Source organism: Tachyglossus aculeatus, chromosome 21 (genome assembly GCF_015852505.1).
Source record: "Tachyglossus aculeatus isolate mTacAcu1 chromosome 21, mTacAcu1.pri, whole genome shotgun sequence".
NCBI classification, from domain to species: Eukaryota; Metazoa; Chordata; class Mammalia; order Monotremata; family Tachyglossidae; genus Tachyglossus; species Tachyglossus aculeatus.
The window spans coordinates 37,761,363-37,832,818 of NC_052086.1; the positions used below are offsets into that span (position 1 = coordinate 37,761,363).

Sequence of the window (71,456 nt, forward strand, 5' to 3'; positions counted from 1 at the left end):
TGAATGAATGAATGAATTTGAGCAACAACAGATCAGAGAGTGGCTTCTAATAATCATAACAATCATATTTGTTAAGGGCTCACTCTGTGCCAAACACTGTACCTGGTAGATGTAGGGAGGTTGAACACATCCCTGTCCCACATGGGGTTCAATCAGTCAGTCGTATTAATTGAGCACATACTACGTGTAGAACATTCTACTAAGCACTTGGAAGAGTACAACAGGTCGGTCATCTGTGTTTATTGAGCGCTTACTGTGCGTTGAGCACTTACAGAGCGCTTGGGAGAGTACGATATAGCAACATTGCAGATACATTCCCTGCCAACAATGAGCTGACAGCTTAGAAGGGGAGACAGACATTAATATAAATTGTAAGAAATATAAATAAATATGTAGATAAAGATCCCTGCCCACAAGGATCTTACAGTCAAGAGGGGGGAGACAGATATTGAATCCCCACTTTATAGCAGCCCCCACTCCCCCAAATCTGTTGGATTTGGGAATAGATTGGGGCCCTGATTGGGGACTGAGCCCCTTGGCCCCTCTAGACTGTAAGCTCATTGTGGGCAGGGAGTGTTTATTATTATATTGTACTCTCCCAAGTGCTTAGTACAGTGCTCTGCACATAATAATAATGATGGCATTTGCTAAGTGCTTACTATGTGCAAAGCACTGTTCTAAGCGATGTGGGGGATGCAAAGTGATCAGGTTGTCCCATGTGGGGCTCACAGTCTTAATCCCCATTTGACAGATGAGGTCACTGAGGCTCAGAGAAGTGAAGTGACTTGCCCAAGGTCATACAACAGACATGTGGCGGAGTCGGGATTAGAACCCATGACCTCTGACTCCCAAGCCCGGGCTCTTTCCATTGAGCCAGGCTGCTTCTCTAAGTGCACATGGGAAGTGCTCAATAAATACGATCGACTGATTAAACTGACAGGCCCAGTCAATCAATCAGTCAATCAATCAATCGTATTTATTGAGCGCTTACTATGTGCAGAGCACTGTACTAAGCGCTTGGGAAGTACAAATTGGCAACATATAGAGACAGTCCCTACCCAACAGTGGGCTCACAGTCTAAAAGGGGGAGACAGAGAACAAAACCAAACATACTAACAAAATAAAATAAATAGAATAGATATGTACAAATAAAATAAATAAATAAACAGAGTAAAAAATATGTACAAACACATATACATATATACAGGTGCTGTGGGGAAGGGAAGGAGGTAAGATGGGGGGGATGGAGGGGGGACGAGGGGGAGAGGAAGGAAGGGGCTCAGTCTGGGAAGGCCTCCTGGAGGAGGTGAGCTCTCAGCAGGGCCTTGAAGGGAGGAAGAGAGCTAGCTTGGCGGATGGGCAGAGGGATTGGGGGCATTCCAGGCCCGGGGGATCACGTGGGCCGGGGGTCGATGGTGGGACAGGCGAGAGCGAGGTATGGTGAGGAGATCAGTCCTTACGGGGCCCAGCTTTTCTCTTACTCCAGTTAGGGATCTGCCCCGTTCTCCAGTAGGGACAACTGACAGGGCCAACGTCTCCTTCCTGGAACCATTATCAACCATTTCAGCCAACGCCAGTGGCCTCCCGAGAGGATCTATTTGAGATGATTTCCTTGCCAGTTGGTGGTCGCGGGTCTGGTAACAGTTTGTAGTGCCAACTCAACCCCGCCCTTGGAAGGGAAGGAAATAACTGAGGGATCACTCAGATGGCATTGCACTGGGCAAGAATTCATCTGAACCAGCCCAGAGAGCCCGTTCAAGGACTGCTGGACCATCTGTGCCAACCCAGAGGAAGCGGCCCCTGTTTCTCCTGGAAGTTCGGCCCCTGCCCAGAGCCTGGGGAGTTGGAGTTTGCCTCAAAAGGAGCAGTGAGGGAGGGGGCCCATGGGGCAGCTGTACCCAAGGTGTTGAGGAGTAGCTATTGGCCAATCCTTTCCAAAGCTCAGCCGCCTCCCCCTTCAATCAATCAATCAATCAATTGTATTTATTGAGCGCTTACTGTGTGCGGAGCACTGTATTAAGCGCTTGGGAAGTACAAGTTGGCAACATATAGAGACAGTCACTACCCAACAGTGGGCTCACAGCCTAGAAGTCTAGTCTCAGCCTTCAGCTTTGTCTCACAGAGCCCTCGCGAGCACGGGGCGTACCTCTTTTGGGGAGCCCACCGCCCTATCCTGGAGACCCTCACCATCTTCAGAGGGTCTGCAGGCCGGGGCTCGTGATGGTTGAAGACCCTCGAAGCGAAGCTTCCCCTGAGCACCACTGTTGGGTAGGGACTATCTCTATATGTTGCCAACTTGTACTTCCCAAGCGCTTAGTACAGTGCTCTGCACACAGTAAGTGCTCAATAAATACAATTGATTGATTGATTGATTGATTGAGCAGCCCCCTCGTCTCTCCCAGTTGGACTCAACCTCCTTGGGGAAGCTGGAGTCAGGCCCGCACTTTGGAAGCCAGCCCAGCTTGGCTGGAAGCCACGGCTTAGCCTGGGAATTGGATTATTAGAGCATCAATTGAACCAACGGCCTCCAACGCCCACAGGGACATGGCGAACATGAGGATTACCCCCCCCGCTTCCGAAAGGCCAGAAGAGCAGGGGAGAAGGGCGAGACGGCACCCATTCTCCCCACCAGCTCAGTGCCAGGGCAGACTTCCTTCCCTGTGCCAGCTCTTCCTGTGCCAGCATTCCTTGTCCCTTGGCCTTCCGACCTGGTCTCCCTTCTGGACTGGAGACTTTTCCCCAGCTCACGCTACTGAGCCTCTGTCTACATCCCCTGGCCTCCCTGAGCTGGGGATAGAGTGTGAGCCCACTGTTGGGTAGGGACTGTCTCTATATGATGCCAACTTGTACTTCCCAAGTGCTTAGTACAGTGCTCTGCACACAGTAAGCGCTCAATAAATACGATTGATTGATTGATTGATTGATAGGGTGGCATCACCCCATCTCAACTCCCCAGAGTTGCAGGCACCCAACCCTCCACCCGTGGCCCTGACCCAGGTCGAACCTCATTGCTCCACCATCCCTCCACCCTCCCTCTGCAGTCAAGGACTCAAGCCACCCTCACCTTTCTTTTGGAAACTTTTATTGGTTCTTAGGGTGGAGGGAGTAGAGGGAGGGAGCTAGGAGAGGAGAAGGAGGAAGAGAGGGAGGGAACGGGGATGGGGGTGGCTCAGCCCCAAGGACAGACATGCCCCCTGGGGGATTCTGGGAAGATCCTGCCAGCCAGCAGCCATCGCCCGGGGAGAGCGACGATGCCTGGGGCCCTACGCGACCTCCGCCTGCCCTGGCACTGCCACCTCATCCACAGGCACCACGCCTTCTAGTTGCAGAAGTCTGCGAGTCCTTTCACAGTGCGGAGGGGTGGGGGGAGTCCGGGGTGGGGCACCTCGCCCATACTCGGACAGGTTCGGCCTGGACGTCCCGCACACGGGGACGTCGGGGTGAGGTGCTCACACCGGCTTCTTCTCCCTCGGAGAGCGCGTTGGTCTCCGCGGCTTCCTCGCGTCCTCAGCGGGACATCATCCGCACAAACTCTGGGAGTCGGCGGAGATGAGGGCGATGAGAACCCGCCCGGACCCTGGCCTGACTTCAGGGGGGATACTGGTTACCCTCCCAAGCGTCCCAGCTTTCTGGGGAGAGCCTAGGGGTATGCCATTTTGGGGCACCCCCTGAGGGAATGTGGCCCCGACTGGGGCGGAGCCTGTGGGAACTGAGGGCAGAGACCCCGTGGCTGAAAGAGGACTCGAGAACTGATCTCTGAAGGACCAGAGAAGCCAGAGTCTGGCCAGAAAACCCTTCAAAGCAGGAGCTTCTCAGGCCTGGAGGCAGCCGGGCCTGAGGAAGCGGGGGCCGGGGGTGGGGATGGGGCGCTCTGGGTCGTTTGGAGACCCCCCTCCCTTCTCAGAGGCACCGCACCTTCAAAGTCGACACGCCCATCCCCGTTGAGGTCCACGTCTCGGATGATGTCCTCGATGTCCCGATGTCCCACCTGGTGTCCCAGCAGCTTCTTCATGGCCTCCCGCAGCTCACTGGTGCTGATCTCCCCGTCGCCATTGGTGTCGAACTGCGGACAGGCGGGGGTTCACCCACAGCCCCTCGACCCTGGTTGGGCTCCGATCGGCCTCTCCGGGCTCTGCTGACCCCTGGCTTCCCTAGGTTTTGGCCACATCGTCGTGCCCCGCTGGCCTGGAGCCCCCCACCTTCCCTTCCCCTCACCCTGGGGGTATCGCTCACCTCTCGGAAGGCATCCCGCAGCTCCTTGACGCCAATCATGTCTGCGGTTTCCGCCAGGAGCTTGGGGCCCATCAGCTCCACAAAGTCATCGAAATCCACGTGACCGCCCACTGGGGACGGACAGGAAGGCAGAAGTGGAGGAAGAAGCCACTCTCCCTCCTAAGGCCGGCTCCCGACTCACCCACCCTGCTGCTCTGCCAACCCACTGCCCATCGCCCTCCTCCCACCGTCGGGCAAAACTAGGCTCAAGCTGACAGGGAGACAGGGACTGGTGAGCTGGCGGGCTGAGGGACACAAGGAGGAAGAAGAGTTGAAGAGGATGAAAAACAAACACGGATGAAGACAAAGCAGGGCTGGGGGGAGGCCCATTTTGTCCCTTAGCTAAAGGCCAGAGACTGACCCAAGACATAGTTTTTTTTATGGTGTTTGTTAAATGCTTACCCTGTTCTAAGTGCTGCGATAGATACACTCCCAAGCGCACAGTACAGTGCTGTGCCCACAGCAAGCACTCAATAAATATTCATTCATTCCATGCTATTTATTAAGCACTTACCGTGTGCAGAGCACTGTACTAATTGTTTGATAATAATAATAATAATGATGGCATTTATTAAGTGCTTACTACGTGCAAAGCACTGTTCTAAGCACTGGGGAGGTTACAAGGTGATCAGGTTGTCCCACAGGGGGCTCACGGTCAATCCCCATTTTACAGATGCGGTCGCTGAGGCCCAGAGAAGTGAAGTGTTAATTTTGTTAATATGTTTGGTTTTGTTCTCTGTCTCCCCCTTCTAGACTGTGAGCCCACTGTCGGGTAGGGACCGCCTCTAGATGTTGCCAACTTGGACTTCCCAAGCACTTAGTACAGTGCTCTGCACACAGAAAGCGCTCAGTAAATATGATTGAATGAATGAATGAATAAAGTGACTTGCCCAAAGTCACACAACTGACAATTGGCGGAGCTGGGATTTGAACCCATGACCACTGACTCCAAAGCCCGGGCTCTTTCCACTGAGCCACGCTGCTTGATAAATTATGGTATTTGTTAAGCACTTACTATGTGCCAGGCACAATACTATGCACTGGAGTGGATACAAGCAAATTGGATTGGACAAATGAATGAATGAATGAATAATAATAATAATAATAATTATAATCAGGTTGGACATAGTCCATGTCCCACATTGGACTCACAGTCTTAATCCCTATTTTACAGATGAGTTAACTGAGGCGCCGAGAAGTGAAGTCCCTTGCCCAAGGTCACACAGCAGAGAAGTGGTGGAGCCGAGATTAGAACCCAGGTCCTCTGACTCCCGGACCTGTGCTCTTTCCACTAGGCCACGCTGCTTCTCACCAATGTGAGAAGTGAGTAGAAGTGAGTAGAACTACCACATGTCTGCTGTGTGACCTTGGGCAAGTCACTTAACTTCTCTGAGCCTCAGTTCCCTCATCTGTCAAATGGGGATGAAGACTGTGAGCCCCACTTGGGACAACTTGATCACCTTGTGCCCCCCCAGCGCTTAGAATAGTGCTCTGCACATAGTAAGCGTCTTGATCATCTTGCTTAGAACAGTGCTCTGCACATAGTAAGCGCTTAACAAATGCTATCATTATTACTTATTATTAACTAGTGAGTAGAACTTCCCACAGTTCTAATCCTGGCTCCGCCGCTTGTCAGCTGTGTGACGTTGGGCAAGTCACTTAACTTCTCTGTGCCTCAGTCACCTCATCTGTAAAACGGGGATTAAGACTATGAGTCCCTCATGGGACAACCTAATCACCTTGTATTCCTCCCAGCACTTAAAACAGTGCTTCATATATAGTAAGCACTTGACAAATACCATTATTATTATTATTATTATTAATTGCTTAGGGCAGTACCAGGAAGGGACACAATGAGAAATATTGGAGGAGAAGGGGGAAGAGAAGGAGGAAGAGAAGGATAAAGAGGAAGGGAAGGAAGAAGGAGGAGGCGGAGAAGAAGGAAAAGGAAAAAAGTAGAAGAAGGAGGTGGAGAAGAAGGAGAAATAGGAAGGGCGGAAGAAGGAGGAGGAGGAAAAGAAGGAGAAATGGAAAGGGGGAAAAGGAGGAGGAGGAAGAAGCGGGGGTTGGGAAGAAGCAGGGCAAGGAAGGACTCACAGTTCATGTTGATTTGCTGAGAAAGCTCTATCAGCTCCATCTCCGTGGGCATGTAGCCCATTGTGCGCATACAGTTGCCCAGGTCCCTGCAGTTGATGTAGCCGTCCTTGTCTTTGTCAAATTCTTTGAAGGCTTCCCTTAGTTCTGCAAAAGAGAAGCCAAGTGGGACACCGCCGCTCACCGCTCCGCATCTCGGGAGCACAGAATGGGGAAATCTGACCACTGGCTTCTAGACTGTGAGCCCGCTGTTGGGTAGGGACCGTCTCTATATGTTGCCAATTTGTACTTCCCAAGTGCTTGGTACAGTGCTCTGCACACAGTAAGTTCTTAATAAATACGATTGAATGAATGAATGAATGGCTCTCTCGGGTTCCTGGGGCCAGGGTGGCATGACCCCAGTCTCCGAGCTTTGAGTCAGAGCCTGAATAGCTCTGGGATCCCGAGGTAGGGAACCTGGAGTCAGGAAAGCCTGGGAGACAGACCTGAACCCTCCAGGTTTGGGGCACCGGAGGGGTAGGCTCCTGGCTTTGGGGGCGCTTGGGAATCTGATTCAGTTCCGAGTCATCATCAATCGTGTTTATTGAGCTCTTACTATGTGCAGAGCACTGTACTAAGCGCTTGGGAAGTACAGATTGGCAACATATAGAGACAGTCCCTACCCAACAGTGGGCTGCCTGTTCCAGACCCCAAAGTCTGCTGCCCATCCCACCAGGCCCAAAAGAGAAACTCGGATCTTTCTTCCACTTTCCAAATGCCAGATAATAACAATAATAATAATAGCATTTATTAAGCGCTTATTATGTGCAAAGCATTGTTCTAGGCGCTGGGGAGGTTAAAAGGTGATCAGGTTGCCCCACGGGGGGGCTCACAGTCTTAATCCCCATTTTACAGATGAGGTGACTGAGGCACAGAGAAGTTAAGTGACTCGCCCAAAGTCACACAGCTGACAATTGGCAGAGCCGGGATTTGATGCCAGCCAGTTATCTCTTTCAGTTCACAACAGGCATTGGCCCGATCCTCCCCTTTGCCTCCCAGCAAGCACAGGGAGCTGTGTGAACTCCTTCTCCTAAATCTGCTTCCCGCAGCCCCTCCTGCCGGGAGGGACCGTGGGCCGGGAGCTCCCAGATCCCTGCAGACCACTCTCCGTGGTTAATTCTGTAGCCAATTTGGCTTGGGCGGCTGAGACGGTTTCTGCCTGGCCCAGGCCCAGAACCTCAGGGTAGCTGTTTTCCCTCCGGGGTGAAGTTTAGCGCTAAGTACAGTGCTCTGCACACAGTAAGCGCTCAATAAATACGATTGATGATGATGATGAAGTTTTACCTTCGATCTCTTCCGGCCGCAGCTCTCGGTCCTGTAGGAGAGAATATTCCCCGTTAGCAGTCACCAAGGGCCGAGACGGTCCTGGAGGTTTATGGCTTCACGGGCCAATCCTCCAGACAGAGCACGGAGCTCAGAACAAGAGAGAGTCGGGAAGGGTGGAGAAAAAGGAGGCAGTACCATTTCCGGGATGAGAAACAGAGAGAAGTCCAAACGGCACTCGCTTCCCATATATATATAAAATAATTATGGTATTGTTAAGTGCTGACTATGTACCAGGTACTATACTAAGCGCTGGGGTGGATATAAGCAAAGCAGGTAGGACACAGTCCCTGTGCCATGTGGGGCTCACAGTCTCAATCCCCATTTTACAAATAAGGTAACGGAGGCACGGAGAAGTGAAGTGACTTGCCCAAGATCACGCAGCAGACAAGTTGTGGGGTCAGGAATGGAACTAATGACCTTATGACTCCCAAATACAGAGTATTTGTTAAGTATTTGGTGCCAAATATGTATATAGTATTTGTTAAGTGTTTACTGCATGCCAGGCACTGGGATAGATACAAGCTAAACAGGTTGGACACAGTCGGTATCAGCCCCATTTTACAGATGAGGTAGCTGAGGCCCAGAGAAGTGAAGTGATCTGCCCAAAGTCACACAGCTGACAATTGGCAGAGCCAGGGTTTGAACCCATGACCTCTGACTTCAAAGCCCGGGCTCTTGCCACTGAGCCACGCTGCTTCTCTACTTGTACTTTCCAAGCGCTTAGTCCAGTGCTCTGCACACAGTAAGCGCTCAATAAATACGATTGAATGAATGAATGAATGAATGAATGAATTTGGGGCTCACAGTCTTCCGCTGAGGTAACTGAGGCCCAGAGAAGTGAAATCATCATCATCATCATCATCAATCGTATTTATTGAGCGCCTACTATGTGCAGAGCACTGGACTAAGCGCTTGGGAAGTACAAATTGGCAACATATAGAGACAGTCCCTACCCAACAGTGGGCTCACAGTCTAAAAGGGGGAGACAGAGAACAAAACCAAACATATTCACAAAATAAAATAAATAGAATAGATATGTACAAATAAAATAAATAAATAAATAAATAGAGTAATAATAGAGTGAAATGACTTGCCCAAGGTCACACAGCAGACAAGTGGCAGAGTCAGAATTAGAACCCAGGTCCTTCTGACTCCCAGAGTCATGCTGTATCCATTAGGCCACGTTTCTTCCCCTAACCAAGCAGCCTCCCAACCCATGCCCAACTACTTCCTGAGATCCCCACAGGCCGGGGGGCTCCGCTACCACCTCCGGCTCTGCCCCAGGGCAGAATTGATCCTGCTGCGACCACCCCCCGACTATTGCCAGGTTCCTCAGGGACTAGAGAACGTCCAGAATCGAAACACCGAAAGTGAAACGGGGTGAAACAGGATGGAAGAGTCACCAGTCAGCCATCACCTGAGGGAAAAAAGGGAGCCAACCAAGGATCAGGAGGGAGAAGTGGCAGGGGAAAGAAGGTGGGGAGAGAGAGGCTGGAGCGCCATGGGAAAGAAGAAGGGAGAGAGTAGGGAGAGAGGAAGAAGTAGGGGAGGAGCAGCATGGCCTAGTGGAAAGAGCACGGGCTTTGGAGTCAGAGGTCATGGGTTCGAATCCTGGCTCCACCACATGTCTGCTGTGTGACCTTGGGCAAGTCACTTAACTCCCTCTGCCCATCTGCCAAGCTAGTTCTCTTCCTCCCTTCAAGGCCCTACTGAGAGCTCACCTCCTCCAGGAGGCCTTCCCAGACTGAGCCCCTTCCTTCCTCTCCCCCTCGTCCCCCTCTCCATCCCCCCGCCTTACCTCCTTCCCTTCCCCACAGCACCTGTATATATGTTTGTATGTATTTATTACTCTATTTATTTATTTTACTTGTACATATTTATTCTACTTATTTTATTTTGTTAATATGTTTTGTTTTGTTCTCTGTCTCCCCCTTCTAGACTGTGAGCCCACTGTTGGGTAGGGATTGTCTCTATATGTTGCCAACTTGTACTTCCCAAGTGCTTAGTACAGTGCTCTGCACACAGTAAGCGCTCAATAAATACGATCGATTGATTAACTTCTCGGAGCTTCTGTTACCTCATCTGTAAAATGGGGATGAATGCTGTGAGCCCCACGTGGGACAACCTGATCACCTTGTATCCCCCCAGGGCTTAGAACAGTGCTTTGCACATAGTAAGCGCTTAACAAATGCCATTATTATGATTATTATTATTATTAAGTAGGGTTCAGAAGGAACAGGGAGCTGGACAGGAAGGAGGAGTAACGCGAGTCGCAAGCACGGGGGAAATGCACCGCTTCTGGGGAGTGGACAACCCCAGGGGACATTTGGGCCGTTTCCCGATGGTCTGTGGGGAAGCCACGACTTTTCCGGTGGAAAGTGAGAGGATACAATGGTTGGGGGGTGGTGAGGGCTGGCACCTGAGCTCCACCTTTCCCTCTTCCTAGTGCTGCCCCAACTAACATCATTTAGGCCTCCAGAAACCCATCATCATCATCATCATCATCATCAATCGTATTTATTGAGCGCTTACTATGTGCAGAGCACTGTACTAAGCGCTTGGGAAGTCCAAATTGGCAACATATAGAGACAGTCCCTACCCAACAGTGGGCTCACAGTCTAAAAGGGGGAGACGGAGAACAAAACCAAACGTACTAACAAAATAAAATAAATAGAATAGATATGTACAAATAAAATAAATAAATAAATAAATAGAGTAAAAAATATGTACAAACATATATCCATATATACAGGTGCTGTGGAGAAGGGAAGGAGGGAAGATGGGGGGGATGGAGAGGGGGACGAGGGGGAGAAACCCATGATCTCTAGAAGCTCCAGCTGGTGTTTTGGAATACTGGGACTTTTCCCAGCCTGCTGGACAGGACTTTCCAGACTAGAATAGACTAGACTGTGAGCCCGCTGTTGGGTAGGGACTGTCTTGTACTTCCCAAGCGCTCTGCACACAGTAAGCGCTCAATAAATACGATTGAATGAATGAATGAACAGGAGTAATCCATTTCTGATTGACCATCACTGCCAAATCCTCCCTACCCCTCCCAGCCTGGTTCCCTAGGGCCTCTCATTTCTTTGAGTGCCTGCCTCCCTCCCTCCCTAATCCCACTTTTTTTTAAGGTATTTGTTAAGCGCTTACTATGTGCCAGGCACTGTACTAAGCGGTGGGGTGGATACAAGCTAATCAGGTGGGATAGAGTCCTTGTCGCACATGGAGTTCACGGTGTCAATCCCCGTTTGGCGGATGAGGTAACTGACGCACAGGGAAGTTAAGTGACTTGCCCAAAGGCACGCAGCAGACAAGTGCAGCAGCAGCGTGGCTCAGTGGAAAGAGCCCGGGCTTTGGAGTCAGAGGTCATGGGTTCAAATCCCGACTCCGCCAACTGTCAGCTGTGTGACTTGGGGCAAGTCACTTCACTTCTCCGGGCCTCAGTTCCCTCATCTGTAAAATGGGGATTAAAAACTGTGAGCCCCCGTGGGTCAATCTGATCACCTTGTAACCTCCCCAGCGCTTAGAACAGTGCTTTGCACATAGTAAGCGCTTAACAAATACCATCATCATTATTATTATTATTAAGGGGCAGAGCCAGGATTAGAACGCAGGGCCCTCTGACTCCGGGGCCTGTGCTCTATCACCAATCATCAGTCGTATTTATTGAGCGCTTACTGTGTGCAGAACTCTATCCATTAAGCCAAGCTGCTTCTTGCTGTTTCAAGTCGTTAGGACCCAGGCAAGGGAATCCAGCCCATTCCAGGATCCCAAATCCCTCCCCAGGTGCCCTTACCAGGTGGGAAATGGGCAGAATTTCCATGGGGCCAATGTGTGACTGTTAACATATGAACACAGAGAAACTGCGGGGAGAGAGGCCTGTCCACAGGTGAACTGGTACCACCTAACCGCCTCTCTGGTCTACTCACTATGGAGAGAGGGCACAGAACTGATGCTATTCAGCACAAGACTCACTGACCAGTTGGGGATCCTACCACTGAAAGAGAACAGGGACATACTATGTGTGAGGCCGACACATTGTAATAATAATAATAATAATGGCATTTATTAAGCACTTACTATGTGTAAAGCACTGTTCTAAGCACTGGGGAGGTTACAAGGTGATCGGTTGTCCCTCGTGGGGCTCACAGTCTTAATCCCCATTTTCCAGATGAGGTAACTGAGGCCCAGAGAAGTGAAGTGACTTGCCCAAAGTCACACAGCTGACAACTGGAGGAGCCGGGCTTCGAACCCATGACGTCTGACTCCAAAGCCCGTGCTCTTTCCACTGAGCCATGCTGCTTTTCATACATTATACATCCTGGAGGGCTACGAGGGCCAGGATTGGGCAAGGTGGGCAATGCTAGGAGTGGCCATCATAGCCAGCATTCATTCATTCATTCATTCATTCAGTCAGTCAGTCAGTCATTCATTCGTATTTATTGAGCGCTTACTGTGTGCAGAGTACTGTTCTAAGCGCTTGGGAAGTACAAGTTGGCAACATATAGAGATGGTCCCTACCCAACAGTGGGCTCACAGTCTAGAAGGGGGAGACAGAAAACAAAACAAAACATATTAACAAAATAAAATAAATAGAATAAATATGTACAAGTAAAATAAATAAATAAATAGAGTAATAAATATGTACAAACATATATACATATATACAGGTGCTGTGGGGAGGGGAAGGAGGTAAGGCGGGGGGATGAGGAGGGGGGAGAGGAAGAAGGGGGCTCAGTCTGGGAAGGCCTCCTGGAGGAGGTGAGCTCTCAGTTGGGTTTTGAAGGGAGGAAGAGAGCTAGCTTGGCGGATGTGTAGAGGGAGGGCATTCCGGGCCAGGGGGAGGATGTGGGCCGGGGGTCGATGGTGGAACGGGCAAGAACGAGGCACAGTGAGGAGGTGAGCGGCAGAGGAGTGGAGGGTGTGGGCTGGGCTGAAGAAGGAAAGAAGGGAGGTGAGGTAGGAGGGGGCGAGGGGATGGACAGCCTTGAAACCGCGAGTGAGGAGTTTTTGCCTGATGCATAGGTTGATTGATAGCCACTGGAGATTTTTGAGGAGGGGAATAACATGCCCAGAACGTTTCTGCACAGAGATGATCTGGGCAGCAGCGTGAAGTATATAGACTGAAGTGGGGAGAGACAGGAGGATGGGTGATCGGAGAGGAGGCCGATGCAGTTATCCAGTCAGGACAGGATGAGAGATTGAACCAGCAGGGTAGCAGTTTGGATGGAGAGGAAAGGGCGGATCTTGACGATGTTGAGGAGGTGAGACCGGCAGGTTTTGGTGATGGATTGGATGTGAGGGGTGAACGAGAGAGCGGAGTCAAGGATGACACCAAGGTTGCAGGTTTGTGAGACGAGAAGGATGGTAGTGCTGTCAACAGTCATGGGAAAGTCATGGAGAGGGCACGGTTTGGGAGGGAAGTTGGACATGTTGAGTTTTAGATGGCGGGCAGACATCCAGATGGAGATGTCTTGAAGGCAGGAGTAGAACCGAGCCTGAAGGGAGGGAAAGAGATCAGGGGCAGAGATGTAGATTTGGGTGTCATCAGCGTAGAGACAATGGTTGAAGCCGTGGGAGCGAATGAGTTCACCAAGGGAGTGAGTGTAAATAGAGAACAGAAGGGGACCGAGAACTGACCCTTGAGGAACCTCTACAGTAAGGGGATAGGAGGGGGAGGAGGAGCCCGCTAAAGAGACTGAGAATGAATGGCCGGAGAGATGAGGAGAACCGGGAGAGGGTGGAGTCTGTGAAGCCAAGGTTGGATAACGTGTTGAGCAGAAGAAGGTGGTCCACAGTGTCGGAGGCAGCTGAGAGGTCGAGGAGGATTAGGATAGAGTAGGAACCGTTGGATTTGACAAGCAGGAGGTCATTGGTGACCTTTGAGAGGGCAGTTTCCGTGGAATGCAGGGGACGGAAGCCAGGCTGGAGGGGGTCGAGGAGAGAGTTGGTGTTGAGGAATTCGAGGCAGCGTGTATAGATGACGCACTTAAGGAGTTTGGTAAGGAATGGTAGGAGGGAGATAGGGCGATAACTAGAAGGGGAGGTGGGGTCAAGAGAGGGTTTTTTAGGATGGGGGAAACATGGGCATGTTTGAAGGCAGAGGGGAAGGAACCAGTGGAGTGTGAGCGGTTGAAGATGGAAGTTAAGGAGGGGAGGAGGGACGGAGCGAGAGATTTCATAAGATGAGAGGGAATGGGGTCAGAAGCACAGGTGGCCGGAGTAGCACTTGAGAGGAGGGAGGAGATCTCATCTGAGGATACTGCTGGGAAGGATGGGAGAGTAGCGTAGAAGGTTGATAGCTGGGGGGTTGGAGAAGGGGGAGGAGTGACTTTGGGGAACTCAGACCTGATGGATTTAATTTTATTAATGAAGTAGGAGGCCAGATCATTGGGGGTGAGGGAGGGAGGAGGGGGAGGAACAGGAAGAGAAGCCTCTGGACATAGCCCTCCCTGGACATACCTCAGGGTTGCTAGACCCACCCAGGGACGAAGCAGAAGCCCAGGGTGGACTGAGGTAATTCTACCCCCCCGTGCCCCCACAAAGCAGCCAGGGGCGGGGGACAACAGGGGGACAGGGAGTCAGAGCGAGGGGTGTGCTTCCAGGAGGGGGCCGAGGAGGGATAAATAATAATAATAATAATAATAATAATAATAATAATAGTGATGATGGCATTTATTAAGCTCTTACTATGTGCAAAGCACTGTTCTAAGCACTGGGGAGGTTACAAGGTGATCAGGTTGTGATGATGATGGAATCTATTAAGCAATTACTATGTGCAAAGCACTGTTCTAAGTGCTGGGGAGGTTACAAGGTGATCAGGTTGTCCCACGGGGGGCTCACAGTCTTAATCTCTATTTTACAGATGAGGTCACTGAGGCCCAGAGAAGTTAAAAGTGACTTGCAGTGTGGCTCAGTGGAAAGAGCCCGGGCTCTGGAGTCAGAGGTCATGGGTTCAAATTCTGGCTCTGCCAATTGCCAGCTGTGTGACTTTGGGCAAGTCACTTCACTTCTCTGGGCCTCAGTGACCTCATCTGGAAAATGGGGATTAAGACTGTGAGCCCCCCGTGGGACAACCTGATCTCCTTGGAACTTCCCCAGCGCTTAGAACAGTGCTTTGCACATAGTAAGTGCTTAATAAATACCATCATCTTTATTATTATTATTGCCCAAAGTCACACAGCTGACAATTGGCAGAGCCAGGATTAAAACCCATGACCTCTGACTCCAAAGCCCGTGCTCTTTTCCACTGAGCCACGCTGCTTCTCAAATCAATCAATCAATCAATCGTATTTATTGAGCACTTACTGTGTGCAGAGCACTGTACTAAGCGCTTGGGAAGTACAAGTCGGCAACACATAGAGACAGTCCCTACCCAACAGTGGGCTCAAATCCTCGGGGTGTCACATCTGAATCCCATTCAGATTTCCCAGGTGCTTGTGGCAGATTTGGGGGAAACCTGTGAGCTGGCAGGGAGTGGTTTCCATGGGGCTCTAACCCCAGTTCCAGAGCGTGCTTAGCTAGGCCCTGCTTTCTCCTCCTCCTCCTCATCATCAATCGTATTTATTGAGCGCTTACTGTGTGCAGAGCACTGTACTAAGCGCTTGGGAAGTACAAGCTGGCAACATATAGAGACAGTCCCTACCCAACAGTGGGCTCACAGTCTAAAAGTTCCCTCCTCAGCCTTGACTCTCCAGAGCCAGGGAGGAGCGCGCCTGCCTCGACTGCCAGGGTGCAGAACCGCACATGCTTCTCCAAGTACCCGGGGTTGGAAATGTGCACGTCCATCTCGCCGCTCTAGAGTGAAACCGGCCTTACGCCCAACTGCGGACAGATCAAGGGCACCTGTCTGCTGGGGCTGGGTGGGGCCAGAGAAGGAGCTAGATAATAATAATGACGGCATTTATTAAGCGCTTACTATGTGCAAAGTGCTGTTCTAAGTGCTGGGGAGGTTACAAGGTGATAAGGTTGTCCCACGGGGGGGAATCACAGTCTTCATCCCCATTTTACAGATGAGGTAACTGAGGCACAGAGAAGTCAGGTGACTTGCCCAAAATCACACAGCTGACAGTTGGCGGAGCCGGGATTTGAACCCCTGACCTCTGACTCCAAAGCCCGGGCTCCTTCCAGTGAGCCTCGCTGCTTTTCTATGTGGGATGGAGGATGCCCTCCATCCTCTGCACTTGGTGTCTCGGGGAGGAGGGCACAGTCTGGAGGGTATCCGGGTGCCAGCCTGTGTAGGGCATGGGAGCGTGGCGGAAGTCTGAGGGGAATCAATCAATCAATCGTATTTATTGAGCGCTTACTGTGTGCAGAGCACTGTACTAAGCGCTTGGGAAGTACAAGTTGGCAACATCTAGAGACAGTCCCTACCCAACAGTGGGCTCACAGTCTAAAAGGGGGAGACAGAGAACAAAACCAATCATACTAACAAAATAAAATAAATAGAATAGATATGTACAAGTAAAATAAATAAATACAGTAATAAATATGTACATACATATATACAGGTGCTGTGGGGAAGGGAAGGAGGTAAGATGGGGGGATGGAGAGGGGGACGAGGGGGAGAGGAAGGAAGGGGCTCAGTCTGGGAAGGCCTCCTGGAGGAGGTGAGCTCTCAGTAGGGCCTTGAGGAAAGGAAGGTGGGAAGAGCACCCTGCTGTTCTGCCAGCCCTGGAAGGCTGACCCCGGCCTGCTGGCCCCTGGAAGGCTGACCCCGGCCTGCAGGCCCCGGGGCAGTGGCCTTCGGCAGGGTGACTTACGTACAGGCTGCCTGTTTTCGGCGAAGCCCTTGCGCAGGAAGATGCAGGCAGGGCCAAGCAGGTTGTGCATGACAGCGCAGTTGTGGGCCAGCATCACGAGGGGCCCCGGGAGCTCGCCCACCGACAGCCCCTCCTCGTTCATCCGAACCACCTCCAAATGGCACGTCTTCTCCTCCAGGCCGATCTTCAACGGGGCACCGAGCAAACAACACAAGAGAGGAAATTACCTCCCTGTGTGGTGGGCTCCGGAGCCCTGGGGTGACAGAGACCGAGGGAGGCAGGGAGGGTCTGCCCTCCACGGCGGGGAGCACAGCAGGATCAAGAGGGTGTGTGTATGTGTGTGTGCGTGTGTATGTGTGTGTTGTCTGTGTGGGGCGGGAGGTGGAGGAGAATGGGACCGTCACTGGGGAATCATCATCATCAATCGTATTTATTGAGCGCTTACTGTGTGCAGAGCACTGTACTAAGCGCTTGGGAAGTACAAATTGGCAACATATAGAGACAGTCCCTACCCAACAGTGGGCTTACAGTCTAAAAGTTGGGCTCACAGTCTAAAGTCACATTTCACGCCAGGCCAGGCCCCAGTCTGCCCAGGGACTCCTTTCAGGCTGTCCCCACCCTCAGCCCCACAGCACTTATGTACATATCCGTAATTTATGTCTTATAAATTACATATCCGTAATTTATGTCTTTATTTACATTAATGTCTGTCTCCCTCCTTAGACTGTAAGCTCCTTGTGGGCAGGAATGGGACTACCCCTCTCTGTTATATTGTAATCTTCCAAGTGTTTAGTACGGCGCTAAAGATTACAGCCCCTCCAACTCCTGCATAAAGCATGTGCTTAGGATTCATTCATTCATTCAATCGTATTTATTGAGCGCTTACTGTGTGCAGAGCACTGGACTAAGCACTTGGGAAGTACAAGTTGGCAACAGATAGAGACGGTCCCTACCCAACAGTGGGCTCACAGTCTAGAAGGTTAGGATGGCCAGGAGAGACACACACATGCACACATACACATGGGCATGCACGCGCACACACAAACACACAAACACACACCCGTCTGTCAATCAATCAATCAATCGTATTTATTGAGCGCTTACAGTGTGCAGAGCACTGTACTAAGCGCTTGGGAAGTACAAGCTGGCCATTCCCCGCTCCCCGCCCCGGGGACAAAAGGGTTAGAAGACTCAGCCTGGAACTCCGCTGCGAGCCCGGTCGCTTTTCTAAACCTGGCAGAACTCCTTCTGTGTATATGTTTATACATATTTATTACTCTATTTATTTATTTATTTATTTTACTTGTACATATCTATTCTATTTATTTTATTTTGTTAGTATGTTTGGTTTTGTTCTCTGTCTCCCCCTTTTAGACTGTGAGCCCACTGTTGGGTAGGGACTGTCTCTAGATGTTGCCAATTTGTACTTCCCAAGTGCTTAGTACAGTGCTCTGCACATAGTAAGCGCTCAATAAATACGATTGTTGATGATGATGATGATGATGATGAACTCCTTCCTCTGGGGTGGGGATCATCTGGGGATCAGCCGATCAACTTTCCTGATCACAAATTGCCCTGCCCCGCGCCCTGACTCAGGCTGGGGTCAGACCCCATCGACAAGCTGGTTCCAGGGTGTCCCAGGAGCGGCAGCCCCTGATCCTGGCTCTGGCTTCAGTGGGCTCCAGACTGACCCTGACCAAGAGCCTGGCCCCGGGGGTGGCCCTCAAGCTCGACACTCACAGTGCACCAGAGGGGACAATGAAGGGGAAGAGGCTGACACTTCAACCATCTCAATTTGCCAGCTCTCCCCCGCTGGCTCCGTCACCTGGTCCAGCGGTCTGGAGCTCCAGAGCCTGAAGCCGGAGTTTCCAGTTGGCCCAGGGTCCTTTGCTTGCCGTATATAGCAGTGCTCCCCTAGTCCACGCTGACTGGCTCTCTCCCGCTGTTCCCACGCAGCTATAAAAAGTCGGCACTGCCCATTGGGCCTTTCCCCTTAGTACAACAACATCAAAACACCACGTTCCAACCACCCTCAAGAACTCCTGCGAGTGACCGGCAGTTTTCCAGAGTCCACTGGGAAGTGGGGCCTGCATCCTCTGACCTCCCTTGGGCATCCTTCTTGCAGACCCTCCACTTGGGAGACAAATTAGGACTGAACATATCCCAGCCTCTGGAGGTCTGACCCTGCCTGGGGCTCCAGAGCTGCATTCCAAAGAATGGGACTCTTCCCACCCTCTCCTCCACCTACATACTGTGTATTAGCCTTGGCTCTTCCAGCTCGGATCCGCTGGGGAGGGTGTCCGGGTGAGGGAGAATCGGGTGTTCATTCCTTTCCAAAATGATCGCCTCTTCCCCTCCCTGCCCTCTCAATCTTCCTCCTCTTCACCCCAAGCCCGGGCACTGCGGGACTTCAGGCCTCTATTGTCCCAGTGCTCACACAATTAGTAGGCATTCAGTTTTCCCCCTGTATCCCAGGTTTTGTGCCCAGGGCAGGGCAAACCTTGAGGAGAAGAAGGGAGTCAATGGGGTGCTTGGATTCCTGGCAGTAGCCACTCCTGGGCAGAAATAATAATAATAATAATAATAATAGCATTTATTAAGCGCTTACTATGTGCAAAGCACTGTTCTAAGTGCTGGGGAGGTTACAAGGTGATCAGGTTGTCCCACGGGGGGCTCACAGTCTTAACCCCCATATTGCAGATGAGGTAACTGACGCACAGAGAAGTGAAGTGACTTCCCCAAAGTCACCCAGCTGACAGTTGGTGGAGCCAGGATTTGAACTCATGACCTCTGATTCCAAAGCCTATGCTCTTTCCATTGAGCCACGCTGCTCCTCTAATAATGATAATGATTGTCATATTTGCACTCACTACATGACCAGCACTGTATTAAACGCCGGGGTAGATACAAGGCAATCGAGTCCCCATATGGGGCTCACAGTCTAAGAGGAAGGGAGGACAGGTATTGAATCCCCATTTTACAGATGAGAGAACTGAGGTGTAGAGGAGTGAAATGACTTGCCCAAGGTCATGCAGCAGGTAAGGCAGAGCCAGGTTTAAGACCCATGTCCTCCGGCTCCCAGACCTGTGCTCTTTCCACTAGGCCACACTGCTTCTAGGATGTCAGGGGGAGAGAGGGACCTTCTAATAGCCATGCCCATCTCCTCTAGTGTGTAAGCTTGTTGTGGGCAGGGAATGTATCTGTTTATTATTATACTGTACTCTCCCAAGTGCTTAGTACAGTGCTTTGCACACAGTGAGCGCTGAATAAATACGATTCAGTGAATGAATCTCCTTAGCAGCAGTGGTGATCCTGTCTTGGGCTGAGGTGCCTATTGTTTCAATAATAATAATAATTATGGTATTTGTTAAGAGCTTACTATGTGCAAGGCACTGTACTAAGCGCCGGAGTAGATACAAGCAAATTGGGTTGGACACGTTCCCTGTTCCCCTTGGGGCTCGCAGTCTCAATCCCCATTTTACAGATGAGGTAACTGAGGCCGAGAGAAGTGAAGTGACTGGCCCAAGGTCCCCCAGCAGACAAGTGGTGGAGCCGGGATTAGAACCCACGACGTCTGAGTCCCAAGCCCGGGCTTTTGCCACCAGGCCGGGCTGCTTCAAGTCTCCTCTAACCTGCTTGCCCACGCCGTGTGAGAAGGCAGAGCATCTCAGCAGCGTGGCTCAGTGGAAAGAGCCCGGGCTTTGGAATCAGAGGTCAGGGGTTCAAATCCCGGCTCCGCCAATTGTCAGCTGTGTGACTTTGGGCAAATCACTTCACTTCTCTGGGCCTCAGTTACCTCATCTGTAAAATGGGGATTAAGAATGTGAGCCCCCCCCCCCCCACCCGTGGGACAACTTGATCACCTTGTAACTTCCCCAGTGCTTAGAACAGTGGTTTGCACATAGTAAGAGCTTAATAAATGCCATTATTATTATTATTATTATTATCATTATTATTATCTCAGAAGGCCCTGGGGTTGCCCTCTTAACTAACTGGCAAACTCTTCCTGGCAGAGTCTCCTCTCTGTCCAGAACTGCCTCCTGCTCCTACCTTCTTTCATCTCAGGCCAGCAAAGCCAGTCCTTTCAGAGGGAGAAGATCCGTGGGCCCAGGAGGGAGGTGTCTTTGTCAGAGGCCTGACCCTCAGGGGGGTGATGGGTAGCCCCCCAGTAGCCCACATCCTTGGACAGAGCTCCCCTCAGCCCTGAGTAGCTCCCAGAAACCCCAGATCCCGGCGGATTGGACTCCCCCCACTCCCAGAGGGATTCCGGGCGGCAGATGTCTCCATCAGCGAGGTAATGAGCTGGACCATGGGGACCCCACCCCATCCAAAGGGTCTCCTCGGTTGACAGATTTGGTATCGTCTTCCCCATAGTAACGTGCCTCGGCAAGGGAGCGCCGGGTGGCTCGTGTCTCCATTCAGTACTGAGGCTTGACAGAGCCTCCTCGCACACTTCAGCCTTGGGGAAGATCGGTTCCCATCCACCCAGGTATCCTCAGCTGTCCAAGGAGATAAAGCCCCCCGTGGGCCATTGACTGGGGGTGTCTTCCTCATGGCTGAGGGGAGGTTTCCTGCAAGATGCCATTTCTTCCAAGATTGGCCTTAGGGCCTGGAACCAGAGGGTCACAGAGAGGGGAATGTAGGGAGTCCAACGTCCGTTGGCCTGTTGTTCTGTGGGGCTCCTGGGATGCCATGCGAAACAGACGTTGGCAATCTTCACTCTCGGCATCCTCTTCTGTGGTGGACCGCTGCCCGCCAATGATGGAGACATCATCCCTAAGCTTTTCCCCCAGGGAAAAGCCACCAGCCCCACTGAGGTGGCTGGAGGGCAGCGGAGGGGAAGAGGAATTCAGCGTGAGCCATTCTGCTCTGCCAGGGTGAAGGGGGCGCAGAAAAACCTGGGACCCCAAGGGGTGGGACCAGGCCTGGGGGTGGGCCAGAGCTGACCAGGAAGAAATGGGATGGAAAACGAGACAGACTTGCTTCCCTTCAGTCCAAGCTCTATTGAGCTCCGGTGCACAGGATCGGATCGGAGCCTACGAGTTGTCTTCTAGACTGTGGGCCCGCTGTTGGGTAGGGACCATCTCTATATGTTGCCAACTTGTATTTTCCAAGCGCTTAGTACAGTGCTCTGCACCCAGTAAGCGCTCAATAAATACGATTGAATGAATGAATGAATACGAGTCTACTGCCTGGAGAGCCAGGAGCTCTAAGAAGCCAGAAAGAAAGAGAGCCTTCCAAGGAGGAAATCTTTCTTCTACTTTCTTTTCTTTTATGGTATTTGTTAAGCGCTTATAAGCGCCAGACACTGTACTAAGCACTGCGGTAGATACAAGATAATCAGGCTGGACACAGTTCCTGTCCTACATGGGGCTCACCCTCTTAGTCCCCATTTTACAGGTGAGGGAACTGAGACACAGGGAAGTGAAGTGACTCGCCCAAAGTCACACAGCAGACAAGTAGTGGGGCCGGGAGCAGAACCCAGGTCCTTCTGATTCCCGGGCCCCTGCTCTAACCACTAGGCCAGGCTGCTTCGCCAGCCCAAAGGGAGAAACCGGGGTCCCGATCACCTGTGCTGAATACAATCCTGGAGTCCTTTGGTCGAGAAACCAGCCCACGAAGAGAGGAATGGGCATGCGCACACACACACCACACACATACACTCTTTCTCACCTCCTCCACATGCGAAAGCCCACATCCACATCTGCGTGTCCACTCCCACGCAGCCAGCTCCCTCCCCCATGGACGGCTGTGCCTAGGACGGCAAGTCCCTGGCTTCCCCCGCCCCTCATGGCTCGCTCTGGTCCCCAGCCTCGGAGGCGTTTCATTCAATCGTATTTATTGAGCGCTTACTGTGTGCAGAGCACTGTACTAAGCGCTTGGGAAGTCCAAGTTGGCAACATATAGAGACGGTCCCTACCCAACAGTGGGCTCACAGTCTAGAACAAAGACACATCCCCAGATGGAAAGTCACAGCAACCCAAACCCAGGTCAGAGAGATCCTGGGCCTGCCCCCCGCCCTACACCCGGCTCGGCCCCACAGCTTTCCTGGAGGCCGATGACACCCCCACCCAGGCTCCCTCCATAACAGGAACATACCTTTCTCGAGAGGTTTCTCAGGGGGGCCTTCACACAGTTGCCCATCCTCTGCGGGGCCTCTCTTTCCAGGGCACTTGGTTACACAGAAACCAAAGCACCAGATGCCATTAAAAAGATTCTCTGGGAAGCAGAATGGAAGAGGCAGCCGTGGCCCCATCCAACCCCTCGCCTCCCTCAGCAGCTCTGCTTCCCTCAAGAACTCTCCTCAGACGCTCTCTCGGCGTGGGCTTCTCTGGGTGTTTCTCTTTCCCTCTATCTTTTTCTCTTTCTCTCTCTTTCTCCCTCTCCCCCACCCTTCTTCTCTCTCCCTGGGTTCCCCGCCTCCCCAGTCACTTTCTGGGCACTTTTCTTGAAAAGATGAGGCAGGCAGGAGAGAGCGAGAAAATCACTCAGTGGCAGAGGGAGAAAGCGGATGAATAATCTACATCAGATTAGGGTTGAATCCTTTCCCCACATCTCCTGCTCTCCTCCCCGCCCCCGTCCAACCCTCCTATCAATCTGCAGGGGGATTGTCTCACTGGTCCGGAACGGCAGCTGCGGAGGAGAATTAGGACAGTGGGTCTATGGGGAGCGATTGTTTGGCTGAGCCTGGGCAATCTGGCTAGTTTGGGTTCCTGTTTCTCCCACAGTCACCTCACCCCATCGCTTCCAGCCTTACAAACACAGAAACGCACAGAATCATGAAAGCAGAGAGGTACAGTCAGGCGCGTTTTCTCTCATGCAGACATGGGCCAACACGCACAGCCCCAAGTGCAATGAGCCGCGTGAAGTCTTGCGGGCCTGTTGTAACCCCCGGCCTCCAGCCTCCTTTGAGACTGCGCCAACGGCAGATGGGGACCTTGGTGATTTCTCCAATTCCACTGAGGTCCAACACGGCAGCAAGGGGTACCGCCATCCCTACATCAGGCCAGAAAGCGTGGGGAGGGGGCTGGAACAGACAGCAGAAGAAAGGCCCACATACCTTTGCCTAGTTTACTGCTGTGGCCTCTGCCTCCTCGGAGACCCAGAAGGTGACTACTCTCCAGTGCTTCATGTTGGGTAAAAAAACCTGGCTTGGATTTTGGGCTCCTCACCCCCAAAGGTGGCAGGGGGCCCTCTGGGCTCTGGCCCCCAGAGAAAAGTTGGGGCTGCTGAACGGGTCTTCCTCCAGACTCCTTCTTGGGGTGGGGATCGTTCAGGTAAGGTGGCCAACCCTATTGGTCCCCTCAGCAGGCAAGGAGCCAGCCAAGGGCAGAAAGAGAAGGATGAGTAGGGAGTGGAAGAGGAGGAGAAGTCTCAGGGACAGCAGTCAGTCCATCGCCAAGAGGAGAGCGCAGGCCTGCCCGCGTCTAGCCTCGTCCAGGGGCGGGGTGCTGGAAGAAGGGGTGGGCGTCGCTCCGGGATGCTCTGGGGGTGGTGGTCAGGGGGTTGGTCCCCGCAGGACATCAACTGACTGACCGTTGCCGCCTGGACTCCCTGCTCCCCCTTCCCACCTCTGCCAACGTGCCCCTGGCCCAGTGCCCCTGGGTGAGCCTGGTGGATCAGGGCCGGACAGGGAGTGGGATCCGATTAACAATCACCCCTTGGCCCTGACTTTCCTGGGGTCCTGCTGTCGGACACCAAGCAACTGAGTCCGAGGGCAGGAGCTGCCAGGCAGAGGGAGGGGATCCTTCCCCAGAGAGAGGGATGGTTCCCAAGGCCGTGGGCAGCGGTGGGCCAGGAGAGAAGGGCAGAAGAAGGGCAGGGGGCGGGCAGGGGTGGGATGGGAGAGGGGCAAGGGAGAAGGAGGAGAGGGGCATGGGTGGGGCAGGGGAGGGGCAGGAGAGGGGTAAGGGAGAGGCCGAAGAGGGACAAGGCCCCCCTGCCCTCTGAGGCGGCTGTTGACAACTGCGGAGCTTGGGGCGACTGTGCAGTGGACAGCGAGGAGGGGCTTTGGCTCTGGGAAAGGGGCGGCCTCGGAGACTCTCTTTGACAGGCTCGTTGGCTGAGAAATGAATCAGGGGAGTTATTTGGCATCACTGCTCCGGGCGGGTCCAGCCCCGGCCCCGGGGAGGAGGAGGAGGAGGAGGAGGAGGGGACAGAGGGAGGGGAAGGGAGGAGGGGGAGGAGGAGGGAGGAAGAGGGCAAGGAAGAGGGGAGAGAGGGGGCAGAGGGAGATGGGGAGACTGAGGGAAGGGGAGGGGAAAATGGGAGAGAAGGGAGAGGGAAGGGGAAAGGGGAGAGAGGGGGGAGAGGAAAAGGGAAGAGGGGGTGAGGGAGAGAAAGTAGGGAGAGGGAAAAGAAGAGGGGTGAGATGGGAGAGGGAGAGGGAAGGAAGGGGAAAGGGAAATGGGAGAGAAGGAAGAGGGAAAGGAAGAGGGGAGAGGGGAGGGAGGTGGGGAGAGGGAGGGGGGGAGAGGAAAATGGGAGAGAAGGGAAAAAGAAAGGAAAAGGGGAGAGGGAGAGAGGGAGAGGGGAGAGGGAAAGGAAGAGGGGAGAGGGAGAGGGGAGAGGGAGGGAAGGGGAGAGGAAAATGGGAGAGAAGGAAGAGGGAAAGGAAGAGGGGAGGCGGAGGGAGATGGGGAGACTGAGGGAAGGGGAGGGGAAAATGGGAGAGAAGGGAGAGGGAAGGGGAAAGGGGAGAGAGGGGGGAGAGGAAAAGGGAAGAGGGGGTGAGGGAGAGAAAGTAGGGAGAGGGAAAAGAAGAGGGGTGAGATGGGAGAGGGAGAGGGAAGGAAGGGGAAAGGGAAATGGGAGAGAAGGAAGAGGGAAAGGAAGAGGGGAGAGGGGAGGGAGGTGGGGAGAGGGAGGGGGGGAGAGGAAAATGGGAGAGAAGGGAAAAAGAAAGGAAAAGGGGAGAGGGAGAGAGGGAGAGGGGAGAGGGAAAGGAAGAGGGGAGAGGGAGAGGGGAGAGGGAGGGAAGGGGAGAGGAAAATGGGAGAGAAGGAAGAGGGAAAGGAAGAGGGGAGGCGGAGGGAGATGGGGAGACTGAGGGAAGGGGAGGGGAAAATGGGAGAGAAGGGAGAGGGAAGGGGAAAGGGGAGAGAGAGGGGGAGAGGAAAAGGGAAGAGGGGGTGAGGGAGAGAAAGTAGGGAGAGGGAAAAGAAGAGGGGTGAGATGGGAGAGGGAGAGGGAAGGAAGGGGAAAGGGAAATGGGAGAGAAGGAAGAGGGAAAGGAAGAGGGGAGAGGGGAGGGAGGTGGGGAGAGGGAGGGAGGGGAGAGGAAAATGGGAGAGAAGGGAAAAAGAAAGGAAAAGGGGAGAGGGAGAGAGGGAGAGGGGAGAGGGAGAGGAAGAGGGGAGAGGGAGAGGGGAGAGGGAGGGAAGGGGAGAGGAAAATGGGAGAGAAGGAAGAGGGAAAGGAAGAGGGGAGGCGGAGGGAGGTGGGGAGAGGGAGGGAGAGGGGAGAGGAAAATGGGAGAGAAGGGAGAGGGAAAGGAAAAGGGGAGAGGGGAGGGGGAGAGGGAGGGGGAGAGGAAAATGGGAGAGAAGGAAGAGGGAAAGGAAGAGGGGACAGAGAGGTAGAGGTAAAGGGGAGAGAGAGGAAAGGGAGAGGAAGAAGTGGGAGCAGCGTGGCTCAGTGGAAAGAGCCCGGGCTTTGGAGTCAGAGATCATGGGTTCGAATCCCAGCTCCTCCACGTGTCTGCTGTGTGACCTTGGGCAAGTCACTTAACTTCTCTGCGCCTGTTACCTCATCCGTAAAATGGGGATTAAGACTGTGAGCCCCACGTGGGACAACCTGATCACCTTGCATCCCCCCCAGAGCTTAGAACAGTGCTTTGCACATAGTAAGCGCTTAACAAATGCCATCATTATTATTATTATTATTAAGAGGGAGAAGGAGGGGGAGGGGGCAAGGGAACGGGGGAGAGAGAAAAGGGAGATGGGGAGGAGGTAGGGTGAATGTGGGGAGCAGGGTTGAGCTTTCCCAGCTCTGAGGGAAGCACCAGACTGGTGGAACTGGAGTTGACAAGGTCCAGCAGCCTGCTGCCGGCTGGCCCGGAAAGATGGAAAAGAGGCCCCAAGGTTAGAGAAGCAGCGTGGCTCAGTGGAAAGAGCCCGGGCCTTGGAGTCAGAGGTCATCGGTTCAAATCCCGGCTCCGCTAATTGTCAGCTGTATGACTTTGGGCAAGTCACTTCACTTCTCTGTGCCTCAGTTCCCTCATCTGTAAAATGGGGATTAAGACTGTGAGCCCCCCGTGGAACAACCTCATCACAATGAATCTCCCCAGCGCTTAGAACAGTGCTTTGTACATAGTAAGCGCTTAACAAATACCATTATCATCATCATCATCATCAATCGTATTTATTGAGCACTTACTGTGTGCAGAGCACTGTACTAAGCGCTTGGGAAGTACAAGTTGGCAACATATAGAGACAGTCCCTACCCAACAGTGGGCTCACAGTCTACAAGGGGGAGACAGAGAACAAAACCAAACATACTAACAAAATAAATAGAATAGATATGTACAAGTAAACTAAATAAATAAATAAATAAATAAATAAATAAATAAATAAATAGAGTAATAAATATGTACAAGCATATATACATATATACAGGTGCTGTGGGGACGGGAAGGAGGTAAGATGGGGGGATGGAGAGGGGGACGAGGGGGAGAGAAGAGGGGGGAGAGATAATAATAATAACATTATTATTATTATTAAGGCTCTGGGGAGCAGGCAGAGATCGGATCCTCTTCCCTCTACCATGGGGGGCCGGAGGGGAGGCCATAACACAATAGCAGAGCAGTAGCAGCAGGGAGAGCCTGGGCTAGCTCCAGGATCTGGAGCTGAGATCTTCTTCAAGCTCGGAAACTGGACCCAAGCAGGGAAGGAGGATGGGATCTGATGACCTGATCTTAATGAGAAGCCATGTGGCCTAAAAGAAAGAGCCCAGGGCTGGGAGTCAGAGGACATTGGTTCTAAGCCAAGCTCTGCCCCTTGCCTGCCATTTGATCTTGGGGGAGTCATTTGACTCCTCTGTGATTCAGTTTCCTCATCTGTAAAATGGGGATGCAATACCTGTTCTCCTTTCCTCCCTTAGATTGTAAGCCCCATGCAGGATGGGTACTGTGCCCTGCCTCTTAGATGGTGAGCCCCATGCAGGGCGTGGATTGTGCCCAATCTGATTATCTTGTGAGAGCCCGGGCTTGGGAGCAAGAAGGACCTGGGTTCTAATCCCGGCTCCCCTACATGTCTGCTGTGTGACCTTGGGCAAGTCACTTAACTTCTCTGTGCTTCAGTTATCTCATCTGCAAAATGGGGATTAAACTGTAAGCCCCACGTGGGACAACCTGATTACCTTCTATCTACCTTGGTGCTTAGAACAGTGCTTGGCATATAGTAAGGGCTTAACAAATACCATTATTATTATTATTATTGTTATTATTATTACCCCAGTGCTTAGCACAGTGTATGGCACATAATACTAGTAATAATTGCTTGATAATTGTGGTTTTTGTTAAGCACTTCGTATGTGCCAAGCACCGTACTAAGCACTGGGGCAGATACAAGATCATCGGGTCCCTTATGGGGTTCACAGTCTAAGCAAGGGCTCTGAAACCTGGGGAAGAGAGGAGTTGGGGAGAAAGAGAGGGGAAAAAGAAGAGGACCCCCACTTTGCAGCTGAGGGTACTGAAATATGGAGAAGTGAAGTGACTTACCCAAGGTCACACAGCAGACAAGTGGAGGAGGCAGGATTGGAACCCAGGTCCTCTGACTCCCAGACCTGTGTTCTTTCCACTATCATCATCATCATGATTGCATTTATTAAGCGCTTACTATGTGCAAAGCACTGTTCTAAGCGCTGGGGAGGGTACAAGGTGATCAGGTTGTCCCACGACGGGGCTCACAGTCTTCATCCCCATTTTACAGATGAGGTAATTGAGGCACAGAGAAGTGAAGTGACTTGCCCAAAGTCACCCAGCTGACAATTGGCGGAACCGGGATTTGAAGCCATGACCTCTGACTCCAAAGCCCGGGCTCTTTCCACTGAGCCATGCTGCTTCTGCTTCCATTAGGCAATGCTGCTTCTCTAGTGATAAATAGTGAGCACGTAGTAAGTGCTTAATAAATACCATCTCCATCATCATCTTTTGACAGTCTTCTCTGGCCCAAAGCAATGGAGACAAACTTCCTGGCAGGGGCAGGGAGGAAAGGCTGGCTTCCAGTTTGCCCCTACTGAGCTCCAGTACCCCTGGGGTACTTCCCCACTGCAATTCCTCTGCCCCCTAATCCAACACTGCCCGTCTGACTGAAATCCTTCCTAACCAAGGCCAAAGAGCCGGGGGAGAGGGCGGACAGGCTGGGAACTCTCTGAGGAAGCCTCCAGGCTCATTCATTCATTCATTTGTATTTATTGAGCGCTTACTGTGAGCAGAGCACTGTACTAAGTGCTTGGGAAGTCCAAGCTGGCAATATTCATTCATTCATTCAATCGTATTTATCGAGCGCTTACTGTGTGCAGAGCACTGGACTAAGCGCTTGGGAAGTACAAGTTGGCAACATATAGAGACGGCCCCTACCCAACAGTGGGCTCAGAGTCTAGAAGGGGGAGACAGAGAACAAAACAAAACATATTAACAAAATAAAATAAATAGAATAAATATTTACAAGGAAAATGAATAAATAAATAGAGTAATAAATACGTACAAACGTATATACATATATACAGGTGCTGTGGGAAAGGGAAGGAGGTAAGGTGTGGGGGGATGGAGAGGGGGAGGAGGGGGAGAAGAAGGAGGGGGCTCAGTATGGGAAGGCCTTCTGGAGGAGGTGAGCTCTCAGTAGGGCCTTGAAGAGAGGAAGAGAGCTATATAGAGACAGTCCCTACCCAACAATGGGATCACAGTCTAGAAGGGGGAGACAGACAACGAAACAAGTAGACAGGTGTCAAAACCGTCAGAATAAATAGAATTATAGTTATATGCACATCATTAATAAAATAAATAGAGTAGTAAACATGGCTCCTCAGATGCCCTTCCTCCCTCCAGCCTCCTCCTCTCCTTCCACCGTCCATCCCTGACCCAGGCTGAAGAGGACAAAACGGAGGTGGCCCCGGCCTTCCCCAGGCCAGAAGGAGGGGAGGCAGCAAGGGTGCTGACCTTGAGGCTGGGCTGCCCACCTCGGGGACAGATAGCTCACCTCCTTCAGGAGGCCTTCCCAGACTGAGCCCCCTTTTTCTTCTCCTCCTCCCCATCCCCCTCACCTCCTTCCCCTCCCCACAGCACCTGTCTATATGTTTGTACAGATTTATTATGCTATTTATTTTACTTGTATGTATTTACTATTCTATTTATTTTGTTAATGATGTGCATCCCCCACCCTCGTCCCCCTCTCCATCCCCCGCATCTTACCTCCTTCTCTTCCCCACAGCTCCTGTATATATGTATATATGTTTGTACATATTTATTACTCCATTTATTTATTTATTTTACTTGTACTTATCTATTCTATTTATTTTATTTTGTTAGTATGTTTGGTTTTGTTCTCTGTCTCCCCCTTCTAGACTGTGAGCCCACTGTTGGGTAGGGACTGTCTCTATATGTTGCCAGCTTGTAGCTCCCAAGCGCATAGTACAGTGCTCTGCACACAGTAAAAGCTCAATAAATACGATTGATTGATTGATTGATTGATCTAGCTTTATTTCTATTTATTCTGATGACTTGACACCTGTCCGCACATTTTGTTTTGTTGTCTGTCTCCCCCTCCTAGACTGTGAGCCCTTTGTTGGGTAGGGACCGTCTCTATATGTTGCCAACTTGTACTTCCCAAGCACTTAGTCCAGTGCTCTGCACACAGTAAGCGCTCAATAAATACGATTGATTGATTGATTGATTGATTGATCTAGCTTTATTTCTATTTATTCTGATGACTTGACGCCTGTCCACACATTTTGTTTTGTTGTCTGTCTCCCCCTTCTAGACTGTGAGCCCGTTGTTGGGTAGGGACTGTCTCTATCTGTTGCCGACTTGTACTTCCCAAGCGCTTAGTCCAGTGTTCTGCACACAGTAAGCGCTCAATAAATACGATTGAATGAATGAATGAATGGTCTGGACCCCTGATGGCAAATTCCCTCTTCTTCAGTGACCAGCTCACTGGGGTCAGGCCCAGGCGCCTTGATGCCACCCGGCCCAATCCAGGGAGGTGTCAGGCTGCGGGGCCACTGGCCGTTTGTGGCAGAGGACGGCCAGTGCCCTCCGCGGAGGGCAGAGAGCCAGGAGTCGGCACAAGAAAGGAAGGGGCCGGCCCAGGAAGGGGCAGGGTGCCTCCCGCCTTGGGAGCTGAAGGGTGGGAAGATGCGGCTACTTTCCCGTGCCCTCCCTTCGCCGCCCACCACTTTGTGACGGAAGGACTGGGTCTGTCAAAGCCACACTTGGGGTGTTGGAAATAATAATAATAATAATGATGGCATTTACTAAGCGCTTACTATGTGCAAAGCACTGTTCTAAGCGCTGGGGTAGATACAAGGTAATCAAGTTGTCCCACGTGGGGCTCACAGACTTAATTCCCATTTTCCAGATGAGGGAACTGAGGCCCAGAGGAGTGAAGTGACTTGCCCAAAGTCACACAGCTGACAAGTGGCGGAGCCGGGATTTGAACCCATGACCTGTGACTCCAAAGCCCGAGCTCTTTCCACTGAGCCACGCTGCTTCTTCTAGCATGGCTAGATTATCACGTGGAAATGATTAACGAGATCAGAGGGATGAGAAGGATAAGCCTGATTACTCCTGATTAAGAGGGAAACTGGCCTTTCCATGATCTGCCCTATTACTTTTTTTCTTAAATGGTATTTGTTGAGCTCCTACTATGTGTCAAGCACTATTTTATGTGCTGAGGTACATAGGTGTTTTATCAGTCCTTGTCCCACACGGGGCTCACAGTCTAAATCAAAGGATTTAAAGCTCGTCTCTAGACTAGCTCATCGTAGGTGGGGATTGTGTCTGTTAATTGTAATATTGTACTCTCCCGAGCATTTAATAATAATAACAATGGCATTTGTTAAGTGCTTACTATGTGCAAAGCACTGTTCTAAGCGCTGGGGGGGATACAAGGTGACCAGGTTGTCCCACGTGGGGGTCACAGTCTTAATCCCCATTTTACAGATGAGGTCACTGAGGCTCAGAGAAGTTAAGTGACTTGCCCAAGGTCACACAGAGGACATGTGGCAGAGCCGGGATTCAAACCCTCGACCTCTGACTTCAAAGCCAGGGCTCTTTCCACCGAGCCACGCTGCCTCTCTGCTTCTCTGTTTAGTACAGTGTTTTGCACACAGTGTGTGCTCAACATGAATGAATGAATGATTTAATCCCCATTTTACAGATGACATAACTGAAACATAGAGAAGTGAAGAGTGACTTATCCAAGGTCACCAAGCAGATGCATAGCAGAGACAGGGTTAGAACCAGGTCCTCTGAATCCCAGGCCTGAGCTCACCTACTCACCGAGGGCCCAAAAGTCACACAGGCTCAGGGATCCAGAAGGGGCTGAGGGGTATCGGTTCAGCAAGCTGGGAGTGTATGTAATAAAAATAATTGTGGTAGGCACCGTACTGAACGCTGGAGTGTATGCAACCAAATCGGATTGGACACAGTCTCTGTCCCACACTGGGCTCACAGTCTCAATCCTCATATGAGAAGCAGCGCAGCTCAGTGGAAAGAGCCCGGGCTTTGGAGTCAGAGGTCATGGGTTCAAATCCCGGCTCTGCCAATTAGCTGTGTGACTGGGCCAGTCACTTCACTTCTCTGGGCCTCAGTCGCCTCATCTGTAAAATGGGGATTAAGACTGTGAGCCCCCCGTGGGATGACCTGATCACCTTGTAACCTCCCCAGCGCTTAGGACAGTGCTTTGCACATAGTAAGCGCTTAATAAATGCCATCATCATCATCATCATATCATGTTTGTGCAAGTTAATTTCCACCGTACACATTTGCAAGCCTCAGGGGTCAAAAGAGTCTGCCATGTTTCCCAACCAGATGGCACGCTACCCTCCCAAGAAGCCCTCTGTCAGTCAGTCAGTCACTTGTATTCATTGAGCACCTACTGTGTGCAGAGTATACTGTGTGTAGGAGAGTATAACGCATCAAAAAACAGACACATTCCTTGCCCACAATGAGCTTACAGTCTAGAGGACGGGTTTATGGGGACCAGTGGACGGATTCTGGGCAGATTTCCCCCGAGCTTCTCTATATGTTGCCAACTTGTACTTCCCAAGAGTTTAGTACAGTGCTCTGCACACAGTAAGCACTCAATAAATACGATTGAATGAATGAATGAATGTAGCTTTAATTCTATTTGTTCTGGCAACTTTGACACCTGTCTACATGTTTTGTTTTGTTGTCTGTCTCCCCCTTCTAGACTGTGAGCCCGTTGTTGGGTAGGGACCATCTCTATATGTTGCCAACTTGTACTTCCCAAGCGCTTAGTACAGTGCTCTGCACACAGTAAGCACTCAATAAATACGATTGAATGAATGAATGAATACAGCTTTAATTCTAGTTGTTCTGACGACTTTGACACATGTCTACATGTTCTGTTTTGTCGAATGATGTGCATATAGTCTTCTTCTAGAAGTCTTCACAGTCTTGTTCACAGTCTTCTAGACTGTGAACCCATTGTCGGGTAGGGACCATCTCTAGATGTTGCCGACTTGTACTTCCCAAGCGCTTAGTACAGTGCTCTGCACACGGTAAGCGCTCAATAAATATGATTGAATGAATGAATGAATGAATATAGCTTTAATTCTATTTGTTCTGACGACTTTGACACATGTCTACATGTTCTGTTTTGTTGAATGATGTGCACATAGACTTCTTCTAGAAGTCTTCACAGTCTTGTTCACAGTCTTCTAGACTGTCAGCCCGTTGTTGGGTAGGGACCGTCTCTAGATGTTGCCGACTCGTACTTCCCAAGCGCTTAGTACAGTGCTCTGCACACAGTAAGAGCTCAATAAATATGACTGACTGAATGAATAAAGTGGCAGAGCCACGATTAGAACCTGTGACTTTCTGGTTCCCAGGCCCAGTCTCAGACTGTGCCCAGTTCTCAGTGCTCAGATTCCCAGTGCCAGTTCCCAGGCCCAGTCTCTGCACACAGTAAGCGCTCAATAAATACGATTGAATGAATGAATGAATGAATGAATGAATGAATGAATGAATCAATCGTATTTATTGAGTGCTTACTGTGTGCAGAGCACTGTACTAAGCGCTTGGGAAATGCAAGTTGGCAACATACAGAGACAGTCCCTACCCAACAGTGGGCTCACAGTCTAGAAGGGGGAGACAGAGAACAAAACCAAACATATTAACAAAATAAAATAAATAGAATAGATATGTACAAATACAAGAATGAATGAATGAATGAATGAATCTAGCTTTAATTCTATTTGTTCTGATGACTTTGACACCTGTCTACATGTTTTGTTTTGTAGTCTGTCTCCCCCTTCTAGACTGTGAGCCCGTTGTCGGGTAGGGACCGTCTCTAGATGTTGCCGACTTGTACTTCCCAACCGCTTAGTCCAGTGCTGTGCACACAGTAAGCTCTCAATAAATACGACTGACTGAATGAATAAAGGGGCAGAGCCGCGATTAGAACCTGTGACTTTCTGGTTCCCAGGCCCGTGCTCCATCCATTACACCATGCTGCTTCTCTGCGCATACTGTACCCAGAGCTCTGTACTAAGAGCCAGGGAGAGTCCAATACAACAGAGGTAGTAATAATCGTAATAAATACGATTGATGATAGTGGATATGATTCCCGTCCACAAGGAGCTTACGGACAACCGGATTGAAAATTCTTAGTTGTATGAAAGGCCGCTGCTGGCCCTGATGCCTCTCCCACCCCAACTCAGCGCAGACATTTCTCTCCTCTAATTCCAATCTACTCACTGTGCCTCACTCTCCCCTCTCTCACCACCAACCAGTTGCTCCAGCCTCTCCCCTTTCAAATGCACTGCTCTCCCCACCTCCAAATCCCTACTGAACTCACATCTCCCCCAGGAACCTTTCCCTGACTCATCTCTCACCTTCCCCAGTTGATCGACGTGGCTTAGTGGAAACGGCATGGGCTTGGGACTCAGAGGATGTGGGTTCTAATCCCGTGCTGCGTGAGCTTGGACAAGTCACTTCACTTCTCTGTGCCTCAGTTCCCTCATCGGTAAAATGGGGACGAAGACTGTGAGCCCCCCGTGGGACAACCTGATCACCTTGTAACCTCCCCAGAGCTTAGAACAGGGCTTTGCACATAGTAAGTGCTTAATAAATGCCATTATTATTATTATTATCCTCTGTGCCTCAGCTACCTCATCTCTAAAATGGGGATGAAGACTGTGAGCTCACGTGGGATAACCTGATTACCTTGTATCTACCCCGGTGCTTAGAACAGTGCTTGGCACGTAGTAAGCGCTTAACAAATACCATAATTATTATTATTATTATTTCCTCCCCTCCGGCATCATTCATTCATTCATTCACTCAGTTGTATTTATTGAGAGCTTACTGTGTGCACAGCACTGTATTAAGCACTTGGGAAGGTACACTATAACAACAGACAGACACATTGCTGCCCACAACAGGCTCACAGTCTAGAGGGGGAGACAGACATTACTATAAATAGATAAATAAATAAATCACAGATCTAAACATATGTGCTGTGGGGATGGGAGGGAGGGTTCATTCATTCATTCAATCGCATTTATTGAGCGCTTACTGTGTGCAGAGCACTCGACTAAGCACTTGGGAAGTACAAGTTGGCAACATACAGAGACGGTCCCTACCCAACAGTGGGCTCACAGTCTAGAAGGGGGAGACAGGCAACAAAACAAAACATATTAACAAAATAAAATAAATAAATATGTACAAATAAAATAAATAAATAAATAAATAAATAGAGTGATAAATATGTACAAACATATATACATATATACAGGTGCTGTGGGGAGGGGAAGGAGGTACATATCCTTGTACATTACTTGCACATATCTATTCTATTTATTTTATTTTGTTAATATGTTTGGTTTTGTTCTCTGTCTCCCCCTTCTAGACTGCGAGCCCACTGTTGGGTAGGGACTGTCTCTATATGTTGCCAACTTGTACTTCCCAAGCTCTTAGTATAGTGGTCTGCACACAGTAAGCTCTCAATAAATATGATTGATAGATTGATTGATTGATTGAGGTAAGGCGGGGGGGTGGGGAGGGAGAATATAGATAGAATATAAATAACCGAATGGGCTGTGGAACCTACTCTCCACCCTCAGAGGGTAATAATAACAACAATAATAATAATGTTGGTATTTGTTAAGCACTTTCTATGTGGCAAGCACTGTTCTAAGCACTGGGGTAGATGAATGCAGAAGCAAGAGAGGCGCAGAAAGGAGTGGGAGAAGAGGGTTTAGTCAGGGAAGGCTTCTTGGAGGCGATGTGCTTCTGGAGCAAAGTGACATGCCTAAGGTCACACGGCAGACAGGTGAAGGAGCCAGAATTAGAACCCAGGACCTCTAACTCCCAGGCCCATAGTGCTTCTCTTCGCATCATCTCCTAACCACTTAGTGACTGGGCCCATCACCTCCCCTCCCCATAAGACTGATCATCACTAAACTCTGTTATTTCCTCTTAACTGAAATATATTTCAGCGTCCGTTGCCCCAGCTAGACTGTACGGTTTTGAAGGCAGGGATCTTATCTAACTCTGTTGTTTTCTTCTGAGCGCTTAGGGCAGACTGGAGACTGTAAGCTCCTTATGTAACTTCTACACTGTAATCTTGTGTCTCCTCATTCTGTTGCATTGCATTCTCCCAAGCGCTTAGTATAGCGCTCTGCGCATAATAAATGCTCAAAAAATCATGTGGATTGATTGATGGCAGTGCTGTGCATGGAGGAAGCACTAGACAAATGCTATTGATTGACTAATCCAGTGGGCCTCATCATCATCATCATCATCAATCGTATTTATTGAGCGCTTACTACGTGCAGAGCACTGTACTAAGCGCTTGGGAAGTACAAATTGGCAACATATAGAGACAGTCCCTACCCAACAGTGGGCTCACAGTCTAAAAGGGGGAGACAGAGAACAAAACCAAACATACTAACAAAATAAAATAAATAGGATAGATATGCCTCATCTTCCCTAAGGGTTCCCCAGCGGTTGGGTTGTCTTTCCTGGGCTGGCTGCCCCTTCAGGGTGGCCCTTTTCCCCTGCCACCTAATCCCCATTCATCATCAATCATCATCAATCGTATTTATTGAGCGCTTACTATGTGCAGAGCACTGTACTTAGCGCTTGGGAAGTACAAGTTGGCAACATATAGAGACAGTCCCTACCCAACAGTGGGCTCACAGTCTAAAAGGGGGAGACAGAGAACAAAACCAAACATACTAACAAAATAAAATAAATAGAATAGATATGTACAAGTAAAATAAATAAATAAACAAATAGAGTAACAAATCTGTACAAACATATATCCATATATACAGGTGCTGTGGGGAAGGGAAGGAGGTAAGATGGGGGGGATGGAGAGGGGGGCGATTCCACTCCCGGGAGCAGAGCAGCCTCTATCTAGATTGTGAATCGGTGAAATTGAAATAAAAGCGAAGGGGATGAGGTCTCGGGGCCTATCTTGCGTGGCCTAGTGGCTAGAGCCAGGGCCTGGGAGTGAGAAGGACCTGAGTTCTAATCCCGGCTCCACCACTTATCTGCTGTGTGGCCGTGGGAAGTCAATTCATTTCTCTGAGCCTCAGTTACCTCATCTGTAAAATGGGGATTAAGATTGTGAGCCCCATGTGGGACAGGGACTGTGTCCAACTTGATTAATCTATTACTCTATTTATTTTACTTGTACGTATCTATTCTATTTATTTTATTTTGTTAGTATGTTTGGTTTTGTTCTCTGTCTCCCCCTTCTAGACTGTGAGCCCACTGTTGGGTAGGGACTGTCTCTATATGTTGCCAACTTGTACTTCCCAAGTGCTTAGTACAGTGCTCTGCACACAGTAAGCACTCAATAAATATGATTGATTGATTGATTGATTACCTTGTATCCTCCCCAGAGCTTAGTACAGTGCCTGTCACATAGTAAATACCATAAAAAGAAAGAAAATAAAGACCTATTTCTCATCTACAGAGAGAAAACAGGTCTTTCAAAATGTACAGGCCTGGGAGACAGAGGAACCTGGGTTCATTCATTTATTCAATTATATTTATTGAGTGCTTACTGTGTGCAGAGCACTGTACTAAGCGCTTGGGAAGTCCAAGTTGGCAACATATAGAGGCAGTCCCTACCCACACCGGGTTTAGCTTCTAATCCTAGCTCTGCCACTTGTCTGTTGTGTGACCTTGGGCAAGTCACTTCACTTCTCTGCGCCTCAGTTACCTCATCTGTAAAACGGGGATCAAGACCACTAGCCCCATGTGAACCCCACTTGTACTTCCCAAGAGCTTAGTACAGTGCTCTGCACACAGTAAGCGCTCAATAAATACAATCGAATGAATGAATGAATGAATGAATCACCCCAAGTGCCTGACACATAGTAAGCTCTTAACAAACACCACAATTATTATTACATGAGATGTGGACTGTGTCCAACTTTGTATCTACCCCGGTCTTAGTACAGTGCCCAGCAAATAATAAGTGCTTAACAAATGCCATAAAAAGAGAGAAAAGGAAGGCCTATTTCTCATTTAGAGAGAGAAGAAAACAGCCCTTTCAAGAAGCAACCCACAGCCCAGTGGCAGAAAGGCTCCCAGAGGGAGGTAGTAAATATTTGATAAACCTTTCCAGCCCCATTGACCCAGTGGCATTTCCAGAAGGCTGACCAAATACTAAGGTAGAGGAACCTCGTCACTCCAAGGGCGACCATTTATTTATATTCACATCCATCTCCCCCTCTAGACTGTAAACTTGTTTTGTCAGGGAATGTGTCCCTTGATTGTTCAAGCATCCTCCCCCAAGCGCTTAGTAAAGTGCTCTGCCCACAGTAAGCGCTCACCAAATATGATCGACTAACCGAGGGGCAGGCAGAGCTCAGCAGGATCCCCCACGGATCAGCTGGCGAGACTCATCATCATCATCATCAATCGTATTTATTGAGCGCTTACTATGTGCAGAGCACTGTACTAAGCGCTTGGGAAGTACAAATTGGCAACATATAGAGACAGTCCCTACCCAACAGTGGGCTCACAGTCTAAAAGGGGGAGACAGAGAACAAAACCAAACATACTAACAAAATAAAATAAATAGACTCCAACGGCCTGGCACTGCGGGGTGCAGAGAATTCATCCACCGGGAGGAATCTCAGGGCTACTGAATCGCTGTTGCTTCCTACAAGTCAGACTGCCGCAGCTCTAGCCCGTCTCTGTCTGAACGCCCGTTTGGCCTGGTGCTGCAAAAACCTACCCTTCACCACCTCGCTAATAAGCCAAGTACTGCAGGGAACTTCCCGTTGGGTGCCAACTCTCTCCCGGCGGCAAAATCACCGACGGGGACACTGGCTTCCCAACCACGCTCATATCGAGCTCCCGGAGGGGCTGAATGAAGACCCCTCTCCTTCCTCCTCCCTCCGCCCCAAGCCCCCACGCCTCGTGGATCTCCACTGCAATCCCGGGTTAATGTGCACAATTATCATGATGCGGTACTAAAGCACAACACGCTATTCCACTGGGATCCTTCCACAGCCTCGAAGCTGAATCCAGACAACTATGTCATGCTCTGAGACCGCCCCGGTCCTCTCTGCTCTTAATCCTGAGTGAAACACCATCAGCAAACTCCTCACACCGTCAGACTCCTCCGCATTCTCTCCTTCTCTGGCTGCGGAAACCTTGGACTCCCCACTGCACCAAAGAGAAGCAGCGTGGCTCAGTGGAAAGAGCCCGGGCTTGGGAGTCAGAGGTCATGGGTTCTAATCCCACCTCTGCCACTTAGCTGTGGGACTTTGGGCAAGTCACTTCACTTCTCTGTGCCTTAGTTCCCTCATCTGAAAAATGGGGATTAACACTGTGAGCCCCACGTGGGACAACCTTAATTACCTTGTATCCCCCCCAGTGCTAAGAACAGTGCTTGGCACATAGTAAGCACTTAACAAATACCAACATTATTATTATTTCCCCCAGAGAAGACCCAGGAAATGGAAAAGTCTCCCGTCCCTCAGAGCTTCAGTGGCCCGCTTCATCAATTCCCTTGTCCAGTACCCTCTCCTCCCCCGGAATTCTTTCTGCCACCAAGAGCATGCTGGGGCTGCCTGCTTTTAATTGACATCAAGTCCTACCTCGAAGAAAAGAGGATGGATTAGAGAGACACCCCCCACCCCTCCCAAGCCCCCTGAATGCATGCTTGTGTCCCATCGTATACGTGGCTTTTGTCTTCTGCAGTATCTCGTCCTCCCAGAGGACAGTGACATCCCTGGGCATTCACAACTGCCCACCTGAGATGCCATGGGCACCCGAGACCGCCAACCTGTACCTGGCTGCAAAATCTGCACTTGTGCTGATCTTTGGCCTCCCGTCAGCCTCACGCCCAGGGCTCCTATCTCTCCTTGGTAAGACACAAGCTCAATCGTTGTCGTTTCTGGCCACATTACCCTGGTATCGACCCGCTGAGATGCCCCCTGCCCCCAACCCCTGGACTTCCCTCCTCAAGAACAGTGCTCTGCACATAGTAAGCGCTTAACAAATGCCATTATTATTATTCTCGCATCCTACTGCCCCGACTGGTGCCTTTCCGTCAGCCTCTGCAGCCGGCGGGAATTTTTAGGCCCTAGGAGGACTGGACCCCTATTCCCACTTGGTCCCACCTCGCTCCATCCCAGCTGTGGAACTGCCCTCCCTCACTGCCCTGTTCTCCCGCTCAGCCTCAAGTCGACCCCCGACCCTCACCCCCGACCCCAGATGCTGCCCTTCCAACTCTCCTCTCCCTTGGGGTCATCCCGGGATGAGAGGCATGCGTGGTGATCCCCACACAGCCCGGCCCTTAATAATTACGGTAAGAATTCCGGTATTTGTTACGCACTTACAATGTGCCAGGCCCTGTACTAAGCACTGAGGTGGAGATGAGGAAATTGGGTTGGACACAGTCCCTGCCCTCCACGGGGCTCGCAGTCTCCATCCCCATTTTCCAGATGAGGGAATTGAGGCCCAGAGAAGTAAAGTGACTTGACCCAGGTCACCCAGCAGATGTGGCGGAAGCGGGATAATAATAAACGCTTAGTCCAGTGTTCTGCACACAGTAAGTGCTCAATAAATATGATTGAATGAATAATAATAATAATAATAGTGATGGCATTTGTTAAGCATTTACTATGTGCAAAGCACTGTTCTGAGTGCTGGGGAGGATACAAGGTGATCAGGCTGTCCCACGTGGGGCTCACAGTCTTCATCCCCATTTTACAGATGAGGGAATTGAGGCATAGAGACTGTGAGCCCACTGTTGGGTAGGGACCGTCTCTAGATGTTGACAACTTGTACTTCCCAAGCGCTTAGTCCGGTGCTCTGCACACAGTAAGCGCTTAATAAATACGATTGAATGAATGAATGGAGAAGTTAAGCGACTTGGCCAAAGTCACCCAGCTGGCAAGTGGCGGAGCCGGGATTTGAACCCATGACCTCTGCCTCCCAAGCTCGTGCTCTTTCCACTGAGCCAGGGCCCTAGGTGGTTTGACCCCCCGTAACCCCACCAGGCCCAGGCTGTAGCAGCTAGGCCGGTCTGCTTTCCTTGATCCCCCGGAGCCAGGGGCGGGGGGCTGGGGGGCCGGGGTCCTTTTTGGGTGCGTGGGACAGCTCCCGGAGGACTGAAGAAGGCGGTGTGGGCCCGCAGCGGGGGATTCATTCATTCCATCGTATTTATTGAGCGCTTACTCTGTGCAGAGCACTGGACTAAGCACTTGGGAAGTCCAACTGGGCAACAGATAGAGACGGTCCCGACCGACTCACGGGCTCACAGTCTAGAAGAGGGGAGACAGACAACAAAACAAAACTCATCTGTAAAATGGGGATTAAGACTGTGAGCCCCCTTTGGGACAACCTGATCACCTTGTAACCTCCCCAGCGCTTAGAACAGTGCTCGCACATAGTAAGCGCTTAATAAATGTCATTATTATTATTAGGTAGACAGGTTTCAAAATCGTCAGGATAAATAGAACATAGTCATTCAGTCAGTCAGTCGTATTTATTTAGCGCCTTCTGTGTGCAGAGCACTGGACAGAGCACTTGGGAAGTTCAATTGGGCAACAGATAGAGACGGTCCCGACCCAACACCGGGCTCCCAGGCTAGGAGATTCATTCATTCATTCATTCATTCATTCATTCATTCAATCGTATTTATTGAGTGCTTACTGTGTGCTGAGCACTGTACTGAGCGCTTGGGATGAGCGGGCCTCGATGCCGGTGGGCACAGGAAGGACGAAGGACCAGCTGTGCGGGTCTCTGCGACTTGTCTTTCCCAGGAGCTTAGTCCAGCGCTCTGCACACAGTCAGAGCTCCATCAATACGATGGACCGAAGGAATGGCTAGAGTCCGGGCTTGGGAGCCAGAGGTCCTGGGTTCAAATTCCGGCTCCGCCGCCCCCACCTTCGTGACTTTGGGCCAGTCAATCAATCAATCAATCAATCAATCGTATTTATTGAGCGCTTACTGTGTGCAGAGCACTGGACTAAGCGCTTGGGAAGTCCAAGTTGGCAACATATAGAGAGAGTCCCTACCCAACAGTGGGCTCACAGTCTAGAAGGTTAGGATGGCCAAGAGAGACAGTCACTTCACTGGGCCTCAGTGCCCTCATCCGGAAAATGGGGATGGAGACCGCGAGCCCCCCCGGGGGCCAACCGGATGACCTTGGGTCGCTTCCAGCGCTTAGAACAGCGCTTGGCACAGAGTGAGCGCTTAACACGTTCATTCATTCATTCCGTCGTAGTGATTGAGCGCTTACCGTGTGCAGAGCACTGGACTAAGCGCTTGGGAGAGGATAAGTCAGCAACATAGAGAGACGGTCCCTACCCAACAACGATGATGAGGGTGACTGCGGAGCCCCCCGCAGCCCGAGACCCTGGACGGTGGGGAAGGGAGGGGATGGGAGGAGATGGGGGAAGTGGTGCATTTCCCCGGGGTTTGGGGTTCGGGGGTCAATCAATCAATCAATCAATCAATCGTATTTATTGAGCGCTTACTGTGTGCAGAGCACTGTACTAAGCGCTTGGGAAGTCCAAGTTGGCAACATCTAGAGACAGTCCCTACCCAACAGTGGGCTCACAGTCTAAAAGGGGGGGACAGAGAACAAAGCCAAACATACTAACAAAATAAAATAAATAGAATAGATAGGTACAAGTAAAATAAATCAATAAATAGAGTAATAAATCTGTACAAACATATATACAGGTGCTGTGGGGAAGGGAAGGAGGTAAGATGGGGGGATGGAGAGGGGGGCGAGGGGGAGAGGGTCCCGGGCCTTACCTGTCCGAAGGCGGAGCTGAGCATGGGGCGCAGCTGGGGGAGCAGGGAGTCGGGGTCAGTGGTGGGGCGGCCCCGGCGGGGGGCGGGGGAGGCTCTCGGCCCGGACCCCCGGGACTTGGGGTCCCTCGGCCCGGACCCCCGACCCCCGGGCCGGCAGAGGGGTCTCCTCCAGCTGGGCTCCCCGGGGGAGGACCCCCCGAAGCCCCCTCCCCGCCCCGGGGCCGCCTGAGGAGGATGCTGAGGAGGAGGATGCTGAGGAGGAGGATGCTGCTGAGGAGGATGCTGAGGAGGAGGATGGTGCTGAGGAGGAGGATGGTGCTGAGGAGGCTGAGGCGGCGCCCTGGCCTGGCTGCGGGTGCTGGAGGGCCTCATGGCGGAGGGGGCCGCGGGGGCGGGGGGGCGCCTCCTCATGGCCCCGGGGCCGCCGCTGCGAGCCCGCCCCCAGCACCCGCTTCACGGCGGCCCGGCCGCGGCCCATGGGACCCCCGACCCCCCGAGACCCCCGGCCCAGCCCCAGCCCCAGCCCCGGCCCCAGGAGGACCAGGCCGCCCAGGACCAGCGGGACCAGCAGGACCAGCAGGAGCTGGAGGAGCAGGAGCTGGAGGAGCAGGAGGAGCAGGAGGAGCAGGAGGAGCAGGAGGAGGAGGAGGAGGAGGAGGAGAGCCGCAGGGACCCGGGAGCCCCGCCCCCAGACACGCCCCCCTCCCGGACCCCCGCCCCCCATCTCCTGCAGTCCCAGGGGAGTCCAGTCCAGTCCAGCCCCTCATCTTCTGCAACCCCAGGGGAGTCCAGTCCAGGCCAGCCCCTCATCTCCTGCAACCCCAGGGGAGTCCAATCCAGTCCGGCCTGGACCTCCGCCCCCATCTCCTGCAACCTCAGGGGAGTCCAGTCCAGTCCAGCCCCTCATCTCCTGCAACCCCAGGGGAGTCCAGTCCAGTCCGGCCTGGACCTCCGCCCCCCATCTCCTGCAACCTCCGGGGAGTCCAGTCCCGTCCAGCCCCTCATCTCCTGCAACCCCAGGGGAGTCCAGTCCAGTCCAGCCCCTCATATCCTGCAACCCCAGGGAGTCCAGTCCAGTCCGGCCTGGACCTCCGCCTCCCATCTCCTGCAACCCCAGGGGAGTCCAGTCCAGCCCCTCATCTTCTGCAACCCCAGGGGAGTCCAGTCCAGTCCGGTCTGGCAACCCCAGAGGACTCCAGTCCATTCCGGTCCAGCCCCCCGCCCCCCGTCTCCTGCAACCCTAGGGGAGTCCAATCCGGTCCGTCCCCCATCTCCTGCAACCCCAGGGGAGCCCAGTCCAGTCCGGCCCAATCCCCCGCCCCCCCATCTTCTGCAACCCCAAAGGAGTCCAGTCCAGTCCGGCCAGGACCCCCGCCCCCCATCTCCTGCAACCCCAGGGAAGTCTAGTCCAGTCTGGCCCGGACCCCCGTCCCCCAGCTCCTGCAACCTCAGGAGAGTCCAGTCCAGTCCGGCCCGGACCCCCGCCCTGCATCTCCTGCAACCCCAGGGGAGTCCAGTCCAGTTCGGCCCGGACCCCCGCCCCCCCCATCTCCTGCAACCCCAGGGGAGTCCAGACCAGTCCAGCCCCCCATCTCCTGCAACCCCAGGGGACTCCAGTCCAGTCCGGGCCGGACCCCCGCCCCCCACATCTCCTGCAACCCCAGGGGAGTTCATCCCAGCCCAGACCCCTGCCCCACCTCCCCAGGGGAGTCCAGGCAAGTCCGACCCTGCCCCCTGCACCCCGAGAGGAGTCCAGTCCAGCCCAGCCTCCTGCCCAGAGAAGTCCAGCCCAGCCCCCTGCCCCAACTCCCTAGGGAAGCTCAGTCTAGTCCGGCCCAGCCCCCCGCCCCGCATCTCCTGCAACCCGAGGGGAGTCCAGTCCAGCCCAGTCCCCCGCCCCCTTCAGGGGAGTCCAGCCCAGTCCAGCCCGGCCTAGCCTGGACCAGGCCCCTGCCTCCCAGGGGAGTCCAGTCCAGTCCGGCCCGGCCCTCCGCCCCCCATCTCCTGCAACCCCAGGGGAGTCCAGTCCAGCCCAGTCCAGCCGGGCCTAGCCTGGACCAGGCCCCTGCCCCCAGGAGGGGAGTCCAGTCCAGCCCAGCCCGGGCCGGCCCAGACCCCCCGCCTCCCACCTCCTGCAGTCCCAGGGAAGTCCAGCCCGGACCAGTCCAGCCCAACCTGGCCCCCCGGCCCCCCACCCCCAAGAGGAGTCCAGCCCAGCCCGGCTCAGCCCCCTGCCCCCCTAGGGGAGTCCAGCCCAGCCCAGCCCAGCCCCCTGCCTCCCTGGGTGGCCCATGGCCGAGCCCCAGGCCCACACTCTGCAGCTGTCCAGGGTCCGGCCAAGGACAGCGCAGAGTAGAAGGGGACAATGTCCCAGCAGAAGCCCCCCATCCCCACCCCCGGAGTCCCTCCTCCCTTCCCATTCATTCATTCATTCATTCAATCAATCAATCATCAATAAATCGTATTTATTGAGTGCTTACTGTGTGCAGAGCACTGGACGAAGCGCTTGGGAAGTACAAGTTGACAACATGTAGAGACGGTCCCTACCCAACAAAGGGGGAGACAGACAACAAAACAACACATGTAGACAGGTGTCAAAGTCGTCAGAACAGATAGAATTAAAGCTAAATGCACATCATTAACAACATAAATAGAATGGTAAATATGTACAAGTAGAATAAATAGAGTAATATATCTGTACAAATATATATACAGGTGTTATGGGGAGGGGAAGGAGGTAGGGTGAGGGGGATGGGGAGGAGGAGAGGGAAAAGGGGGCTCAGTGTGGGAAGGCCTCCTGGAGGAGGTGAGCTCTCAGGAGGGATTTGAAGGGAGGAAGAGAGCGAGCTTGGTGGATGTGTGGAGGGACAATTGTGGGACGGGTGAGAACGAGGCCCAGTGAGGAGGTTAGCGGCGGCCGAGGAGCGGAGGGTGCGGGCTGGGCTGGAGAAGGACAGAAGGGAGGGGAGGAAGGAGGGGGTGAGGGGATGGGTAGTTCAGTGGGGTTTGGGGTGCCAGAGTGACGTCGACCTCGGGTACCCCTTTACCCACCCTGGAAACCCCTTCCCCGCAGCCAAGCCTGCCTTGCCCCGGACGGATGGACATCCAGGGGGCCGTCCTCCGTCCTCTGGGCTTGGTTTGTCTCTGCGTCGCCCCGAGGCTGCGGGCATCGCGGATGGCACCCCCAGGCTTGGCCGGAGCCCCCAGAAGGGCAGACCCACCTTCCCCTTGGCAGGAGAGGAGAAGCGCTTTGACCTACTGGATTCCCCAGGCCCGGGAATCAGAAGGACCAGGGTTCTAATCCTCAACTCACCTCGACTCGTTCCCTTTTCTCTTCTCCCACCTCCCCGCCCCACAGCACTTATATACAAATGTATCTACCTATAATTCTATTTATTTCTATTGATGCCTGTTTACTTGCTCTGATGTGTATATATCTATAATTCTATTTATTTCTACTGAGGCCTGTTTACTTGTTTTGATGTCTGTCTCCCCTCTTCTAGACTGTGAGCCCAGTTTGGGCAGGGATTGTCTCTCTTTATTGCTGAATTGTCTTTTTCATTCATTCATAATAATAATAATGGCATTTATTAAGCGCTTACTATGTACAAAGCACTGTTCTAAACGCTGGGGAGGTTACAAGGTGATCAGGTTGTCCCACATGGGGCTCACAGTCTTCATCCCCATTTTACAGATGAGGTAACTGAGACACAGAGAAGTGAAGTGACTTGCCCAAAGTCACACAGCTGACAAGTGATGGAGTCGGGATTTGAACCCATGATTTCTGACTCGAAAGCCCGTGCTCTTTCCACTGAGCCACGCTGCTTCTCTCCACTCATTCGTATTTATTGAGCGCTTACTGTGTGCAGAGCAAGTGCTTGGGAAGTACAAGGTGACCAACTCTGAAATCCCTCTCTCTGATCATAATCTTCTCACCTGCCTCCTCACTCACACTCCTTTCCCCTGTAAACCCATATTACTCCCTCACAGAGATCTCCGCTCTCTTGACCCCACCCATCTTTCTGAGTGCCTCACACCCCACCTCGCCTCCCTCTCCTCTCTACCCAGTCTTGATGATCAGATTACTGCTCTCAACTCTACCCTTTCTACTCAGCTAGACTCACTCGCTCCCTTTCCCCGTCACCGCTCTCGCACCACTAACCCACAGCCCTGGATCACTGCCACTGTCCGCCGCCTTCGCTCTTATGCTCGAGCTGCCGAACGCTGCTGGCGAAAGTCTAAACACCATGCCAACCTCGTTCACTTCAAGTTTATCCTTTCCTGCCTTAACTCAGCCCTCTCCTCTGCCAGACAAAACTATTTCTCCTCCCTTATTGACACCCATGCCCATCATCCCTGTCAGCTCTTCCGTACGTTCAATTCCCTTCTCAGGCCCCCGGTTCCTCCCCCTCCTCCTTCCCTCACCCCTAACGATCTGGCCTCCTACTTCATTAATAAAATTAAATCCATCAGGTCCGACCTCCCCAAAGTCACTCCCCCCACTTCTCCAACCCCCCGGCTCTCAACACTCTCTGTTACTCTCCCATCCTTCCCAGCAGTATCCTCAGAGGAGCTCTCCTCCCTCCTCTCAAGTGCTACTCCGGCCACCTGTGCTTCTGACCCCATTCCCTCTCATCTCGTGAAATCTCTCACTCCATCCCTTCTCCCCTCCTTAACTTCCATCTTCAACCGCTCACTCTCCACTGGTTCCTTCCCCTCCACCTTCAAACATGCCCATGTCTCCCCCATCCTAAAAAAACCCTCTCTTGACCCCACCTCACCTTCTAGTTATCGCCCCATCTCCCTCCTACCATTCCTTTCCAAACTCCTTGAACGAGTCATCTACACACGCTGCCTCGAATTCCTCAACAACAACTCTCTCCTCGACCCCTTCCAGTCTGGCTTCCGTCCACTACATTCCATGGAAACTGCCCTCTCAAAGGTCACCAATGACCTCCCGCTTGCCAAATCCAACGGCTCCTACTCTATCCTAATCCTCCTCGACCTCTCAGCTGCCTTCGACACTGTGGACCACCCCCTCTTCCTCAACACGCTATCCGACCTTGGCTTCACAGACTCCGTCCTCTCCTGGTTCTCCTCTTATCTCTCCGGTCGTTCATTCTCAGTCTCTTTTGTGGGCTCCTCCTCCCCCTCCCATCCCCTTACAGTGGGGGTTCCCCAAGGTTCAGTTCTTGGTCCCCCTCTGTTCTCGATCTACACTCACTCCCTTGGTGACCTCATTCGCTCCCACCGCTTCAACTATCATCTCTACACTGATGACACCCAAATCTACATCTCTGCCCCTGGTCTCCCTCCCTCCAGGCTCGCATCTCCTCTTGCCTTCAGGACATCTCCATCTGGATGTCTGCCCGCCACCTAAAACTCAATATGTCCAAGACTGAACTCCTTGTCTTCCCTCCCAAACCCTGCCCTCTCCCTGACTTTCCCATCACTGTTGACGGCACTACCATCCTTCCCATCTCACAAGCCCGCAAACTTGGTGTCATCCTCGACTCCGCTCTCTCATTCACCCCTCACATCCAAGCCGTCACCAAAACCTGCCGGTCTCAGCTCCGCAACATTGCCAAGATCTGCCCTTTCCTCTCCATCCAAACTGCTACCCTGCTTGTTCAAGCTCTCATGCTATCCCTTCTGGACTACTGCATCAGCCTCCTCTCCGATCTCCCATCCTCTTGTCTCTCCCCACTTCAATCCATACTTCATGCCACTGCCCGGATTGTCTTTGTCCAGAAACGCTCTGGGCATGTTACATCCCTCCTCAAAAATCTCCAGTGGCTACCAATCAGTCTGTGCATCAGGCAGAAACTCCTCACCCTGGGCTTCCAGGCTGTCCATCCCCTCGCCCCCTCCTACCTCACCTCCCTTCTCTCCTTCTCCAGCCCAGCCCGCACCCTCCACTCTTCTGCCGCTAATCTCCTCACCGGACCTCATTCTTGCTTGTCCCGCCATCGACCCCCGGCCCACGTCACCCCCCGGGCCTGGAATGCCCTCCCTCTGCCCATCCGCCAAGCTAGCTCTCTTCCTCCCTTCAAGGCACTACTGAGAGCTCACCTCCCCCAGGAGGTCTTCCCAGACTGAGCCCCCTCCTTCCTCTCCCCCTCGTCCCCCTCTCCATCTCACCCGTCTTACCTCCTTCCTTTCCCCACAGCACCTGTATATATGTATGTATGTTTGTACATATTTATTACTCTATTTATTTATTTATTTTACTTGTAAATATTTATTCTATTTATTTTATTTTGTTAATATGTTTGGTTTTGTTCTCTGTCTCCCCCTTTTAGCCTGTGAGCCCACTGTTGGGTAAGGACTGTCTCTACATGTTGCCCACTTGTACTTCCCAAGCACTTAGTCCAGTGCTCTGCACACAGTAACCGCTCAATAAATACGATTGATTGATTGATTGATATAGAGACAGTCCCTACCCAACAATGGGATCATGGTCTAGAAGGGGGAGACAAGTGTTTAGGACAGTGCTCTGCACACAGTAAGCTCTCAATAAATACAACTGAATGAATGACTCTGCCACTTGTCTGCTTTGTGACCTTGGGCAAATCGCTTCACTCCTCTGGTCCTCGGTTCCTTCATCTGTAAAATGGGGATGAAGACTGTGAACTCAGTGTGGGACAGGGACTATTTCCAACCTGATTATCCAGTATCCACCCCAGCACTTAGAATGATGCTTGGCCCAGAGGAAGCACGAAGCAGCGTGGCTCAGTGGAAAGAGCACGGGCTTGGGAGTCAGAAGTCATGAGTTCAAATCCCGACTCCACCACTTGTCAGCTGTGTGACTTTGGGCAAGCCACTTCACTTCTCTGGGCCTCAGTTACCTCATCTGTAAAATGGGAATTAACACTGTAACAACCCGAGAACCTTGTATCTACCCCAGTGCTTAGAACAGTGCTTGGCACATAGTAAGCGCTTAATAAACAAAAACCATCAACCACTGTTATAGTGCTTTGCACATGGCTCAATAAATGAGATTGAAAGAATGAATGAATGAACAGCAGGAGGAAAGCCCAAAGAGGAGAAAGTTAAATATGGAGGAAGTTGCAAATCACAAGAAAGGATACTCCACTTGTCTGCTGTGTGACCTTAGGCAAGTCACTTCGCTTCTCTGGGCCTCAGTGACCTCATCTGTAAAACGGGACTTGAGACAGTGAGCCCCAAGTAGGACGAGGACTGTATCCAATTCGATTTGCTTGTATCCACCTCAGTGCTTAGGACAGTGCCTGGCACACAGCAAGTGCTCATATCATTATATCATTATACCATTATATCATTATTCCATTATACCAATATAACAGAGTTGGCTGGCACGTTCCTTGCCCACAGTGAGCTTAGAAGGAGGCAGAGCAGAGTTGGAAGCGATTCACCCGTCTACTTGTTCTGTTTTGTTGTCTGTCTCCCCCTTCTAGACTGTGAGCCCGTTGTGGCCGAACCGTACTTTCCAAGCACTTACTACAGGGCTCTGCACACAATAAGCGCTCAATAAATACGATTGAATGAACGAATGAATGATTACGCAGAAGCCAGACTAACCGGACTGTGGAAAGTTGCTCTCCAGCCGGCATTCAGGGATGGAATTTCTGTATGACCCAGCAATTCTATCCCTCGGAAGAGCGAGCGGCACATAGGAGGGCAGATCGGTTGCCCTAGTCGCCACAGCCCTGGTTATGTTGGAGTTCTCGTGACAGGACGGATGGTGCTCGCCCAAGCAGCAGATAAGGTTAGAAGCGTCTTGGGTGTTTGCAGAGATTAACAGCAAATGCACATTTCGTTTAAAAGGCCCGAAGCAAAGTCCGCCGGAGGCGGCATCCCTTGGGAGCGATGAGCCTTAATCGGCTAAGTGGCGACCTAATCCCACCCTTCGGCTCCAGGGTCTGCTCTGGGCAAGGTGTATTTTTGGAAAGGATTTCCTTGCCGAAAATGTCTGTTTCTGACCTGAATCTGCAGGGAGCCAACGGATCTTTAAGCACTGAGCTAGTCTTCTCCAGGATTGCCCAGTGTCAGCCAGGCTAATGTTTCTGGCGTTGCCTATCAGTAGGCCCTCCTACAGCCCACCCGAGATGGTATTGGTTAAGTGCTTACTCCATGCCGAGCACTGTACTAGGCGCTGTGGTAGATATAAGCAGTTAGGACACATTCCCTGTCCCACTTGGGGCTCAAAATTTAAGTAGGAGGGAGAATAGGTGTCCCAGCCCCATTTTTACCGATGAAGAAACTGAAGCATGGGGAAATCAAATGACTCGTCCAAGGCCACGAGCGGATGAATGGTGGAGCTGGGATTAATAATAATAATAATAATAATGTTGGTATTTGTTAAGCACTTACTAGGTGCCAAGCACTGTTCTAAGCACTAGGGTAGATACAAGGTCATCAGGTTGTCCCACGTAGGGCTCCCAGTCTTCATTCCCATTTTACAGATGAGGTCACTGAGAGAAGTGAGTGACTTGCCCAAGGTCCCACAGCAGACAAGTGGCGGAGCTGGGATTAGAACCCATGACCTCTGACTCCCAAACCCGGGCTCTTTCCACTAAGCCACGCTGCTTCTCAGGTATTAGAACTCAGGACTCCAGAATCCCAGGCCTGTGCTCTTTCCACTAAGCCACACTGCTTCTCAGGCATCCTCAGGTATTCAGACATTGGCCCATCTGCCTGATTGACAGACAGTCTGGGCTTTTCCAATCTCAAACCTTTTTTTTTTAATGATTTGTTAAGCACTTACTATGTGCCAGACATTGTATTTAAGTGGTGGAGTAGATACAAAGTCCCTGTCCCCCCCAGAGCTCATGGTCTTAGTCCCTATTTTACAGATGAGGTAACTGAGATGCTGAGAAGTTAAATTACCTGCCCACAGTGACACACGAGACAAGTCAGTCTGCTATGAGCCTTCAGGGCTGGCAGAGGAGAGGAGGGACAGAGAAACAGCAAGGCCTAGTGGTTAGAGCCCGGGCCTGGGAGTTCAGAAGGACCTGGGTTCTAATCCTGACTCCGCCACTTGCCAGCTGTGTGACCTTAGGCAAGTCACTTCCCTTCTCTGTGCCGCAGTTCCCTCATCTGTAAACTGGGGATTAAGAGTGTGAGCCCCACGTGGGACAGGGACCGTGTCCCAACTGATTAAGTTATATCTCCCCGAGCACTTAGAACCGAGTCTAGCACACAGTAAGCGCTTAACAAATACCTTTCCAAAAAAAGTGAGAGAGCAGGGATTAGAACCCAGGCCTTCTGATGCCCAGGCCTGGGGTCTTTCCACTAGACCAAGCTGTTTCTCTGTTTCTCCTCCCTATTGCCTCCCCAGAAGGCTCATAGCAGGCTGGCTGGGACTTCAGAACAGAAATCTTAATTCTTCCAGGCAGCACTGACAGTACTTGGCACATAGTAAGCGCTTAACAAATACCATTATTATTATTATTATTATTTGAATAGACTCTACCCCCTCCCCCAACCACCTTGCCAAGACAATCAGAAAAAGTGGTGCACGAAACCTTTTGGTAGCCAGAATCCATAGTTAATTGCACTCAAACAGTTTTCAGCCGATTCCCAAAAAAGACAACATCATAATAATAATTATGGTATTTGTTAAGCACTTACCATGTGCCATGCCCTGTACTAAGCACCAGAGCAGATTCAAGCAAATTGAGTTATCCACAGTCTCTGTCCCGCAAGGGCTCACAGTCTTCCTCCCCATTTCACAGATGAGGTAACTGAGGTCCAGAGAAATGAAGTGACTTACCTAAGGTCACACAGAAGACAAAGGGAAGAACTGGAATTAGAACTCTGGTCCTTCTGACTTCTCCATGCTCTATCCACTACAGCAGGATACAGGATAATCAGGTTGGATACGGTCCCTGACCCACCTCGGTCTCAGAGTCTCAATTCCCATTTTACAAATGAGATAACTGAGGCACAGAGAAGTTAAGCGACTTGCCCAAGGTCACACAGCAGACAGCAGCAGAGGCAGGATTAGAACCCAGGAACTTCTGACTTCCAGGCATGGACTCTATCCATTAGGACACAATTGCCAGTCCTCTTTTGATTTGAGAGAAAGATTGGTACAGTAAAGAAAAATGCAAATTGTGGAATTGGGGGGGTGGGGCAAGTGTCGATTTTTCCCTGTGCAAGTTTGGAATGTGTGCTATAATAATAATAATAATAATAATAATAATAATAATAATAATAATAATAATAATAATGCATTTGTTAATCGCTTACTACATGCCAAGCACTGTTCTAAGCACTGGGGTGAATACAAGGTAATCAGGTTGTCCCACATGGGGCTCACAGTCTTAATCCCCATTTTATAGATGAGGTAACTGATGCACAGAGAAGTTAAATGGCTTACCCAAAGTCATACAGCAAAGTGGGAGAGGCAGGATTAGAACCCATATCCTTTGGCTCCCAAGCCCGGGCTCTTTCCACTAAGCCACATTGCTTCTCTATCAGTCTATATCGGTCATAACTCAGGAGACACTGACAACTGCTCCTTCACAGCACCTGTCCAGCTTCAGTGGCAACCAAAAAGGCCACAAAATCAACCAATCAGTGGTATTTGCTGAGCATTTATTTATTTGTGTGCAGAGCACTGTTCTAGGTGCTTGGGAGAGTACCATGGAGTTCATTCATTCATTCAATCGTATTTATTGAGTACTTACTGTGTGCAGAGCACTGTACTAAGCGCTTGGGAAGTACAAGTTGGCAACATCTAGAGATGGTCCCTACCCAACAGTGGGATCACAGTCTAGAAGGGGGAGATGGACAACAAAAAAAAAACAAATTAACAAAATAAAATAAATAGAATAAATATGTACAAATAAAATAAATAAATAAATAGAATAATAGGTACGTACAAACTAATATACATCTATACAGGTGCTGTGGGGAGGGGAAGGAGGTAAGGTGGGGGGAAGGTGTGGGGGAGGAGGGAGAGAGGAAGGAGGAGGCTCAGTCTGGGAAGGCCTCCTGGAGTTGGTAGACATGCTCTCTGCCCACAAGGAGATCACAGTCTAGAGGGAGAGACAGACATTCAAATAAATAGTATATAAACGATGGACTTGCAGGTAAGCGCTGTGGGGCTGAGGGTGGAGTGAATACCAAGTGCCCAGTGGATACAGACCCAAGTGCTAAATCAATCAATCAATCAATCAATCAATCGTATTTATTGAGCGCTTACTATGTGCAGAGCACTGTACTAAGTGCTTGGGAAGTACAAATTGGCAACATATAGAGACAGTCCCTACCCAACAGTGGGCTCACAGTCTAAAAGGGGGAGACAGAGAACAAAACCAAACATACTAACAAAATAAAATAAATAGAATAGATATGTACAAATAAAATAAATAAATAAATAAATAAATAGAGTAATAAATATGTACAGACATATATACGGCCTGAGTAAATCCAGAAACCTCCACATACCCATCTGCTGGATGACGTGTCAATTGGATAGCTGTAATTTGTCATAGAACCTGGAGGGTACATTAAGCCCAGCCCGCACCCTCCGCTCCTCTGCCACTAATCTCCTCACTGTGCCTCGTTCCCGCCTGTCCTGCCGTCGACCCCCGGCCCACGTCATCCCCCTGGCCGGGAATGCCGCCCTCCCCACATTCGCCAAGCTAGCTCTCTTCCTCCCTTCAAGGCCCTACTGAGAGCTCACCTCCTCCAGGAGGCCTTCCCAGACTCAGCCCCCTCCTTCCTCTCCCCCTCGTCCCCCCTCCATCCCCACCATCTTACCTCCTTCCCTTCCCCACAGCACCTGTATATATGTATATATGTTTGTACATATTTATTGCTCTATTTATTTTACTTGTACATATCCTATTTATTTTATTTTGTTAATATGTTTGGTTTTGTTCTCTGTCTCCCCCTTCTAGACTGTGAGCCCACTGTTGGGTAGGGACTGTCTCTATGTGTTGCCAACTTGTACTTCCCAAGCGCTTAGTACAGTGCTCTGCACACAGTAAGCGCTCAATAAATGCGATCGATTGATTGATTGATTGATATACATATATACAGGTGCTGTGGGGAAGGGAAGGAGGTAAGATGGGGGGGATGGAGACGGGGACGAGGGGGAGAGGAAGGAAGGGGCTCAGTCTGGGAAGGCCTCCTGGAGGAGGTGAGCTCTCAGCAGAGCCTTGAAGGGAGGAAGAGAGTGAGCTTGGCGGAGGGGCAGAGGGAGGACATTCCAGGCCCGGGGGATGACGTGGGCCGGGGGTCGATGGCGGGACAGGTGAGAGCGAGGTACGGTGAGGAGATTAGCGGCGGAGGAGCGGAGGGTGCAGGCTGGGCAGTAGAAGGAGAGAAGGGAGGTGAGGTAGGAGGGGGCGAGGGGATGGACAGCCTTGAAGCCCAGGGTGAGGAGGTTCTGCCTGATGCGCAGATTGATTGGTAGCCACTGGAGGTTTTTGAGGAGGGGAGTGATATGCCCAGAGCGTTTCTGGACAAAGATAATCCGGGCAGCGGCATGAAGTATGGATTGAAGTGGAGAGAGACACGAGGATGGGAGATCAGAGAGAAGGCTGGTGCAGTAGTCCAGACGCGATAGGATGAGAGCTTGAATGAGCAGGGTAGCAGTTTGGATGGAGAGGAAAGGGCGGAGCTTGGCAATGTTGCGGAGCTGAGACCGGCAGGTTTTGGTGACGGCTTGGATGTGAGGGGTGAATGAGAGAGCGGAGTCGAGGATGACACCAAGCTTGCGGGCTTGTGAGACGGGAAGGATGGTAGTGCCGTCAACAGAGATGGGAAAGTCAGGGAGAGGACAAGGTTTGGGAGGGAAGACAATGAGTTCAGTCTTCGACATGTTGAGCTTTAGGTGGCGGGCGGACATCCAGATGGAGATGTCCTGAAGGCAGGAGGAGATGCGAGCCCGGAGAGAGGGGGAGAGAGCAGGGGCAGAGATGGAGATCTGGGTGTCATCAGCGTAGAGATGATAGTTGAAGCCGTGGGAGCGAATGAGGTCACCAAGGGAGTGTGTGTAGATTGAGAACAGAAGGGGACCAAGCACTGAACCTTGGGGAACCCCCACAGTAAGAGGATGGGAGGGGGAGGAGGAGCCTGCAAGAGACTGAGAAAGAACGACTGGAGAGATAAGAGGAGAACCAGGAGAGGACGGAGTCTGTGAAGCCAAGGTCAGGAAGAGTAAATCAATCCATCAATCAGTATTTCTGGAGTGCCAGAAGGTCATCTCATCTGGACTGTGAGCCCACTCTTCTAGACTGCGAGCCCGCTGTTGAGTAGGGACCGTCTCTATATGTTGCCAACTTGTACTTCCCAAGTGCTTAGTACAGTGCTCTGCACACAGTAAGTGCTCAATAAATACGATTGAATGAATGAATCTGAAAAATTCCAGAATAATTCTGCCTTAAGTGTTGGGGGGGGACTAACACATAGAAATGGTTTGAAAGAATCAAGGTGATTAGCCAAATAGAAGAATAGCCAGATCCCGACGGGGAATACGAAGCACGCACAAGTCTTTTCCAGTGGTGAAAGAGTGGTCTCTGTGGGCTGCCCAAACTGCCAAACTGAGATTATCTGGTCCCTCAAGAGAAGTAGCACCGGACCGTCTTTGGTCCTCATGTCGAATAGAATTATTCCAGGAAGAGTAAAGAGGGGGTTGAGGGCAAAGCTTCTCAAACTCACATTGGTCTGTCGTCAAACACCGCTCAGCTTGATAATGTCACCCCCTTTCAGCAGACTCTTTTATATACTACTCCCTTTTCCTAGCCAAGTGTTAGACGCATTTCCTACTCAGTTCAGATGCAGGAGAATGGTTCGGTGAGCCACCCAACTGTGCAATGAAACGGACTTGAACTCTCACTCTGTGACAGTTTCTGTTGTAGACCATTGATTTCTGCTTCATTCTTTTTCTGATAAACCCACATTCTGGGCTTAATGGTCTTAGAGAAGCAGCGTGGCTCAGTGGAAAGAGCCCGTGCTTTGGAGTCAAAGGTTCAAATTTGGGTTCAAATCCCAGCTCCGCCAATTGTCAGCTGCTGATTTGGGGCAAGTCACTTAACTTCTCTGAGCCTCAGTGACCTCATGTGTAAAAAGGGGATTAAGACTGTGAGCCCCCCATGGGACAACCTGATCACCCTGTAACCTCGCCAGCGCTTTGGCACATAGTAAGAGCTTAACAAATACCAACATTATTATTATTATTATTATTATTATTATTATTATTATTATTATTATTAATCTTCCCTTGAACAAAGAGAGATACATATACATCCTCTCTGGATCCAAGAAAACTGGGATTAGACAATGTTGTTTTAGGGGTTATTATTATCACTATTTTTTAGTAATAGTAATAATAATAATAATGAATTTATTATGCACTTACTCTGCATCAAGCACAGTTCTAAGCTGTGGGGTAGATAAAAGGTAATCAGATTGGACACAAACCCTGTCCCACACAGAGTTCACAGCCAAAGCAGAAGGGAGAACAGGCGCTGAATCTGCATTTTACAGATGAGGAAACTGAGACCCAGAAAAGTTAAGTGATTTGCACAGTGGGCAACTGGTAGGTTACAAGTTGATCAGGTTGCCCCCCGGGGGGCTCACAGTCTTAATCCCCATTTTACAGATGAGGGAACTGAGTCACGGAGAAGTGAAGTGACTTGCCCAAAGTCACCCAGCTGACAATTGGCGGAGCTGGGATTTGAACCCATGACCTCTGACTCCCAAGCACGGGCTCTTTCCACTAGACCACCACTGCTCTTTCTTTTTGTTCTTGAGGGGTCATTATTTTCCTCCCACAGACTTCCAAGCCAATTGGCTTCAGTTTTGAGACCGTGTCCAAAGGCAGGATGTACTCATATCTGGATTTACTCCTCTTCAACCTCCCTGCTGAGTCCCCTATCCTCTTGGCTCTGCACCTCTTAAGGACTTAATAATAATAATAATGGCATTTATTAAGTGCTTACTACGTGCAAAGCACTATTCTAAGTGCTGGAGAGGTTACAAGGTGATCAAGTTGTCCCACGGGGGGCTCACAGTCATTCATTCATTCAATCATATTTATCGAGCACTTACCGTGTGCAGAGCACTGTACTAAGAGCTTGGGAAGTACAAGTCGGCAACATATAGAGACGGTCCCTACCCAACAACGGGCTCACAGTCTAGAAGGGGGAGACAGACAACAAAACAGAACATGTGAACAGGTGTAAAGTCATCAGAATAAATAGAAGTAAAGCAAGATGCGCATCATTAACAAAATAAAATAAATAGAATAGTAAATATGTACAAGTAAAATAAATAGAGTAATAAATCTGTACAAATGTATGTACAGGTTCTGTGGGGAGGGGAAGGAGGTAGGGCAGGGGTGATGGGGAGGGGGAGAGGAAGGAGGGGGCTCAGTTTGGGAAGGCCTCCTGGAGGAGGTGAGCTCTCAGTAGGGATTTGAAGGGAGGAAGAGAGCTAGCTAGGGAGGAAGAGAGCTAGTTTGGCAGATGTGCGGAGAGAGGGCATTCCAGGCTAGGGGAAGGACGTGGGCCGGGAGCTAACGGCAGGACAGCGAGAACGAGGCACAGTGAGGAGGTTACCGGCAGAGAAGCGGAGGGTGTGGGCTGGGCTGGAGAAGGAAAGAAGGGAGGTGAGGTAGGAGGGGGATTAAAACTGTGAGCCCCACGTGGGACAACCTGATTACCTTGTATCTACCCCAGTGCTTAGAACAGTGCTTGGCACATAGTAAGCGCTTAACAAATACCATCATTATTATTATTATTACCCAAGGTGACACAGCAGGAAAGTGGCAGAGCCGGGATTAGAACCCAAGGTCCTTCTAACCCCGGGCCCATGCTCCAACCACTAGGCCATGCTGCTTCTCAGCTACTCTGTTACTTTGGAGCGAGTCAGTCAGTTAATTGGATTTATTGAGCACTTACTGTGTGCAGAGCACTGTACTAAATGCTTGGAAGAGTATGGTATAACAACAGAAGAGGCACATTCCCTGCCCACAGTGAGCTTACAGTCTAGAGGGGGAGACAGACATGTGGTTAGAAAGAAATAAATGACAGCTATGGACATAAGGGCTGTGGGGCTGGAAGGGGGGATGAATAAAGGGAGTAAATTAGGGAGACCTGTCCAAAAGACCTGGGCAAGAAACATCTGCACTAAATTGTCTCTGCCACACCATCCTGCCCAAAACTGTGGCACAGAAACCCAGCAATGAGAAAGTAAGCAACCCCTTGGGGCCAAATAATGAATCTCTAGACTTTCCCTCTAGACTGTAAGCTCATCGTGGACAGGAAATGTGCAGCGTGGCTCAGTGGAAAGAGCACGGGCTTGGAAGTCAGAGGTCGTGGGTTCTAATCCCAGCTCTTTCACTTATCGGCTGCGTGACTTTGGGCAAGTTGCTTAACTTCTCTGTGCCTCATTTCCCTCATCTGTAAAATGGGGATTAAGACTGTGAGCCCCACGTGGGACAACACGATTACCTTAGCGTGGCTCGGTGGAAAGAGCACGGGCTTTGGAGTCAGAGGTCAGGGGTTCAAATCCCAGCTCCGCCACTTGTCAGCTGGGTGACTTTGGGTAAGTCACTTCACTTCTCTGGGCCTCAGTTTACTTATCTATAAAATGGGGATTAAGACTGTGAGCCCCCCGTGGGACAACCTGATCACCTTGTAACCTCCCCAGCGCTTAGAACGTTGCTTTGCACATAGTAAGCGCTTAACAAATGCCATTATCATCATCATCATTGTGTCTCCCCCAGTGCTTAGAACAGTGCTCGGCACATAGTAAGCAACAAATGCCATTATTATTATTATTATTGTTATTATTATTGTATTGTACTCTCTCAAGTCCCCTCTCAGGGTCACTCCTGGAGAGTTTCCAGTCCTCTACCAGTCTCAACTACGGGAGGGCGAGTCAAGCAGAGAGGCCTGTCCATTCCATTCCTAGCTTGGGCAGTGGCTAGCGAGTGGCAGGCAATCTGCTACAAATCAAAACTCCCCTGTGCTGGGCAGAGACTCAACTTTACTGCATGGAAAGCGGCCATGGTAAAACACTTCTGTATTTTTACCAAGAAAACTCTGTGGATCCACTACCAGAAAGATTGCAGATGGAAGTGGGGCGTTCTGGGACACATGAGTCCTTGGAGTCGCTATAATAATAATAATAATAATAATAATAATGGGTCGGAGATGACTGAACAGCATAAGACAAGACTCTCCCAAGCACTTAGCACTTTGCTTTGCACACAGTAAGCGCTCAATAAATAAGATTGAACCAGGTTAATGGGGCTCAGGCCCCCCCGGCTGCTACACCCCAAAGAGCAAGGAAGTGATTTGTAGAAACCCTGCAAATTCTTCCTCCTTCCCATCCAGCTTTCCTCTTCCCCTTTATCTTCCTTCCTTTCCTCAGATTAATCTTGGGCTCGGAGCGTGAGATGAGAGGCTGAGTGGCCTCGCTGAATACTAAAGAGCCGACCGATCCGGGGGAGCGGAATGCCAAGCGAGCGACCCCGCCGCAGGAGCCGAGGCGGGCAAGCCGGGCTCTGCCTAGGCACCATCTGCCGATCCCTCGGGAGGACAGGACAAACAGGCGAGGCACGAAGACCGGATTATGTAACAGGCAAGAATTGCTGTTTCGGGAGATGAAACAAATAGAACAAATTGATCCGCTCAGCTCGGTGCCGGAGATGAGTCGCAGAGGGAGACCTTGTCCCTGTTTGCTCCGTCATTTACGGGGGGAGATTGCGGCTGCTGAAGACACGGGGGACCATCCCATAAGTAACCATGGCGATATCACTGCCCGGAGTTGACATTAGGGACAGTTGCCATTCGTGGTATCTTCCAAAGCCACATGAAACGCAACAACTCATTCAGCGGTCACCTGGTGAGCGCTAAATCAGATGGAGACGTGGCCTGTTCTCTTCCTTGTACAGTCATAATAATAATAATGATGGTATTAAGCGCTTACTATGTGGAGAAGCAGCGTGGCTCAGTGGAAAGAGCATGGGTTTTGGAGTCAGTGGTCATGGGTTCAAATCCCGGCTCCGGCAACTGTCAGCTGTGTGACTTTGGGCAAGTCACTTCTCTGTGCCTCAGTTACCTCCTCTGTAAAATGGGGATTGACTGTGAGCCCTCCGTGGGATAACCTGATCACTCTGTGGCCTCCCCAGTGCTTAGAACAGTGCTTTGCACATACTAAGTGCTTAATAAATGACATTATTATTATATATATAATATAATATTAATATAATATATTATTATAACAGTGCCAAGCACTGTTCTAAGCACCAGAGCACTGTTCTAAGTGCAGTCATCATTTGCTAACTATATTTTTTTAATGGTGTTCCCTAAACGCTTACTGGGTGCTGACCATCGGTACTAAGCCCTGGGGTAGATATAAGATGATCAGGTTGGACCCGGTCCCTGTCCCACAGGGGACTCACAGTCTTAATCCCCATTTGACGGATGAGGTAATTGAGCTCTGGAGCAGCAGAGTGACTTGCCCAGGGTCACACAGCAGAAAAGTGGCAGAGCCACTTCCCTTCCCCACACCACCTGTATATATGTATATATGTTTGTACATATTTATTACTCTATTTATTTATTTATTTTACTTGTACATATCTATTCTATTTATTTTATTATGTTAGTATGTTTGGTTTTGTTCTCCGTCTCCCCCTTTAAGACTGTGAGCCCACTGTTGGGTAGGGACTGTCTCTATATGTTGCCAACTTGTACTTCCCAAGCGCTTAGTACAGTGCTCTGCACACAGTAAGTGCTCAATAAATACGATTGATTGATTGATTGATTGAGAGCCGGGATGAGAACTTGGGTCGTCTAGACAGTAAGCTTGCCCTCTAGACTGTGAGCTCGTCCTCTATGACCTTCTAACTCCCAAGCCAATGCTTTTTCCTCTACGCCACACCACTCCTCTAGACTATAAGCTCGTTGTGAACAGGGAATGTGTCGGTTTATTGTTGTACTCTCCCCAGCGCTTAATACAGTGCTCTGCACACAGAAAGCCCTCGATAAATATGATTGAATGCATGGTCCTCTGAGTCCCAGGTCTGTGCCCTTTCTCAATGGCTCAGAATTCCAGGCTCTTTGCTGTGTGACCTTAGGCAAGTCACTTCGGTTCTCTGTGCCTCCGTTATCTCACCCATAAAATGGGGATTAAGACCGTGAGCCCCAAGTGGGACAGGGATTGGATCCAACCTGATAAGCTTGTGTCCACCCCAGTGCTTAGTACAGTGTCTGGCAGATAGTAAATGCTTAACAGATGGCTTAAAAACAAAACAAAAAACCCAAACGGAACAGTGCCCTAGATCTAGAGAAGCTGCACAAAATCTACGGGATCACGTTCCCTGATTAGGGCTCCGGTCAGGCATGGACAACCAAAAATGATCTGCTCTAATGCAATGCTAACCGTATCAATATCGGTAACAGTATCAACTTGGTAACACTAACGGAGCCTCTTCTGGACATATGACTCTGTGGAGAGTGCTTAAGAAAAGCACAAAAGAGGTTGAAAAAAAGTGCTCCCTGCCCTCCAATAGCTTTCGATCTAAGGGGAGAAGGTGTAGCCATCAAGCGATCAATATATTTTGGTTGAGTAATAATAATTATCGTTTTCATGAAGCGCTTCCTATTGGTGGTGTGTGACTTAATTAGGTCAGATACAGTCCCTGTCGGACATGGGCTCACAGTCCAAGTAGGTTGGAGAATAGGCATTGAATCCCCATTTTACAAATGAGTAGACATCAATTTGTTTGTTTTTTGTTTTTTTGTTGTTGTTGTTGTCATCTGTCACCCCCCTCTAGACTGTGAGCCTGCTGTTGTGTAGGGACCATCTCTATCTGTTGCCAAAGTGTACTTTCCAAGCACTTAGTCCAGTGCTGTGCACACAGAGAGTGCTCAATAAATATGATTGAACAAATGAATGAATCAATCAATCAATACGTTTTGCTGAAGAGTAATAATAATTATTGTATTTGTTAAGCATATACTATGGGTCAAGCACCAGGGCATATGAATTAGGTCAGACCCAGTCCCCGTCCCCGTCCCGCATGGAGTTCAGTCTAAATAGAGAAGCAGCATGACTCAGTGGAAAGAGCCCGTGCTTGGGAGTCAGAGGTTATGGGTTCAAATCCCCGCTCCGCCAATTGTCAGCTGGGTGACTTTGGGCAAGTCACTTCACTTCTCTGGGCCTCAGTTCCCTCATCTGTAAAATGGGGATGAAGACTGCGAGCCCTATGTGGGACAACCTGATCACCTTATATCCCCCCAGCGTTTAGAACAGCGCTTGGCACATAGTAAGCGCTGAGCAAATACAATCATTATTATTATTAAATAGGAGGGAGAGCAGGCATTGAATGCCCCTTTTACAAATGAGGAAACTGAGGCCCAGAGAAGTTGAGATTTACCCAAGGTTACACAACAGACAAGCGGTAGAGCCAGGACTAGAACCCAGATGACCCCCAGGCCCGGGCTCCATCCCTTGGGCCCTTCTGCTTCTCCTAAGAGAAGAGCATAGATGTAAATTCATTCATTCATTCATTCAATCGTATTTATTGGGCGCTTACTGTGTGCAGAGCACTGGACTAAGCGCTTGGGAAGCACAAGTCGACAACATCTAGAGATGGTCCCTACCCAACAACGGGCTCACAGTCTAGAAGGAGGAGACAGATAGCAAAACAAAACATGTGGACAGGTGTCGTCATCAGAATAAATAGAAGTAAAGCTAGATGTACATCATTAGCAAAATAAATAGTAAATATGTACAAGTAAAATAGAGTAATAAATCTGTACAAACATCTATACAGGTGCTGTGGGGAGGGGAAGGAGGTAGGGCGGGGGGGATGGGGAGAGGGAGAGTAAATAATAGATGCCAGCAAATAAAGAACCAGAGAAACGCGTCAGTTCTGCGAAACCTGGTGGGATGACACGAGCAGGATAAGGCAGCATTTATGCCTTAGGATTCTTTGACTGGAGACAGATGCGCTCTTGGCCCGGAGTCCAAAATGAGCTGTCGAAGCTTTGACTCGGGCTATTTATTTAACCTAGCCATGAATAATTAATCACATTGACATTAAACTTATACCATAATTATAAAGCACTTTTTCCAAAGAGTTCAAAGCACACTGCAGGTAAAATCTAATTCATCTTCCCGGCGCCTATCTCAGTAGAAATGTGTGTTAAATGGTTTCCTCCTCCAGGAGGCCTTCCCAGACTGAGCCCCTTCCTTTCTCTCCCCCTCGCACCCCTCTCCATCCCCCCATCTTACCTCCTTACCTTCCCCACAGCACCTGTAAATATGTATATATGTTTGTACATATTTATTACTCTATTTATTTATTTTACTTGTACATATCTATTCTATTTATTTTATTTTGTTAGGATGTTTGGTTTTGTTCTCTGTCTCCCCCTTCTAGACTGTGAGCCCACTGTTGGGTAGGGACTGTCTCTATATACTGCCAACTTGTACTTCCCAAGCGCTTAGTACAGTGCTCTGCACACAGTAAGTGCTCAATAAATACGATTGATTGATTGATTGATTTCATGATCTAAATGAAGACCTAACATGAGGTATTTATGACCAAAGAGAAGCAGCATGGCTTAGTGGAAAGAGCCCGGGCTTGGGAGTCAGAGGACGTGGGTTCTAATCCCGCCTCCGCCACTTATCTGCTGTGTGACCTTGGGCAAGCCACTTCACATCTCTGGGCCTCAGTTACCTCATCTGGAAAATGGGGATGAAGACTTTGAGCCCCCTGTGGGACAACCTGATCACCTTCTAACCTCCCCAGCGCTTAGAACAGTGCTTGGTGCATAGTAAGTGCTTAATAAATGCCATTTTTATTATTCTCTGTGCCTCAGTTCCCTCATCTGTAAAATGGGGATTAAGACTGGGACCCCCCTTCCCACGTGGGACAACCTGATCACCTTGTATCTAGCCCAGGGCTTAGAACAGTGCTTGGCACAGTAAGCGCTTAACAAATACCATTACTATTATTACCCCCTTCTAGACTGTGAGCCCATTGTGGGATCAGTCAGTCAGTCAATTGCATTTATTGAGCGCTTACTGTGTACAGAGCACTGTACTAAGCGTTTGGGAGAGGACAATATAATAGACACATTCCCTGCCCATAAGTAGTTTACAGTCTAGAGGGGGAGGCAGACATGGACATAAATAAATTACAAATGTGTACATAAGTACTGTGGGGCTAGGAGGGGGGAATAAAAGAAGAGAGCAAGTCAGGACAATGCAGAAGGGAGTGGGAGAAGAGGAAAGGAGGGCTAGGGATTGTCTCTGTTGTCAAATTGTACTTTCCAAGTGCTTAGTACAGTGCTTTGCACAGAGTAAGTGCTCAATAAATATGATTGAATGAATGAAGTACAGTGTGCCCTGCTCTGAAGCTAACAGGAGAAGAGCCAGGGAAACTGAAGGAACCAGGAAGCAGCTTAGCGTAGTGAATAGAGCACGGGCCTGGGAGTTAGAAGGTCATGGGTTCTAATCCTGGCTCTGCCCCTTGTCTGCTGTGTGCCCTTGGGCGAGTCACTTCACTTCTCTGGGCCTCAGTTACCTCATCTATAAAATGGGGATTGAGACCGTGAGCTCCACATGGGACAGGGATTGGGTCCAACCTGATTTTAGTTTGCTTAGTATGGTACCTGCCACAAAGGAAGTGTTTAGCAAATACCATTATTATAAAATTAATACCTGAAGTGGCAGTCATTGGGTAGTGTACAGTTCCCATATTATCCCTCCTCACAATCCTCTCACTTCCCTTTATTAGTGAAGAGAACTACTTTTATTCAGCTCAAGATAAAGTAAAAGAAGGGGGAGAAGGTAGGATCCCTGAGAGGCCCAATTTTCAGGGTTAAACTCGACTACGAAGATTGCATTTGTACAGAGATTTGTGGCTCTGAATCGCAATGTCCTTATCACTTGTGTGGACACGATGATTTCAGGATGTTCTAGCTTTGCTGTGTGTTGGAAATTTCAGTGGTACATTTTGTTTAAATGTCCCTAAAAGACAAGGTCAAAATACAAGTATTTAAGAGCTGAAATTGAACAATTCGCCAACTGCCCTTAAAAGTATGACTCTAAAGCCTGAGAGCAGTGTCTTATTCATTCATTCATTCAATCGTATTTATTGGGTGCTTACTGTGTGCAGAACACTGTACTAAGTGCTTGGGAAGTCCAAGTTAGCAACATCTAGAGATGGTCCCTACCCAACAGTGGGCTCACAGGCTAGAAGGGGGAGACGGACAACAAAACAAAACATATTAACAAAATTCATTCATTCAATCATATTTATTGAGCCCTTACTGTGTGCAGAACACTGTACTAAGCGCTTGAGAAGTACAAGTCGGCAACACATAGAGACGGTCCTACCCAACAGCAGGCTCATAGTCTAGAAGGGGGAGACAGACAACAAAACCAAACATATTAACAAAATAAAATAAATAGAATAAATATGTACAAATAAAATAAATAAATAAATAGAGTAATAAATACGTACACACATATATACAGGTAGACAGCAAAAGAAAACATATTAAGACTGTGAGCCCCCCCATGGGACAACCTGATTCATTCATGCATTCATTCATTCATTCAATGAATGAATGCTCTGTGTGCAGAGCACTGTACTAAGCGCTTGGGAAGTCCAAGTTGGCAACATCTAGAGACGGTCCCTACCCAACAGTGGGGCTCACGGTCTAGAAGGGGGAGACACACAACAAATCAATCAATCAATCAATTGTATTTACTGAGCACTTACTGTGTGCAGAGCACTGTACTAAGTGCTTGGGAAGTACAAGTTGGCATCATATAGAGACAGTCCCTACCCAACAGTGGGCTCACAGTCTAGAAGACAAAACACATTAACAAAATAAAATAAATAGAATAAATATGTACAAATAAAATAAGTAAATAGAGTGATAAATACGTACAAACATATGATGATGATGAGGCCTGAGAAGGTGGATATGTACAATTAGGTCGAATGAAACCCAGGTAGCCACAACCAACAGACACTAGCTGTTCTATATTCCCTCCTCTTCTAAGGTATAAGTTAAGCTACAATACAAAACTCCGGTTGAGGACCCATGACAGTCCATTATTTCTGAATTAGTAAACTGAAGATATCAAATAATGCTCATGAGGCTATTAACTAACTCATTGTTAAATGCTTTGGGATTTGGGGAGGAAACAGAATATTATTTACTGCAGAGTAGTCTAATAGGTTCAAACCCTTTAAGTGGTTGCGGTCCCGTATTCCAGCTGAGCATGGTGCGTGTGTCCCAAAGCACACCTTTCAACTCCTTGGGCATGCTCTTTTTCTGGCCTGGAATGCCCTCCCTCCTCATATCCGACAGACAATGACTCTCTCCCCCTTCAAATCCTTATTGAAGGCCCAACTCCTCCAAGAGGTCTTCCCTGACTAAGTCCTCCTTTCCTCTTCTCCCACTCCCTTCTGCATCGTCCTGACTTGCTCTCTTTTTCTCACCTCCTCCCAGCCCCAAAAGACTTATGTCCATATCTGTAATTTATTTATTTATATTAATGTCTGTCTCCCCCTGCTCTAGACTGTAAGTTCGTTATGTTCGTTCGTTTTAGACTGTGAGCCCACTGTTGGGTAGGGACTGTCTCTATATGTTGCCAATTTGTACTTCCCAAGTGCTTAGTACAGTGCTCTGTGCATAGTAAGCGCTCAATAAATACAATTGATGATGATGATGATGATGGGCAGGAAATGTGTCTGTGTATAGTTTCATTGTACTCTCCCAAATGCTTAGTACAGTGCTCTGCACATAGTAAGCGCTCAATAAATATGATTGACTGACTGATTTTTGAACTTTCCCCTGTTTTCCTGAGACTGCAGAAGGGGAAGAGAGAGCGAGAGCAAGAGCCCACTGTTGGGTAGGGACCGTCTCTATACGTTGCCAACTTGTACTTCCCAAGTGCTTAGTCCAGTGCTCTGCACAGAGTAAGCGCTCAATAAATACGATTGAATAAATGAATGAAAGAGAGAAAAGATGGTGGAACCAACAGTGGGCTGGCATCTTGCTTTCTGCCTGATCCTACGCTACAGCTCCTTCACCCGCTTCTGTTATTCCTAGTTCATTCAATCATATTTATTGAGCCTTACTGTGTGCAGAGCACTGTACTAAGTGCTTGGAAAGGACAATTCGGTAACAGAGACAATCCCTACCCAACAACAGGCTTCCAGGAACAATTCAGCTACTAGGATCCAGGAGGACTCCACTGGAGTCTTGTCAAGCCCCATTGTCATGAGGCTTAGACCATCATCATCATCAATCGTATTTATTGAGCGCTTACTATGTGCAGAGCACTGTACTAAGCGCTTGGGAAGTACAAATTTGCAACATATAGAGACAGTCCCTACCCAACAGTGGGCTCACAGTCTAAAAGGGGGGGGGGGGGAACAGTCTAAAAGGGGGGACCAACAAGTCATGGTTAGGATAAGAGGCTATAACTTCCTCACGAGAGCAAAGATCTCTGCCCTCTTGTCCTGGCTGACTAGGTCCCCATCTTGGGGCCTTCAGGACAACAATGAGCTAGTTCATGGGTGGAAGGGAATAGTGGCAATGTTTTTTTGTGTTTTCATGTGCTGTGTCATCACAACATCTCCAGAAACTGCCCACTCCTCTCCATCCAAACTGCCACCACTGGCCCAAGCGCTGGTTATATCATCTAGCAATTACTGCATCAGCCTCCTTTTTTGACCTCTCTGCCTCTGGCCTTCCCCTCTCCGGTCCATTCTTCCAACTCTGCTGCCTGAATCATTTTTCTAAATAATTGTTCTGCGCACTTCATTCATTCAATCGTATTTATTGAGCGCTGACTGGGTGCAGAGCACTGGACTAAGCGCTTGGGAAGTACAAATTGGCACCATACAGAGACAACGGGCTCACAGTCTAGAAGGAGGAGACAGATGACAACACAAAACAAGTAGACAGGTGTCAAAACTGTTGGAATAAATAGAATCATAGCTCTATACACATCATTAATAAAATGAATAGAGTAATGAATAGGTACAAATAGACATAAGTGCTGTGGGGAGAGGAAGGGGGTTGGGGGAGGAAGAGAGGAAAAGGGGGGCTCAGTGTGGGAAGGCCTCCTGGAGGAGGTGAGCTCTCAGTAGGGCTTTGAAGGGAGGAAGAGAGCCAGCTTGGCGGATGGGCGGAGGGAGGGCATTCCAGGCCGGGGAAGGACGTGGGTCGGGGGTTGACGATGGGATGGGAGAGAACAAGGAACATTGAGGAGGTGAGCGGTGGCAGAGGAGCGGAGGGTGCGGCCTAGGATGGAGAAGGACAGATGGGAAATGAGGGAGGAGGGGGCGAGGTGATGGAGAGCCTTGAAGCCGAGAGTGAGGAGTTTTTGCTTGATGCGTAGGTTGACTGGAAGCCACTGGAGATTTTTGAGGAGGGGAGTAACATGCCCAGAGCGTTTCTGCACAAAGATGATCCGGGCAGCAGCGTGAAGTATAGACTGAAGTGGGGAGAGACATTTAGATGGGAGATCAGAGAGGAGGCCGATGCAGTAATCCAGTCGGGAGAGGATGAGAGATTGAACCAGCAAGGGAGCGGTTTGGATGGAGAGGAGAGGGTGGATCTTGGCGATGTTGCGGAGATGAGACTGGCAGGTTTTGGTGACGGATGGGATGTGAGGGGTGAACGAGAGAGCGGAGTCGAGGATGACACCAAGGTTGCGGGCTTGTGAGATGGGAAAGATGGTAGTGCCGTCTACAGTGACGGGAAACCCGCCCCCAGCCCTGCTCACAAATCATACCCACCGATCATCGACTATGTCCATAACCACGCCTACAGCCTCGCCCACCTGGCCTCTGAGCCCCGTGTGGCTCAGTGGAAAGAGTCCGGGGCTTGGGAGTCAAAGGTCATGGGTTCTAATTCCACCTCCGCCAATTGTCAGCTGGGTGACTTCGGACAAGTCCCTTCACTGCTCTGGGCCTCAGTTCCCTCATCTGTAAAATGGGGATGAAGACTGGAAGCCCCAAGTGGGACAACCTGATCCTTGTACCCACCCCGGCGCTTAAAACAGTGCTTTGCACATAGTAAGCGCTTAACAAATGCCATCATCATTATTATTGGTATTACCTACCATCAGCCCACCTTAGCTGGGCTTCGGGGTGCAGAATCCTTCCCAGTCCTTCATTCATTCAATCGTATTTATTCATTCATTCATTCATTCAATCGTATTTATTGAGCGATTACTGTGTGCAGAGCACTGTACTAAGCGCTTGGAAAGTACAAGTTGGCAACATATAGAGACGGTCCCTACGCAACAGCGGGCTCACAGAGTGCTTACTGTGTGCAGAGCACCGGACTAAGCGCTTGGAAAGTACAATTCAGCAATAGAGACAATCCCTGCCCACACTGGGCCCACAGTCTAGAGGGGAGAGACAGACATCAATACAAGTAAACAGGTATCCACTCAAACATACTTACTGAGCGCTTACTGTATGCAGAGCACTGTACTAAATGCTTGGGAGAGTAAAATATAATAATATTCCCCTCCTGTTAGGCCCATGGAGGCTCCTCTCATCCCACCCCCCTGCCTCAGTAGAGTCCAGTTCCTCCATCTCCCAGACCCCACCATCATGAGCAGTCTTTCCCTCCTTCGTCCCCTCCGAGCCCCAAATAATAATAATAATTGTGGTATTTGTTAAGCGCTTACTGTACCAGGCACCGTACTAAGCGCTGGGGTGGATACAAGCAAATCAGGTTGGATACAGCCCCTGTCCCACCTGGGGCTCCCTGTCTTAATCCCCATCTTACAGATGAGGTAACTGAGGCACAGAGAAGTTAAGTGACTTGTCCAAGGTCACACAGCAGACAAGTGGCGGAGCCAAAACTCTGCAAACACGAGAAAGAAATCCTTTAGCGCTGCTTCTCCCTCCCACCACACCGCCCCGCCTTCTACTAAGGCTCTTCCGGCTTCTCACAAGGCGGCTTATAAAACACCTCAAAAAATATTCTTCCTCCTTCCCCTCTCTTTATTTATAAAAAAAAATCCACTTAACGCCCCAGTGCTTTCGTTCTATTTGAAAACTGGAACAGCCGGGTTTATATTTAGCTGGAATCCCGGAACGACTGGGGAAAGAGAAGGAAGGAGAGGGAAGGGGAGAGGGTCTCTGGACGATGGCTCCTTCCTCCAGCCCTTCTCCCACTCCTGGGCTCAGGCTTCTGGCTCAGCTAGCAAACAGAGGGAGGTGAGCCGAGGGCCACGGGAGGGGGGCGGATGACCTCAGACTAGGGGTGGGGGGCGGGGGGTCTCCCAGAGGAGAGGAAAATCCGGCCCAGTAGACTCGGGGAGGGAGAATGAGTGAGTGGAAGCATTCCCGGCAGCCCCAAAGGTCCTCTGAAAATCATCCGGTCCAACCTGCTTCCAATCACAATGGCATCTAAATCATCTAGAGAGATTGACACGTTTCCTCTTGGAGGAAAGATACTGTATTCTACAACCTC

The 71,456-nt window shown here is 50.4% G+C and overlaps 1 protein-coding gene across 2 annotated transcripts; it reads right to left on the reverse strand.

The window, feature by feature from the left end:
- Positions 1-3,065: 3,065 nt before the first annotated feature.
- On the reverse strand, positions 3,066-22,787 carry CABP1 (calcium binding protein 1). 2 transcript variants are annotated; one of them, XM_038762976.1, is made up of 6 exons: positions 22,593-22,787; positions 7,690-7,720; positions 6,370-6,513; positions 4,234-4,343; positions 3,916-4,063; positions 3,066-3,533 (listed from the first exon to the last, which is right to left on the reverse strand). In XM_038762976.1, the coding sequence occupies exons 1-6, from the start codon at positions 22,635-22,637 to the stop codon at positions 3,508-3,510; spliced, it is 504 nt and encodes a 167-aa protein (XP_038618904.1). In that variant the 5' UTR covers positions 22,638-22,787; the 3' UTR covers positions 3,066-3,507. The 2 variants fall into 2 exon arrangements, with proteins under 2 accessions (XP_038618904.1, XP_038618903.1); XM_038762975.1 differs by lacking the exon at positions 22,593-22,787 and adding an exon at positions 16,498-16,773.
- Positions 22,788-71,456: the final 48,669 nt, after the last annotated feature.

Bases quoted from the DNA above. Each gene is read 5' to 3' on its own strand.
- CABP1 (XM_038762975.1), bottom strand. From the start codon at position 16,635: ATGAACGAGGAGGGGCTGTCGGTGGGCGAGCTCCCGGGGCCCCTCGTG. The intron at 7,721-16,497 runs GTACGTAAGTCA...TCTCTCCTACAG, and splicing joins TCGCCGAAAACAGGCAGCCT to GACCGAGAGCTGCGGCCGGA. The intron at 4,064-4,233 runs GTGAGCGATACC...GCCTGTCCGCAG, and splicing joins TGCGGGATGCCTTCCGAGAG to TTCGACACCAATGGCGACGG.